Source organism: Nicrophorus vespilloides, unplaced genomic scaffold (genome assembly GCF_001412225.1).
Source record: "Nicrophorus vespilloides isolate i.1.1-1 unplaced genomic scaffold, Nicve_v1.0, whole genome shotgun sequence".
Taxonomy (NCBI): domain Eukaryota; kingdom Metazoa; phylum Arthropoda; class Insecta; order Coleoptera; family Silphidae; genus Nicrophorus; species Nicrophorus vespilloides.
The window spans coordinates 1-59,820 of NW_017095544.1; the positions used below are offsets into that span (position 1 = coordinate 1).

At 28.6% G+C, this 59,820-nt stretch overlaps 5 protein-coding genes across 5 annotated transcripts; 1 reads left to right on the forward strand and 4 right to left on the reverse strand.

Moving 5' to 3' along the window:
- Window positions 1–1,645: 1,645 nt before the first annotated feature.
- On the reverse strand, window positions 1,646–2,161 carry LOC108556363 (pupal cuticle protein C1B-like). Its single transcript, XM_017912446.1, has one exon. It carries the CDS (start codon window positions 2,159–2,161, stop codon window positions 1,646–1,648), a length of 516 nt encoding a protein of 171 aa, XP_017767935.1.
- A 1,504-nt stretch (window positions 2,162–3,665) lies between these two features.
- On the reverse strand, window positions 3,666–4,181 carry LOC108556372 (pupal cuticle protein C1B-like). Its single transcript, XM_017912455.1, has one exon. It carries the CDS (start codon window positions 4,179–4,181, stop codon window positions 3,666–3,668), a length of 516 nt encoding a protein of 171 aa, XP_017767944.1.
- A 1,429-nt stretch (window positions 4,182–5,610) lies between these two features.
- LOC108556380 (pupal cuticle protein C1B-like) lies at window positions 5,611–6,129 on the forward strand. The gene has a single exon (XM_017912467.1). It carries the CDS (start codon window positions 5,611–5,613, stop codon window positions 6,127–6,129), a length of 519 nt encoding a protein of 172 aa, XP_017767956.1.
- A 1,595-nt stretch (window positions 6,130–7,724) lies between these two features.
- Window positions 7,725–8,338, reverse strand: LOC108556395 (pupal cuticle protein C1B-like). Its single transcript, XM_017912492.1, has one exon. The coding sequence runs from the start codon at window positions 8,301–8,303 to the stop codon at window positions 7,743–7,745; it is 561 nt and encodes a 186-aa protein (XP_017767981.1). The 5' UTR covers window positions 8,304–8,338; the 3' UTR covers window positions 7,725–7,742.
- Window positions 8,339–16,013: 7,675 nt separating this feature from the next.
- Window positions 16,014–48,371, reverse strand: LOC108556386 (netrin-B-like). Its single transcript, XM_017912476.1, has 6 exons — window positions 48,332–48,371; window positions 48,024–48,173; window positions 40,434–40,517; window positions 26,100–26,168; window positions 18,959–19,151; window positions 16,014–16,223 (listed from the first exon to the last, which is right to left on the reverse strand). Exons 1-6 carry the CDS (start codon window positions 48,369–48,371, stop codon window positions 16,067–16,069), a joined length of 693 nt encoding a protein of 230 aa, XP_017767965.1. The 3' UTR covers window positions 16,014–16,066.
- Window positions 48,372–59,820: the final 11,449 nt, after the last annotated feature.

A 59,820-nucleotide genomic window follows, 5' to 3' on the forward strand; every position in this document is an offset into this window, starting at 1 on the left:
CATTTTGTTTTAGGTCTGTGTTGTGTTTACGTCGACTTCTAAAGCTGACTGGTGATGTTTTAAAATTGGCCCCCGAATTTATACTGCTCACATTGTGAACACAGCAACGACCTTCTGAGGTCACATTTCTTTGACGCAACTAGTTTTACTTAACTTTTACTTTATTGCAACAAATATATTTACATCTGTATTATTTATTGTTTTACACTATTTATACATTATAATCACTATAATTATGATCATTTATTATTATTAAAGAGCAGTAAATACTTCTGTTAAAGCTCTATACAATAATATACATATAATAGGATTCAACTGCTGAAAAGGGCTATTGACCATAGATCTTTTCGGTTATATTAATAATTAATATATCACAAAATTGATTATATTTGAATTTGCTCAATTTTGTGAAAATATAATCTATATATTTAGAATGATATTACCGTCTTTTATAATAGAAACACTTCTACTTCAGTTGAATAATATCTGTAACTTATTTATAATTTTCATCTTCCTTTTAGTTTTAATCGTTATACTTCTAAAAGCTACATATATAACATATTAGTTTTTATGTAATGGGTTCATCTTCTTCCTTAGTATTTATGTCTTCCTCGTTCGTATTCCAATATAAACGTAATTTCAACACCGTAATATATTGTAAAAATATGCAAATGAAATTTTGGAAATAGTTTTGATATTTATATCAGATTTACAACTGAGATAATCTAAAAAATGTGAGAAACGTTCTAATTGATATATTAATTATAATTGAATATTGAATATATTATACGTGACCCATGAACGTTAGTACTGAAATATATTTTATCGAGGTTAAAATCTATGTTATATGCAAATTAACACATCAATACAAACAATTTTATTTATTTTGAAATTTACCAATTTATTATAAAGAGTTATCGATCGCAGTCTTTCTATTTCGATAAATAATTATAATTAAAACATTTACGATAATAATTAAAATAATCTGGTCTCAACGCTTTCTGTTCATTTCTCTTCAATTCTTTATAAAATTTCTTAGAATATAAGCTAATTTCCTTAAATTTAATATATGACCAGGTATTATTATTATTGGAATAACAAACAATTTTTTTATTTTTCATTCTGAATATTCAATATTTTCTCTATAAAATATAAAATAAAGCAAACAATATTTTTTTAGATATGTTATTAAATATGCATGAATATAACATATTGTTTTGATATAAAGAGAACAATTAAGTTACTCTTTTAATTAATAAACCTGAAAGAAAATTTGACATTTATATATTGGTCATATTTGAAACAACGTTCAATTTTCCAAAATATATTTCTTTCTCAGGAATTAGATTCTATTCTATTATATTATTACTTTGTAAAACTATTTTTCATTATATATCTACAAGAAACACAAAACCAAATTATAATATCACTTATGTCTCTTATATCATAATATTTAATCTAGAAATATATTTAAAAATCATTCAAATTAAAGCAGCATTTCATTAAAAATATTTTTGTATAAAAAGTACTTTTGACATTTAGAGTAAAGGTAAGAATAAAAAATGATATTATTTTTTTTCGAATATTTATTTTTTTTACAGATAAATTAATCAGTTCAATTTATTGATTTAGAAGTAGACGTTGCTCAATAATGGGAGTAGGCCAGCTTTCCGGCGTATCCGTACCCAGAGTAATCATATGGAGATGCAGCGTATTTGTAAGCCACTGGAGCGGCGTAAGCAGCGGTGGCAATTGGTGCGGTGTAAGCAGCAGCTACAACTGGGGTAGAGTATGCAGCTACGACTGGTTTGCTATGAACATCGGTCCTGGATTGATAGCTTACGGCAGTTGGGATGGTGGCAGCAGCGGTATAAGCTACTGGAGCAGTAGCAACGGTCTTAACAACTGGAGCTGAGTAAGCAGCATAAGTGTTGTACGCCAAAGGAGTGGTGTAAGCTACTGGAGCAGCGGCAATGGTCTTGACAACTGGAGCAGTGTAAGCAGAAACGACTGGAGCAGCAGAGTATGCTACAACTGGTTTGCTGAAGACATCGGTCCTAGATTGGAGACTTACGGCGGTTGGGACACTGTAAGCGGCACCATGGAAGACTCCAGCGCTGGCAACAGCCAAAAGAGCAGACAACACCACCAATTTGAACATTTTGTTTTAGGTCTGTGTTGTGTTTACGTCGACTTCTAAAGCTGACTGATGATGGTTTGAAATTGGTCCCCAAATTTATACTGTTCAAATTGTAAACGCACCAACGACCTTCTGAAGTCACATTTCTTTTGCGCGGTTCCTTTTTATAAACTTTTACTTTATTAGCGCAATAAATATATTTGTCTACATTCATTACATTACCAATTGTTGATTTTAATAATTAAATTTCTTTATAATTAATATTATTTCAAATAATTGATTAAGTTTTGAAGTTATTTATACAAAAACATAATCCTTTATTTAATTTATAAATATACAGCCGCATTCACCACAAAAATTTTTGTCTTATATGTTATTGATTTGAATTATATATTCTTCGTAATTTTCTTTCACTTTTTACTTTTAGATGTTTTTTTATTATTTGAAATTATATAATATCAGGATTTGTTATTGTTTATAATAAATATAAATATGTATATAATGGTACAGAAAGACCATTGTTGGTTTAAATATGTTTCAAATTTTTATTCACTATGTTATAATAAATAATAATAAACAATTTGTTTTATGTAACAATATAAAAATGGCTATTGATTGCACATTAATAAATTTTATTATATAAATATTATTGTAATAAAAGTTAATACTGAAAAAATAACATATTTAACCAGACCTTCCAATCTCGATACAGTTTACCGGTTTTGCAAGTTGAGAGTCGGGCTTCGATCTGGAATCGGATATCTGGCTCTTACCATTTGTGAACACATTTTATCAATTTAAAGGATAATACCGTTAAAATTTTGCTATTTTTTTTTTCCAGGTTTTTTTTGTTCCCCGGGCAGAAAGACCTATGGTCAATAGCCCTTTAAAGGAATTGACTTTTTGATTTATGATATTTATAATATTGTATTGAGTTTTTTATTTTATAATTTTCTGTTTCAATAAATATTGTTATGATTATTAAGATATTTATAATTGGCGTTTTCGGATAATAATGCTTATTATTTATAATGTTACTAAATATAAAACGTGTAATTCATAGATTTCAAGTTAGTATTGATAAACAATTCTAAATTTCCATTACGAAACTATTAACAATTATATATTTATTTGTTGCATTATAAAAGTATATAGTATTAATAATTTTCGATGATCCACATGGCAATACACCTTTAAACAGTATTAATACCAATACTGTGTAAAGATTATATTAGGATTGAAACACCTATGAACCGTCTATGTATTATATAATAGTTGATCTTCTTTGTTTGATAATTGTTTTGTATAAATACGTTTATTTTTTATGTAATTGTTACTCTAAAGATTATTATCTTAATATATATTATGCTATTTATAAATGTACATAATACTATGTAAGGAATTTCGTAGTTTTAATAAGAGGATTTATAATAAAATTTAAAATTCACATATATTTATTATATTTTTTATTTCTGTTTAAATAATTTAGTCAGTTCATTAATATGATTTGCGAAGTCGACATTGCTCAATAGTGGGAGTAGGCCAGCTTTCCGGCGTATCCGTATCCGGAGTAAGCATATGGAGATGCAGCGTAATTGTAAGCTACTGGAGCGGCGTAAGCAGCGGTGGCAATTGGTGCGGTGTAAGCAGCAGCTACAACTGGGGTAGAGTATGCAGCTACGACTGGTTTGCTATGAACATCGGTCCTGGATTGATAGCTTACGGCAGTTGGGATGGTGGCAGCAGCGGTGTAAGCTACTGGAGCAGCAGCAACGGTCTTAACAACTGGAGCGGAGTAAGCAGCATAAGTGTTGTAAGCCAAAGGAGCGGTGTAAGCTACTGGAGCAGCGGCAACGGTCTTGACAACTGGAGCAGTGTAAGCAGCAACGACTGGAGCAGCAGAGTAAGCTACAACTGGTTTGCTGAAGACATCGGTCCTGGATTGATGGCTTACAGCAGTTGGGACACTGTATGCGGCACCATGGAAGACTCCAGCGCTGGATACAGCCAAAAGAGCAGACAACACCACCAATTTGAACATTTTGTTTAGGTCTGTGTTGTTTTTGCGTCGACAACGAAATCTGACTGATACAAATTCGAACAATATCCAGTCATTTTATACCGAATAATTCGTGAATGGAGCGTAACCTTGAGGGGTCATTCGTTGCTCGATTAGCAAACAGTAAAAACGCAACACTTCACTAAATAAATCTATACAACTCAATACAATTACTTATTTCCGACTAAATATCTGCGTTATTAAGCAGATAATATTTAATTATTTCCAAGTATCCAACAGTTCCTATTTAGTCATACAACCTTCAAATGAGCAAAATTATAAATTGTTGAATAATTACTGTAACATATTATTTAATTTAGTATATATTCACTGAAGTTCCGATAAAAATATAACAATTTTTTTAAAGGCCACTAAAAATATGATGTAATTAACATATTAAAAAAATGTATAGTATATAGATTTCATTAATGTTGGTATGATATATATATTACATACAAAAAGAGAAATAATTTAAAAACTAATTAATAATATATTTAAATTAGTGGAATAACAGTATATTACATATATAAAAACTATTATTGGGCAAAACAAATTGTAGTGAGTATTTCTGTAAATATTAAAATAATAATATTTATTGACCAGACTTCAATTATAAACAACAAAAAGTACATCCTATAAATCAATACATAATAATAATAACAATAATGAAAAGCAAATAATAATAATTCGGAACAAGAGAAAAAAAAAACTATAATGAAAAATAATCAAGGCTGGTCAAAGTGCTATTGAAGACCTCGGTTTCCGCCCTACAGATATAAATTAGATATAAAATAATTATGATGTACCATTTTAAACTTAAGAAGAAAATAATCTATTAATTGATTAATAATAATAAATATTAACAAAACGCTTTACAGAACATAGTATATTTTATTAATTAAGATGCATTAAAAGATTTGAACTATATTAAGATAAACAATTAATATTTTTCAATGTAATTGAGTATAAAAGATTATTTCTTATATTTTTTTTAATGCCGCTTATTTCTAGATATCGATATGTATTAACTATAATACAGATTTTCATATCTAGATTATACAAATATATACGTTTAGATTTAAATATATGTTGAAATTTATATATTTCACAAAAGAATCACTGTATGAAACTCTTATTTCGTAAAAATTGCTAACAAAAACTAAGATCCTTGAATTGTCTTAACATGACATGATACACATTTTTTTTAGTAATAACACTGTACGCTACAGTTGAACCGGATTGAGTAAGAATTACGCATACTATTGTAGTACATATTCTATCGACTCTAAGAGTGACCTTACAAGGACATCGAAACGTTCACAAATAATTCGTATAAATTTGTGACTTCATTCAAAATATGTATCAGTTAACTTTTAGAAGTCAACGTAGAAACAACACAGACCTAAACAAGATGTTCAAATTGGTGGTGTTGTCTGCTCTTTTGGCTGTTGCCAGCGCTGGAGTCTTCCACGGTGCCGCTTACTCTGTGCCAACTGCAGTAAGCCACCAATCCAGGACCGATGTCTTTAGCAAACCAGTTGTAGCTTACTCTGCTGCTCCAGTCGTTGCTGCTGCTTACACCGCTCCAGTTGTGAAGACCGTCGCTACTGCTCCAGTAGCGTACACCTCTCCTTTGGCTTACAACACTTATGCTGCTTACTCCGCTCCAGTTGTTAAGACCGTTGCTGCTGCTCCAGTAGCTTACACCGCTGCTGCCACCATTCCAACTTCCGTAAGCTATCAATCCAGGACCGATGTTCATAGCAAACCAGTCGTAGCTGCTTACTCCACCCCAGTGGTAGCTGCCGCTTACACCGCACCAATTGCAACCGCTGCTTACGCCGCTCCAGTAGCTTACAAATACGCTGCATCTCCAGTCGCTTACACCGGATACGGATATGCTGACAAATTGGCCTACACTCACTATTGAGCAACGTTGACTCCTAAAATGACTTGACTTATTTATATACTAAAAATAAAACAAATATGAAGAAAGATCCATCTATTTTTTATTAAACATTTCCTATACCTTTAAAATTATTACAAATATCATCATGTAAATATAATACAATAAATTTTTTGACCTATAATGTTATCTATTTAAAACACATATAGTTATGTACACAATATGTTGTTTTATTAAAACGACAATTATTTTTTCATATTAAGAAGTTTTTCTAGCGAATTTTATATAATTTGTTGCAAAAAATAAATTCCATTACATTTCTTTACTAGACTAGATCACTATTTATAACATGTAATTTTTATATTATTATGGGTAATTATTTTAACATAATATGCTTCAAATATTACTATAATTTTAGAACAAGGATGTTCTTTATATATTTTTAACAATCTTTTGAATATTTAAAGAATTGCTGTTATATATTATAAAATAATATAATTACAATTATTTTTTATTGCAACAATAACAAAAGTACAGAAAATTAATACGTATTTATAATACTAATCATAGCACAAATAATAAACTGTTACAAAGGACTACTAATAGAATTAATATCATTGAAGAATGAAATATCTTACATTTCTGAAATATTATTTATGAAAAACAGATTTGCTAGAAAAACTTTCAGTAAATAGAAAATAGCATTCGATACAGTAACTTCAAAATTATTTTCTTTACGATTAATAAATATAATAATATGATTAATAAATATTAACAATGGATTATTTATGGAATTTATATTATACTTGGATGTTGAACATGTAAATTATTATTTTAGATAAATTTAAGTGACATTATTTTCTTTTTCAATAAATATTTTCAAAAACGACAACGACCTAAATTTGACAGCCGACAAGTTTAATTACTCTAAATCATATGACTTATTGGTATTACATACAAATTACGTATAATTTATGAAAAATAGTTTAATAAACTTTCTTTAAAGAATATGCTTATGTTAACGACTTCCTAAAGGTGCGGTTCAAATCGTTGTTGAACTTGACATTGATTGATCAATTTTGTTTATTCTAGAAATAGTTTCTAAAACAAAATTATATTATATTTAAAGCGTTGTAATTATTTCAAGAAAATAAATTATTTACAATGAAACAATTGTTGTTATTTTAAAGTTTTGTAATGAGATTGACCAATAACTTATGTTGCAAGTGCTAGATTCAGATAAAACTAAACGGCATTAATATTCTGTACGATTCAATTATTCAATTCATTACAATTCCAGGCTCTTCGCAAAGTTTTGCATATAGCATTGAGACATCTCATGCCGTGTTTGAAATAGCTAAACTATTCAATAGAGACATTTTATTTTGATTCGATTTACTATGAAAATATTTGATACAAAATGAGGTTTATGATGGATTTGACATATTTGTTATTATATATTGTTTAATATTATTAAATAAATCAAGTAATTTGGAAATTAAACAATAGATACGGTTCCTAATAAAAATACTGAAAATAAAGGGATTTGTTGTGTATAATAAAATTCGTAAATGTATTTTTTATGTATTTTTTTATTATTTTTAAATTAATCAGTTCATTTAGCAGGTCGACGTTGCTCAATAGTGGGCGTAAGCCAATTTTCCGGCGTATCCGTAACCGGTGTAAGCATATGGAGAAGCAGCGTATTTGTAAGCTACTGGAGCGGCGTAGGCTGCGGTGGCAATTGGAGCGGTGTAAGCAGCAGAAACTACTGGAGCAGCAGAGTAAGCTACGACTGGTTTGCTGTAGACATCGGTCCTGGATTGATGGCTTACGGCGGTTGGGATGGCGACAGCGGCGGTGTAAGCTACTGGAGCAGCAGCTACAGTCTTAATAATTGGAGCAGAGTAAGCTACTGGAGCAGCAGCAATGGTCTTAACAACTGGAGCGGAGTAAGCAGCGTAAGTGTTGTACGCCAAAGGAGAGGTGTAAGCTACTGGAGCGGCGGCAACGGTCTTCACAACTGGAGCGGTGTAAGCAGCAACGACTGGAGCAGCAGAGTAAGCTACAACTGGTTTGCTGAAGACATCGGTCCTGGATTGGTGGCTTACGGCAGTTGGGATGCTGTAAGCGGCACCATGGAAGACTCCAGCGCTGGCAACGGCCAAAAGAGCAGACAACACCACCAATTTGAACATTTTGTTTTAGGTCTGTGTTGTGTTTACGTCGACTACCAAAGCTGACTGATGCAAATCCAAAGTGAAGACCGGCATTTATACGATTATTTCGTGAAGGCGCTGCACATACGGCCGCGACCTTCTGGTACCATTCTTGCATGCTTTTGTACGCCTAATTCACTTTCTTATTGTATCCGGCATGACTCGCAATTCGCTTAATTCTTTTTTATTTTCCTCGGCATCGCGCAGACTGCTAGTTTCATAATAATTATGTGCGGACGAAACTTTGTTATAATTTTAACGCAGCTCCTTTATTTGGTTTCTTCTTTTTTATTTTTCGTAACGGTATGACCCTCACTTACGACACTACCTACGAAGCTACTACTTAAAACTAGTCATTTATAACCAGTTAAGAATACCTTTTCACTGTCGTCTTTAAAAATGATAAATTAAATGTAATTATAAAATATTTATTGTATACTTGAAGTCAATGACCCAAGTCTTTATAGTTATACCTAAATATAACAGTAATTATTAATTTCATCAACAAAATGAAAAAATTTATCTAACTATAAGATTAAAAAAATGCACACATAATTTATGAGACAATTTTTAGAACAAAATATAATTATATAAAAGATACACTTTGATTCAAAATTAATTTATCTACGTCAAAATGTGCGCCTTATGATCCAAAATATTGCAATTGATATGTGCATAATAAACATATTAAATAATTCAACATACCAATGGAACTTCCGGTGGCTATTCTACAGATGTCTAAGAATAACAAACTACAATCATTTGCATTTAACTCATAAGAATTTTGCATAATCTAAATACAATATGATTCTGTTAAATAATAATAGCTATAGTTTATTGCATACATAATCAAATATATTGATTATTGATCACATACATTCTACCATATATATGAAACATATTTTTAAATTGTAATTAACTTTAAGTAAATGAGAACCAATAACTTCAATGTCATTTAATTACATTTTTGATAATTTTACATCTTTTCAATTCATCAAAACCTTACATTTTTTCATTTTTTGTTAGATATGTATATTTATATCTATTTTAAAAGAAATTAAGGTAGCTGGCTTTATGAAAATTTAATGGTATATGGAAATTTTAGAACACTTTGTATATATCAGATTTAAATATACATAAATAAAAAACATATTTATATAAATAGTCTTAAACATATCTATTGACAATTGGTAGTTCCACCGTCATATATTGAGTAAATTATATTAATTTAAACATACGTTGAGCATAGACCGATTTTGTAAAACTTTAGTTTTCACTTGGAAATTTTACTTAAGTTATTACATTTCTATGGATATTTTCAATATTATTATTTACATATCAAAATAAATTATTTAAAGAGTTAATTTCTTAATTAAAAATAATTAATGGAGTAATAGAATTAAATGATTAACATTTATCAAAAAAGTTTGTCTGCATAGAAAGAGATTGATTTAGATTTGATAAACGTGTTAATAGTTTCAGATTATTAATTAGAACAAATTAAAATTATTCTCTAAATAAGCAATAATTTCTCACATTTTCATATATATTTCTGTTAGTTGAATACAATTTATATATATTTTTAAATTATATTTCAAATTGTTACTAAACTCATTTATACTTTTTGATTCTTAAATTGAACTGGAGGTCAATAAACTTAAATCGTTATTTATAATTAAAACAAAATTGTTTATCTCATTTTAATTCATCATTTCTTATACTTTTTTATTTTAATATATTGATTTGAATAAATTATAAATTATTAGATTATTATCTCATACTTCTGGAATAATATTCACATGTTGTTACTTTATCGTCCAAATATTTCAAAATATATCGGATAAGACTCAAAATACAGAAGTTAATTTGTGCAAATTGTATGTATAAAGCTAGAAATGTCTATTGCATAAATTTTCAATATTTTACATAAAACACATTAAATCAAATTAATAATACAAATTTAGGAAAATTCAGTTTTCTCAATAATTTTATAGCAAATTTTAACTTTATTAAAAAAAAACAAATAAAAAAAATTAAACTTATTTATCTATTAATAGAATAAAAAAAAAGGCAGAAAGACCTATGTGGTATGATTTGTTGTAATGTTATTATTATTAAAATAAAAAAGAGTGTTACAACGAGTTTTGAATTTTGATATCAATACATATTTTTATTAAATTTATATTAAACTCAGTATAATGAATAGTATAAAAATTGTAAATCTTGATAATTTGTAATAATTTATTGCATATATAAAAACATATACAAAATAACTATTGAAAGTTATGTATAAATGATTTCTTTTAATGTGATTTATAGTTACACTTAACATTTTTGCAATAGAAAGATCACAAAGAATATATGAGATCACTGATTGAAAAGGCGAAAACATATTAAATAAGATATACGATGTTGTTTCTTAAGGAGTATTCTGTTCGCAGATTCCGAGCAAAAGTATAAATAAATTAAATGACAGCTTTACATAGTTGAACTCCAACAATATTTAAAAAAAGACATAAATTTATAATGCATATTAATATAATTTTCTTTAAATGTCGGAAATGTTTTGGGTGGTATCAACCTTGAATCGTATACGAACAACTGTATGTATATGTTCCGTTTACGTTGGTAGATCAGTTTCAAAGAAAGCAACCGACAGCAGAAATCGATTCATTTGAATTAATAGTTTCGGTTTTGCGTCGATTCGAATTAATAGGTTCAGAAAAAAAACTGTATAGTAAATTGATATGCGCAACATGGAAAGACCTCTTATTTTTTGTGTGTGTCCAACATGCATGTTCTTTCGAGAACCTACACAATGCAATTCATCATAATAAATCTGCTCGCTGGAGGTGTAATTGCATAACGAAATTATTAGGGCAATTGCTTTGTTTTGCTGCAAATTGTTTGTGTTTAATTCGCGTGTAATTAAACTGGAGAGAGAGTACTCAAAACTGGCTACAAAGTTATAATTACATACATGTTCCATTGTTACAAAATAAATAAAATTTGCAGTCTAGTAATACGATATATTTATATTATATTTAAATGTTTCTGTAGAAAAAAATTGAACGGTATTATTTTCAATAGAAAAGTAAAAAGAAATATATTCATATGTAAGTCACATATAAGAACATAAGAATACAAATGAAAATCATAATTATGAAAATAAAAACAATTATTTCAAAATTTTAGTAATAAAATTCAAATATAATAAAAATAAAATTTTAATAGGAGCCGTACTTCACTCAGCGAAATTTTTACACAATTGTTATATCAATTTATTTATTTTTTAATTTTCTTGATATAATATGCGCAAGATTTCCTTGATGCGACATTGATTATCTTACTAGTTGCCCTCAGTCTTGATATTTATTTTAAAGAAGTATATTGGAAAAATATTTGTTGTTTGCACTTAATATACATCTTCAAAGTATCATTATAATTAATAAAAGAATTTTTTCAACATGAATTAAAAAAGCAGTTACTCCATTTAGATGTAATTAATTTTATGAAGTTTTTTACCTACTTTTTAATATTGTGATTATTGTATAAACGAATATTATGTCATGCCCAACCCTGTATTTTGTTTATTTTTAAATATTATATAATATTATTGTTAATTTATATATTGGCATATACATTTTGTTTATTATTATATTAAAAGGCAAATTTTTACGTAATTTTTTTACAGTACCTTTAGCATTTGCTAAATATATTACTTTCTTTGGTTCTATTTATTATTTTACTATTAATCTGACAAAGTCATCATTCAATACAATAGTAACATCAATAACAATAGCATAGTTAAAAAAATAAACTTTTAAAAAGGGCTATTGACCATAGGTCTTAACTATAATTTTTGTCCTACAATTGTTTTATATTAATAGGACGAATTTATTCCATCTTTTTTAATGTTTTCCCAACACACTTACCATTTGTCTTACTGGCACAATTTCGCCAGTCTCTGTAATTATAATTTATACATAGTTCTATCAACATAGAATTAAACATGTTCCAGCGACTCCGACAGTACAAATTTCCTGATCGTAAATGATCGTGTCATATGCAACTTAATATACACTTTTCAATTTAAATATGAATTTTAAACTGTATCTCGAGTACAGCCTCGTACCGATCCATCTCCACAGAATGAGCTGGTCCGACTCGGATAGATGTGGGTGTGGTGAGATTAGAACTATGGACCATACACTCTTCCGTTGTCAGATACACCATAGAGCTATCACAATCTTCATGAACAAATTAGCTGAAATGAAAATACCATTCCCAAATACTACAACAGTATTAATGGCAACGCAAAACCGACATGTGTATGCAACTGTACTAGCTTATATTAGATCTTGTAAAGTTAGTTTTTAATTGAAATCTAATTACCTATGTTAAATGTAAGCTGTATATCCTTATTTCTAAGAGAACTTAAGCGGAGACAGGTGAAACTGTGCAGTGCACAAAGCAAGTGAGGAGAGTGGAGACACGAACAAGAGGAAAAAGAAACCTCAAGATTTCAATAATTATAATATATTAATTCTTCTTCATATATGAGCTATATGTTATTATCGTATTATAATAATCTTAATCTATTTCAACAAACAACTTAGTCCAACATTTCTTATATTTTATTTGTATTTATTTCTGTAATTTTATTGCTGTTATAAATGTTATTATTATTAGTTTCATTCATTCTGTCGATAACCCAGAAAATAACAATAACCGTGTTAAAAACTTCAATATATAATAATATCTGATGACTGGTACAATTACTTCATAAATTCTATTCGGAAAACGAAATAATATTTAAATTTTTCAAACATTAATACTTAATCTTATAATTTTCTGGAGTTTGGTCGCTGGATCAATCTCCAATACATATTTTTCATTTTTCTCATTATTAAGCCCAGAACTAGAGCATGTTATCTGTTTTTCTTTTTATTGTAGATAGATTGCTTTGTAAATAATAAAAAAAACACTTAAAGTTTTTAATAATATACCGATAATGACATTTATTGCAAAACTTTAAATTTAATCTGCAATGATGCTCTCATCTCCTTCATATTATACATTTGTCAATTCCGAAATATAAATTATGTTCCGGTTATCGATGATCGGTGATTATTGTTTTATATTTTTGTTCGAAAAAAAGATTTAAAACTGCATATTGAAGTAGACAACTTTACCATCAAATTTTCATTAAATTCCTTCTTTTATACCAAAACAAATTAGAACAATTGAAACAGCACACTTAATGTGTAGTTCAGAGTTAAAAATTACATTACTAAAAGAAGTTATTAAAATAACAAAGAGCTTTCAGTTACCTTATATAGGCAACCCAATATTCTTTTAATTATACCTACATTTCTATCGAATATTGGGTTGCCTATCATATATATCTTCTTCTTATGAAATATGAATATATATGAAATACTTTAACCCTTTGTGTCAGTGTTTTCACAATGGTACCAAATAAAAAATACTTATTTTCAAGCTTTAATAGATTAATAGAACAATTTGATCATATTTCACATTATATCACTTTATCCATTTTAAATTGTGCCTGTGTTTTAAATTGTGGTTTATAGCACATAAGCAATAAATTATGGTTCTTTTTATTATTAATAATAATATCACGAGTGCTAGATTTCAAAGACTGCAAATCCAGCACATTTCAATTTTGAAGCCCAAATGTATACTTGAGTTCTAATTCAGAAATTTTCAGTTAAAAATTGACGATGGAAGGTGGGATGGAGTATTAGTTTCTCAAATGCCACGTTACGGTTGTGGGCCCATTTTATAATTTGTGGCTCTCTTGATTTAATGGGTCCCATGTGCACGTCTGTGCTGAAATCCGCTAATGAATATCTTTAATATTCGTACAATAAACAGTTTAACTCTCTGAGGGGTGGTGGTATAATGCAATGAACCACCTTTTAAATATGCCTAGCAAGACATTTTTCTAGAAAATGTATTATACATTTTAATTGAGTTGTTATGTCAAAAGTTGAATATTGACGTTGATTTAGTTGACGAAGTTGCATGAATTTCTGACCCCTCAAAGAGTTAAAGTCATTATAGGCAGTGGGTCCCTACAAAAAATATATAGTAGGAAATGTCATGAGAGGTCTATAACTTGGGCCTAATGGCTAATCTGAGTATAAGCGTTGAGCAGTTTAAAACTATTAATAAAAGAGAATGAAATAAAACAATACTAGTACGTTATTTTTGGATGATAATTTATTTTTATATTTTAGTTTATACATAATACATTTATTACAATTTTTATTAGGTACACAAAAAATTTACAAATAACTTATATATTTGACATTTAAGATATATAATAAGTTTGACTAAATTCCATATGAACGGGCATATGGATATATCCATAAGTTACATAGTATATTTTCCCTTATATATGTCATTACATTCCGTTCGTTATCAGATTATACAAAAAATATATAACTTGCAAAAAAGAACATCAATTTAAAAAAAGGAAATGATGCAAACAATTCATGCTTTTTCCTCGGAACAGTTTCTTTATTATTAGTATATATTTTTTTTTATATATGATATTAATAATATTGCTACGACACGTTTATTATATTGGTATTCATTGATATGTTTGAACAACAAATACTAAGTACTCTTCAAAAAACTACGAATTTTCCATTATTCTGAATTATTGAAACACTTACGATTATTATTATTAATATTGATTTCTCAAAAGTTTTACATTTTTTTTCTCTAGGAACTAGAAATATCTTTCGTATATATTCATTATAGTAAACATATAAGCCTAGATTATACAAATATTATATAACTCGTTTGTATTTCTTGTTTTTTTTTTTCATTGTCGACACTTGCTCTTTCGAATTGGAATATTTATAATGGTAATTAAATATATAATACTGTACATTCTCATTAAGCTATACTCAAAAAAACAAACTAGATTTCAAATAATCCGAGAGAGAAAAAGCGTCCTTTTGGCGAATACAAAATATTTTTTAAGAAAAATAATTTAAAAAAAAAGTTCAAATGAATTTCTCTAACGACCATCAGAATTGAAATTATATAATTAAAAAAGATCTAAAAATTAATAAATAAATAACTTAAAATTATAAATCTACATTTGTATTTATAAACGTATTGATAATTACTTGGGGAGATTTCCAGTATTTTTTCGCTGAATACGGAAAGAAATATAGAAAATCTTAAAAAGACTGTACAAAATATATATGAGATAGTAAATGTAATCAATAATATTATACAATTATAAATGCTTTTGGTACAAATACGCATTTTACAATTGTATATGCTTTATTAATACGTATATTAAAAAAAGGATAATTGACAAATGAAACAAATTTAATCAACTTAAAAATTGTGTGTGTTTGTTCCTTTATTATTATTTTTTTGTTTGAATTGAAAAATACTGCAATTAGTATAATATATATTTGTATATAGATAAATAAATCACAGTAACTCCATCAGTATTTTAAAATTCTTTTTTCTTGTTTAGTATTAATCATATTTTTTTTGGGTTGAATTTAAAATTTGTGTATATATTTTTTTGGCGGAAAGCGAGAGCGCGTTTATTTATATTTTATATTCTGTATGTTATACATTATTTCAATTATATTATTAATATTGTTAGGGTTGTTTTAAATATTTATTTTGGATTCCGTTAAAATGTCGAAATATGGACTACTAATTATGCGGGTTTAATTAGTTCACTTGCACTTGCGAGCTCGGCGACGGAATCGACGCATACGTTGATCCCATTCGTCCTTCCATTCGATTACGATTGATCTCTGGGTTACACCCAAGTTGCCCGTCACTATTCCGCCCGGAGAGTCGTCCTTTTCACGTCCCAAAATCAAGTATGATCTACAAAAGAGAGATAGATGTTAGAACATTAACGGCATTGCTTATACAGTGGATGAGGTAGATGCGATCTAGGGATTAGTGAGTAGTTAGCTGACGGATATTTATCAGCTTGAGATGAACAACTTCATATAAGTTTTCATCAACTGAAAACATCTTAATGATGCGGAGAAGAAAACATGTTTGAATTAAACGGGGATAAATTACACGACGGAGCGTACATATCAACTGGTTTAATTAGACGTCCATCTCACGTTAACGCACAAATCTGCTAATCTCGTATACAAATAAACTTTTAATTATTTTTCGCTAAATAGTTTAATTATATCAACTCATACATCCATTTAATAAAACACTTTTAATTAACAATTATCATAATGATGATAAAGTTCAATAATACATTTTGTTTATAATTATTTCATTTAAAATATATATAAAAGATTGATTCTGCATATATTTTAAAACTTTCCCTGGCAGTAACCAGACTGGTTCAATCAAAAATCAAGCCATGACTCGGATGCTACACAAAATTTTGTTGCCCTTTCTATACTTTACATGCAATGATCATAGCGGCACAAATCCAGAAAAATCTTGTAATAACCATTTACAGACAAACGGCGGATATATCCGCCATATCCGTTACACAAAAAACTTTGTCATCGTAGCTTGGTTCTAAGACGTAGCGGTTAAAGCCTTGGCTACAGTTACAATTACGTCACTTGTGCTATCGAAATACGCCAAAAACAGTTGAAAATGCGAGATCGAAAAAACTGTGAAGGGTTAATATAGCCCACATTCATGTCAATATTAAGAGTGACAAGATTCTTAAATATTTTCAGACATACCATCTATTGTTTATGGTAAATTTATAATAACAAGATATGACACAGAAACTTAGATTAATTGAACTCCATTTACTATGGTAACATGTGTAGCTAGTAGTTGGTACGTCGGAGAAATTAATGTTCCATGACACATATTGTGTGGATGCAGCATTGTCTATATTAATATCCTTATTTTTTCACACCAAATTATACCACTAGAAGATTTTTCGCATTAGCAGTTTCATATAACAAATATGAGAGAGAATATTAATCAGACCAACAAAATCATGTCTTCATTTATGTTTCTGTACCTTCGCTCAAATAGAAAATGATCATAGCTATATGAAAATATGAGTCAAAACATCCTTTTTCTTATTTCCATAATTGAAGAATTGACAAGATAGAGGAAATGTATCTTACTTCTACTATAGAACCAACTTGTCACCTCACGTAGATTGGTCACTGTAACAAGTCTATTTGTATTATATCTATAGATAAAGAACTTATTTATTATGTTTATTTACACTAAAAGTCTTTCAAAAACAATCTGCTTCAAATGAATAATTATTTTCATAATGTATTCAAAATAAATGTTAATTATTAAATTGATATAATTTGCATAAATGTAATTTTTTTCATAGAAGTGGAATATTTACAGAGATTATTATGAAATTATTATTATGAATATAATTAAGTAATCTTAAACAAAATTTTGCATTCTTTATTTTCTTTAACTTTCATTGCAAATTAATTATAATTATCTAATTGAAATGTAATTTCAAATATGTACAAAGTATAATGTAGATTTTTTGAGTAAAGACAATACGAAATTATCCATGAGAGACATCCGATATGTTTCTCTCGAGATGAATGTAAAATAAATTATAATTATGTAATTAAAGTAAATTCTCTAAATAAAAATTCATAAGTACATGGGTATAATGTGGTATTTAAATAAAGTTATTTTATTTTAATCTTATAAATTAGTTAACTAACTTCTTTTTTTTAATCAAAAACTGTATGTGAAAATATATATGACACTATAGAATTAACAATTTAGTTGTCAACATAATTTAATATGTTATATTTGTATATGTGTTTTTTTTATATTTAATAAGCTTTAAAGAAATGTAGTTAATATGTAATTATTGTAACGTAAAAAATAACAACAAAAAAAATACGTTTTACTCGGAATATGTAATTTATGTACATTTATATAATCGCTAAATACGTGGCACGAGAGAGACTTGTACGTTTTTCAGTCTCATTTTATTTCGTGCATCAAATGAATTTCTGATGACTTTTCATGGCTCGTTTACGAAAATTACGGCTTACGTAATTTATTCATTCCATGGAGACGGACTTCTCGAGTCGCGAACGCGCCTGAAATATATGGTCCGATTTGCATGTGCTGAAATAACTGTAACAAATCGCTCGTCGCTTGAGCCGATTCATTAAATCCAGGACAGATTCTTCCTCTTCCTTCCCGCAATTTCGCCTCGCTCTTTGCTCTTTGAATGAAATGAAGAAAAAAAAAGCGACCTCGCATGCCTCATGCTCGAATAAAACGGATCCATTTTAGAAGCATAAAGTTGCAAATCGCATGCCGTTATGACGTCTGCATCGGATAAATAACATCATAATAAAACCCGTTACTTGGTTGCATATGGAGATGTAGAGGGGATTGGAAAGGGGTTGGGTCCTTAATTGGTCCACTTTTATGGGAAAACGCAGGAATATTTATATCAAACGATATGTCACATGTCAGTTTATATGCGCAAATGCGGAGATTTATTGCCAGATTAAAGCATTTGCGCTGCGGGAAAGTCTCGAGATTTAACTTCCTCCTCGTCGTTCTGTGCTTGATTGAACTCTTAGCTTTTAGTAAAAATTATTGTTTTCTTTGTTACTTACTTGTTTGCTTTGATTTTGGGACACTTGCAGGCTAGATCAGCCGCGGGAATGACGAGCAGCATTGTTCCTTTTCTTATTTTCGAATTGCCTCCTTTCTTGTATATCGACACGATCTTGACCATAAACCTTACCCATCCTTTGGTGTGCTCGTCCTCCGGGTCTTCGACTCTGCTTAGCACTTCCGCCATTATCGCTGCGAAAAGAAAACAAATACAATCAGGAAATCAATCAACAATTGTAGACAAAAAGAAATGACAATTCGCATAAACCATTCATGCATGCAAGATCAATTCCGAGCGGCTCATAAAAAAAAAACAAAATGTACAAATTGAAAACCTTTGATACCTTACGAATCAATACTATTTTATTTACCGATTGAAACACCGTTAAATTTCATAATGTTTATTATAATCGGACCATAAGACGGACCTATTTCGAAAATTTAATTTTGAGTGCGTCTTATAGTCCGAATGCACAATCACACTGCTGCCAGTTCAAATCGAACCGGAACCGAACCAAAACCGCAAACCGGAATTTTTAACAGAAGAGTAACCGGAACGTAAACTTTCTCAATTGAAAAGCCGACACCGGATTGAAATTTTAATAACAATTGATTTCGGTTCATTAAATTATTTCATTAATCGCTTACATTTTAATCATAACCTTACATTTTAATCATAAAACAGTTGGTATAAGGAGAAAAATAAAAATGTGCGTCTGAATTCGAATGAAATTCGGAACTTTTTCATATTTTTATTTTGCGATAAAAACTTTTTTTGATTTTAAATTTAAATTTTAACCGGAACCGAACCGTAACTTATTAGACGAACCGAAAACTAAGCTGAAAGGATAAACATTTACTTGGAACGTAACCGTAAACCGGAAGGAAATTAATTTCGGTTCGATTCACTGATTATAATAGTTGAAATTTAAGATTTCTAAATATTTATAACAGAAATTTTGATTATTCTGAGTTCACACTTATAAAAAAAGATAAAATTAAATCAGGATTGGCAACGCGCGGTCTCGGAGCCAATGGGTTGGGGGGTTCTTTTGATGAGCTCTCATTCCAACACAGACAGTTGGATAGCGAAAATTAATTTCACTAGCAAAAATGTGCCGACCCCTGATTTAATCTAAAGGAATATTTATAATAAACAAATTGGAAATCTTTGATAATTTAAAAATCAATAATTTGATACAGAAACGGATTTGAACGCTGTTGAATTTTGCAAATTGGAATTATAATGAATACACTTATTTACGGATAATTCTATTTTCAGTATCTGCTCGAGACCTGAAATTTAGTAATGTTCTAGTCCAATAATATCCACCTCCGCAGACACATTATTAGGGCATGTTTAGCGGTGCATGCGTTTTCAAATTTTCCGCGTTTGCCAAGTAATTATTCCACTTTATTCTTTTTACTTTCAACCGAATACATATAAATAATATTGGTAACACGCTAACACCAATCACAGTAATTAATTTTAGCGCAGTCAAATTCATTCAACCGATTTTAGAATGGCGTATCAATTTCATACATATTGCATTCAAATACCTAGATATTAATTACATAAATAATAATATGTTCAAAGTAATAAATACAAAAATTATAATAAGGGTTAAACTAATATTTCTTTTATAGTTCAAAAAGTTATAAAATTAAGAAATGGTTAATCCAAATAATATCCTTATTATTTAGTGACTTACAAAATAGTTCCTATTTATTTCTCAATCAATTCATTAAAAACTATTTACTAGGCTATAGTATTTTTTTTTACCTCTAAAAACGAAGTTTCGCTTAATAAAGAAATTTCTTGAAACGCATTCTATTCGTTAACGAGGTATTTCGATTACAGATTCCTTTATTCTTTGAATTTATTTACGGAATTAAAAAAAAACTAAATCTAGAGGTAAAATCAGGTCTGGAAGTATTATTTTATGAATAATATAAAAAAAATAGTTTATCAAATTTCGTTTCAAATTGTAAAAAGAATGCATGTTTTTAATTAAGATTAGTGAGAAACTGTTTGATTATACACTACTATATAATTAAATGAATTTGAAACCCATTACATTTAGAATCTATAACAGACTACGAGTTTGATAATTTCTTTGAGAATTCTGTATGGAAATCATCTCGAGTCAATCTCATAAACTTTTTAGTTTTTCTTTTACATTAAATTCTGTTTTTTTTATATTAATTAAAGAGCTATCAAGTGATATAAATTCAGTTTTAATTGAAAGCATCTCTATAAATGAAGAAGCGGAATGTCTCTTCGCATCGGATGCAGAAGAGCGTCGAGAATTTGAAAAATGATTGTGTGTGTGGAAACTGGTTTAGCCTTCGGGACGTTTCCAGGGACACAATTCGGTTTAGGTTAATGTATTTTGTCGTGTTCGGAGCCCATTCGTATTACAAATGACTGCAATTTGGCTCACTAAATGCAACAATAGTTTGCACATACGACTATTATGGATTATTAATGGATTCGGCTTCAGTGATTTGCGTCGAGACTATTACTCATCCCAATTCAGTTACATCCAGAGATGAAATATTTACCACCAAGTTGTATAATATTATTAAGCATAAATCCGGAGGCACAGTTCATATATTCAATATATAAAATTAATTTAAAAATAAATTATTTCAATGAATTATTTCCTGTTTTAGAATTAATTAATGTCCCCGTCATTGTTAATTGCATGAATGCAAATTACGTTTAATTATTTATAATTAATGGAATCTAATGTAGAAATATATTGGGTGATCATATGCAATGGACATTTCATTTAAATTAAGCAATTTTATTTATTTATTTATTTATTTAAATAATGTTCATTATAGTATAAAAAATAACTGATTCTTTTAACTAATTGAATATAATAATAATTATCTGATAGCTATTATATCTAAATGTATTTTTTATCAATTTGATGGACTTTTATTATTTTAGATGCAGTGAAAATCATATTTTTACGGTCTATGAAATGTTTAATATTTCTAAAATAACAAAGCAAAAGAAGTAATTTTTCACAATATGCTTTGGAGGTAAACTTTGAAGAAATTATTGAACAAAGAATATATGATCTTATTGATATATGGGCTACCTAGTAGAAGACTCAGTAGAGTCTAAACCGGAATGGATCAACATGATGACAGTCATTTTTTAAACTGTCTATAGACCATAGATTGATTGAAATCGGTCTGAAGGTTCTAAAATCTATTCCAATAAAGATCGAGTAGCAATTATTAGATAAGGCACAAACAAGATGATTCATTGTTATGAAGAAAAATAAACATATTTACAATTGTATTTAAAGAAACCTATTTTTTACTTAAACTCTTAACATGCGAATAAAATATAAGTATTTTACAACGAAAATCTTTACTATAAGTTCTTATAGTTCTTTCCGCGTTATTCGAGGCTTTATATTTTGATCTTCCCAATTAAATTCTTACATAATTGCTGACAAATTTGATTCACCTGGATAAAGGTTTTACTCATTTACGAACATTTAAAAAATACTTTAAAGCATACTTATCATTAGATGTCTCATATTTTTATTAAAACTTTAATAATTATTTCTACTGCTTAATAAAGTGAAAATAATTAAATTGTTATTGTTTCAACTGATTAGTACAATAAACTAAATATAATAAGTTGTAATATTTTATGAATTATACAATTATACAAAGAAAACAAAAAAATATACCAACAAAAAAATTACATTTGCGACTAAGACAATCTGTGGATCTTACTGTATTAATTCAGTCAAGAGCCAGGATCTTTATCGTAAAAATAAACTATTGTATCTAAATGTTTGTGTTATATAAAGAATATATTATAATGTAAATTACTATAAATACAAGTAAAGTAAAATTTGTTTCTTTTTTATTCGCGTATTACCTTTGCCTATTTGCTATGTATTAAAATGACCTCCTATAACATTGTTTCGTTTAGCGCTCTGTTTTCAGGGATGCTTCTAAAACGCTAAACGAGTTTTGAAAATAGACTTTCTACCAAATTATTGTACAAAGTTTAAATCTATAAACAGCTCATTTTTAATATAGTAAGTCAAAAAAGTTATTTATATTTCAATATTCTTTTATTATGCTTAGTTTAGATTATAGTACTTTTATAGGTTGCCGATGTATTTGCTTTTCTAGCATTTTTACTTGTTATAGTTAAATAATTTTTCATGTTGAACTTTACATCAAAAGCTACTTGAGTTGTTCTTCTAATTGGGTGAATTTTGTTAGCAAGTTGTTTAAGGTTTGAGTAAAATTATTTTTTGGAAGCAATTAATTTATCATGAGTTTTCAAAGCATAACAATGATCACCCATCCATGATACATTGCTTAACTTTCGTAAGCTGATAAATATCGGTTCAAATTTGTTATCATCGCAAATATAGTCATAGGATTGAACTCAATCAAAGGACTGAACTTGATTCATAAATGAAAATTAATTAATGAAATCCCTTAGTATTAGGACCGGATGAGGGAAATAAATCAGGTGCATTAAACTAAGCCCCGAGATTCCCGTTGAAGTTGAATGCAGGTCGCCGTTTCGGCTCATTAGCATAATCGCGCAAGTAGTGAAGTTCGAAATTCAATCAGAATTATGAATATTTAATAGACACATATTTTCCAATGGGATTCGCCCTGGCTTCGCTTCGGCTTTGTGCTTCGTTGCATTATATTTAATAATAATAACACGGCCATTAGAATGGATTTCTGTTTTGTAATGAGAAGCGCCATAAATCATGTTCTAAGCACATACAAGTATATTCATGCATGAACACTCGCGTACACACACATACTTCGAGAAAACGCGGTATAGCGAAATTACTGTTACGGCTTCCCAACAAAACGCAACGAAATCCCATTTAAATTTCGTTATTGTATGCCTATAGAGCAGCTACCTTTTCTGCTCCAACTAAATTGTATCTAGTTATATTCGCTATTATATGTATACAATTCAAGATGTAATGCCCAAATTGCACTTCGTATAATCCTACACATGATGGTGCAAGACGGCGCTCACTAATTATTTATTAGACGGACGATAAATTTCTGTTGTCTGTTCATATGCATAATTCAAGCATTAAAATGCAATTTACTAATGTAAATGTTTTGATCTTTTCAGACGAAAAATCCATAAGGAAATTGTAAATCATAACCAACCATTCATGTTTTCGACACTCTATAAAAGGAAACAGTTCGTAATTAGTTAAATCATAAAATAAAACATAAATTGTATGAAAATTTATATTAAGTAAGGTAAACACTCGAGTCTAATACGCTCACTTTTTTTTAAATAAAAAATAAATCGAAAGTTCTCACATAAAACATCATCTAACTATTATTTATATTATGAAATACAGTAAAATTTCGATTATAATACGCACGGTTTTTAATCATTTTAGCTGAAAAACTTCATTTTCATTTGTTTTAACAAATATTTTATACAATTTAAAATAAATTCTGGAAAAACGAGCGTACTATATATGAATTTTTATATAATTAGAAACTTTTGCGCTAAATCAAGGATGCGTATATCTCAAAATCATGGAGAAATTATTTTCTTTCATAAAACCTAAATTTTTCTCTACTGTGATTAATTGATTTCACCGGACTGTTTTAAACCGTACTAATTGCATAAATTACCCGGATAAAAGGAAAACTTGAATGTAGCAAAAAATCAATTATTTATGTAATATAATTTTGTATACTATTTTTATTTTGCTACACTTTTTTTTATACAAATTTGAAAAATGTTGTAATAAACATGAAATTGCATTAAGCTAAATATAATAGTATTATAAAAAGTAATCAAATACAGATAGCTATGCAGTTTTACTGATTTAGTCGTATACTCATTATGTAACAGTTACAAAGTCCAGTACTTGTGCAATTATAATTTATACACAACTTGACACATGACAATTAAATGGATAACACGTATATTTTCAATAAAATGGAGCTTTTGTGAGTAAATTGATGGTTTTAATTCATTTCACTAAATTAATACAGTAAATATCTCGCATAGTGCGGATGTTTGTTTGGCAACATCGAAAAACACGAAATTATGTTTTATACATAAATGATCGTTTTTTCCTTTGTTCAGTCAAGTCTATTTAATTTAATGTGGTTTTAAAGTCCTCGATTAGTGGGACTTAATTGAGATTGACAAAACCGATTACCCTCACTCTCCGAGGTAATACTGTATTTATATGTATTGTACTATTATTGATTATTACATTATTTGTATAAATACCTAAACAAATTAGTGTTAAAGCAATTTTCTTTTATGGAAAATTTCCTGCTGAATTCATTTTTTTTTATTAAAAGATATAATGAAAACTGAACAATTAATAATACATCTACTAAAACATTACATAATTTATAATATTAATGTAATTATAATGCTGTAATAATAAAAAATACACAAATTGAATTTTGTTTATTGCAGAATTCATTAATGTTTATAACGCAATGCATGCATATTTGCTAAACAAGAAAATTAAAACCGAATAACACGTATTTACCGAGATTTGAATTGAAATGGTGCGTTGTTTCCTGGTGCATATTTATCCAATTTTTATTTATATAAATTTATTTACTGTTCGTTAAATGTAAATCCATTTAGATTCGATTCGCGTTTTGCATGCAGTCAATGGAATTATTATAATGTAGAAAAATGTAAATTTGAAAAATACCATTTTCCATTCGCGATTTCCATAATAACAATTTCACGCACCATCTGCTAATACATTCACGAAGCAAACACGAAATTTCGAAATAAAAATATAATTCGTTACTTCGTGAAACGTGCGTATTTTTTTCTACAATTATTTCTTTCCACATCGATTGTGTGGTTCAATTAAACAATCAATCAATCTTCACTGAAGGCGAGAAAGAAACGTCTTTGGAAAGTTCCCTTTTCGTTCGGATCAGGAAGTTTCGCATCAAGAGAAGACTTGCACAATGTTACCATTTAAAAGAGAAGATGCATTCACTACGTTCTCATGATGACATGCAAAGTTTACCACCGCTCGGAAACGAACCCAATCTAAACGATTCCTACGATTTCGCTAGATTATTACTAGCTAAAGCGTAATTATTACTTACCGTAATCCCTTTTGCAATACTTGTTTAGGTTGAGTCTTCTTGTGGCCGCTTTGCATTTTCCGCATTGATCTGAAACAAAAAGACGAGATTGAAATCTTTAATGCAATGTACAGACGTGAATGCAATATGTCTGAAGGCGCAGGAAACAAAGTCAATTGGAATGGAAGCACATGAAACAATGAACTATTAAAATTAAAATGAAATCAAAGTCAATGCGCCCATTTCAAAAGGCGAGCGGAGGAAGCGAGAACTGGAGGTAAATGCATAAGAGAAGGAAGAGATTCATGCAGAGGGGGATTTAATTTATTATTACTGTCTTGTTTAGAACCGTAAAATTGACTTTATAGCCCGGTCTTTAACACTCTCACAAATTGGGGCTGTAAATATTTCTTTTTTTTGTCTTTCTCATTTTTTTTTGGTACATTTCTTTTATGATTCGAATCAAATATACATTTCGTTTAATTTAATTCAGATTGGAGCGTCTCGTGAATCTATTTATAAACCATGAAGTTTTGTTATGGCGAAATTAACTCGATAAAACCAGTATAAACTTGGCACTAAATAGAAGTGACTGCACTATTTAATTAATCTCGATTCAATGCATTCTATTAATATTGATTTCATAATTGTCTTAATCAAAATGCATTATAACTATGAATTCATAATTTTCAATAATTGTATTAATTAAAATAATTTAAGAATGTTTTGAGAAGTTTATAAGAAAACATTAATATTTTACAGCTTTTTGATAAGAAATCTCGAATATGGACAAATATTGGACAACCCTCATACAACATGCTTCTTTAAATGCACAGTTTCTTCAATATATATATTTTCATAATTCTTATTAGCATTACTTTTCGCCGTAAAGCAAAATCATGTACATGTAAGAACTTCGTTTAAAATTTAAAAAAAAAATGAACTTAATATTCTTTTATATATGGATCTGGAGTATGGAATAACATGATTTTGAACATTATCAATAATTATAGTATTCTAATCTAGCAATTCTCACACTAAACAATTAAACAATGTTATATTTGATGAAAACCCACTGTTTTTCTATAGTTGGGGTGGCCAGACTTTTTGCAGCGTGAGCCGCACATAAACTTTTTGGTATAATAATTTTTTAAAAATCTCAATCACAATATAAAATATATATAATATTTGTGTTTTATTGTTGCTCAACAAGCCACAACAAGACTCTGGAAGAGCCGCATGCGGCTCGCAAGCCACAGTTTTGCCACCCCTGCTCTATAGCTTAACTATAAATCTAAGTTCCAGTGATTAGCAATTATATGTTCTAAATAAGAATATACTTGATTTATATATATTATAACTCAATCCGTATATTACGAGTTCCGCCAATATCTCGAACTATTTTAAACCAGACTAATCGAGTAATTTCTTGTAAAAATAATTTTCTCCACAAATTATTTAGAATTTTGAATTTAATAAATGCAAGGTATTGTAAAATTATGCAAGAAATAAAAAATACATCTGTCAAATACGTTCAATGGATTTGTTAAAATATATTTCAAAAACAGTAAACTTGAAAATAGAAAATAATGTAAAAGAAATGTGGTGTGGTAATGGTTGAATTCTTTTACGGAAATTCCAGTAAGATTTACAGGAATATTGGTTGGACATGTTCACTGATCATAAAAGAACGTTATTATCTCATATACGCACAGCATAGGAGTTAATTAATTGGAATTCCAGCGTATCGAGTTTAATCATCGAAAGATTGGATAGAAGAACTATTTAAGACATCCTGGTCGTGGATGAATAATTTTAAAACTAGTTGAATTAAGGAAAATTATTTGTTAATAATTTCATTAATTTTCAGTAGCAAAATATACGAAGTAATATAAATAATTTAAATCAAAATAAATATGTAATTATTTTATCATAATATTTGAATAACATGATGTTTATCAAAGTCTAATTAAGGTGAAATCGAATTTCTTTGAAAAATTAAATTCAACATTTTCCTCCACTAAAGCCATAAAAACTATCAAAAGCTCAAGATATAAATATGTCAGTAAAAACAAATTTATAACGCTGCTTAAATAATAAATTGTACATATTTAATAATTTGAAAAGAAAAATAAATGAATATTTTTGATGCCTCTATAGATTATTAATTAATTACTTTACAACGTTTAACAGTGTAATTTAATTTACAATATTTTCACTATTATAGAATACGCTTTTCATTTGTTTCTATATACAGCAATAACTCGCATAGTTCAGGTATGGGATATTGGCGGAACCGAACTTTTGGTTAATATTTTTTTAATTTATATACGATTATGTAATTACAAATAAGTAAATGAATGAATATATTTCATAACGTTACATATTATTAACTAATTATCAAAAACTATTAGTGTAACGTTAGGATGTTATATAATGCACTTTTAATCTGTTTTTATAGAGATTCAAAAGATCACGATGGAACACGCACGCATCATTCATCTGTGCGAGATGAAGTAGTTAGAAAATATTATTTGTGGGTTCACCTGAAGAGGTGGAATAACTGTAAGAACTTCTAGTGTGATACATATGAAAATGTCGCGGAAGCACGACGTATTGTTGATGTCCAGGTCAAGGAAGTAAAGATGACACGAGGATGAAGAATCCATTTCGAAAGTTGCTTTTTGCACACCGAGAAGAAATGAACACACGTTCATGCATCGAATGATAAGTGAGATAATTCATATAGTCAGATGGAAATTCTGAACAAAACTATAATACTATATCTATCAAGTAAGTATATAAAAAAATACCAAATCTTTATTTGTTGTTTCCATTTGTTACCATGAACTATTTTTTGGTATTCTCCATTTCTGCCTACTTCACATCATTTCATTAAAATTAATAAACAAATTTGTTGTATATATAATTTGTAGTAAAATAAAATCTTTGTCAACAAAAACTACAACTTTTATTGCATTTTCAAAAAAATAATAAATTTGAATGGTAAAAAAGACAGGGAATAATACTTAAACCAAATTTATTGAATAATTTTAATAAATACAAAAATTATATAAAAAATTTGAAAATTATTTTTTTTCTTTTCAAATAATTTAGTCAAATTGGAATGGATAACACTAAGAGTAAAATAATGGTTATAACAAATTTAAATATTTTAATCCATCCATGTGTTAAGTACTAATGTGTGAATGAAACATTTAGTTACTTGTAATATTTATATGCATAAATAATGTGTAACATATTTTTGTATGAGATGTTCATGAACTTAGAGAGCATTAGTGATTTCATCGAGAGTAAAATATTAATAGGAAAAACAGAGACAAAACAATGTGTTACCCATAAACATTACTCAGTAAAGAAACGACCCGAAAATATAACTTAGATAATAACAGACGTTTCCCCCTTTTAAGACAAATTAACAAGTAATTAAATTTTATAATTTTAATGACCACGGTTTTTTTAGCCTTCGGCAGATGCTGAGGTTTGTAATGAAGTATGTATGTTCGTACGCATATATAGAAGAAGGGTGAGCTCCTTTTTGCCCTTGCGTCTCCTTCAGAAACGAACTTCGATGTGAATATGAGTGAGTGAGTGAGTGAGTGAGAAAGAAAGAGAGGGAAGAGACCTCTAATAGTATTTTTCCTCAGAGTGGAAGCCACTCCAACGAAAAATTATCCTTCAGTCAGCTCTTTTTGTCATTAAAAGCAAGCAAAATCCGTTTGCCGACTTCAATCGGTAAAGTAAGTGAAAGACATAGAGCGAGATGGGAAGAGTGTTTAAAGTAATTTACAATTTCGCATCATTATAATATATTCAATCCGAATATTCGTTTCGCTCGGTCGTAATGAGTGTGTTTACTCTTGCCTCCATCGTCGTCATCATCATCATCTGCTTCTCCAACCTTCTCAACCTATCCTCACTGTGGGGCCCACACAAATCTTAATTAAAATGTAGAAACTTAACTTCAATTAATGTTCGTTCTCCGTCCAACGCACAGATATATTCTGAAGCTTTCGTCCAACAATGCTGTCCGATTTCGAAAATCCTCCCAATCGGGTGGAGGCGCGTGATTCGAATGCCAGCTTATATAAAATACGATTTTAATTAATGCACGGTAATTAAAACGTTCTTGCGGCTAATTGTTAATATCCATCGGTATTACTTTTTAATTATACACCGTCTTACGGTGAACTTCGATGATTTTTTTCATTCAGCATATAGACGAGATATTAAGAACACTTGGAATTCGGGGGGAGAACTTTAATTTCGGTAATTATCAACGCGCCAGGTCGTTACATTTTCATATTGATTGGGTACCAAAAAAAGCATTTCATACATTGTACAACCATAAAAATGTCTACACTCAACAAGATGAAATTCACATTTCATAATCTATTCTCATTAAATTTAGAATTATTTACAATATAGAAATATTAAGTTCTTTTTAAACTTAAGAAAATTAAAAATATTTTTTTTTACATTCTAATAAGTATTTTATACAATTTCATTCACTTATAGAATATTTATATTAGTTAATATCTATAAAATAACGTTTTTTTATGCGGTAAACAGTTTCAAGTAAGTTAAAAAATAAACAGTACAAACAGTGATTATAAAGAATTTTACCTTTTTACCGACCATTTTTATATAAAAAAATAATTTTAAGTACCATTTTTTTTAGAATTTATTTTGCTCAAATATAATTTAGTTTGTTTTACTACAGTGAATCTGTAGTGGTCGAATTCAACAGTAAGTTTATAATTGTTAACTGAATTGAAAATTTTAACACGACATAATAGAGTTATATTATTGAATAATATTATATAAATAAAATGTATTTATAAATTTTTCAACAAATATTTTTACCACATACATACAAATATGATGGCCAAATGTAACTTCAAATATATATTTCTAGTATTGATTGATTCATATGTACAAATAAAGCTTTACACATTTTTGAAAATAAAATTGTTATTTATCCATTTATATTTCATTATTAGTGAAGTTATTTTTTTTAACCTTAGCAATAACACAAAATAAAATATGATAAAAAAAATTACAAACAAAACTCCATTTCTATTTGAAATTTTTAAATAGCAATAATCAAATACAATCACTGGAAACAATTCCTAAAGTATTTTCTTAATGTATGTAAAAATTTATTGCTGCAGGCATTATCATTATTTAATATAACAATCATTCGTAGGAAATGATTGTTCTGTGAAATTGCACACAACTCAAGATAACCGATAGTTACTTATTTACTTCAGTCACGCGCTTTAAGAGTAGCATTTTATGGCCAGTACATGGTGTTCAATTATTATTATAGCATTCTATTTGCATAACAATATTGTATGCATTTCAAATTATATCTCACGGAAGTGCTGTTTGTTAATGCAACACATGTTTACAAATATAGGCATAATAAGGATTATTTATTTTAGATTACTTTAAACTAAGTAATTTTTATAGTAAAGTAATAATCAAATTAGAAAATAAATTAGAGAATATGCTTTAAACCAAAGTAAAATTAATATAATCGCACTATAATTTTCAAATTTTAGTGGTCTTTAAAACTAATTAATTAGCATTTCTAAACCTTTTATTTATAAATTAGATTAAAAATGTATAATAATTTAAAATACACGATCATTTTGTTTAGTTTTTGAAAAAACATGTGGTTCCACGTGGAACTACTGTGAAATAAAAAGCTTGGAAATAATTATTCTTTATGTGGTCCCATAGGGCACACAAAGGATTAAGTACACTTGTGTAATTTATGAAATTATATCTCTCTTTGAATTTTTTTATATACTTGAGTTCATGAGTTTAAAATTACTTAGTAATATATCTCTCTACATATAATTGTATAAGAAAGAATAATACTTATACATTAATATTTTAAATATATAGTTCTGATTCTCAAGTCTTTATTTTATTAGAAAGATGTAAGATGATATTCTTCATTTTTTCTATGAATTACAATGATACTGATTACTGATGATAATAATTCGTTTTTTTTTTGTAAAACTAAAAAAATAATTGATATATTAAAGAAAACGTTTTGCATTTAAATATGTTTTTCATGGTAATTCTTATAAATTATGGTAATGTGGTAATGTTTCTTAATTATTAACAGTAATCATTGTAGGTCAATGTAAGGTAGAAAATAAATACAAATATTAATTAAGAAATTGTGATAAATTTGTTTTGTTAGGAAAACTGGGAAAGAGTAAAGAAAATCAGGAGTAAAACCAATTAGCATGGAGGTGATTTATATGTTAAATTTAAGTAATGTCTGCTTCCGAAATAGAAGATTACATTAAATAATCATTTCGAGAGAAGCAACATAAACATGTAGAGAAGAGTACGTCCACAAAAGAAATTGCTTTGGCTCCGCTCGTTTCTCTTGTTTAATCTCATTATAAATAATTGCAGAGTAGTTACGACACAGAATAAAAAAAAAGAAGAAGATAAGGATGGGAACGAGAAAACGAAAGAGGAAAGAAAACATTCTTTTTTTGGGTTCCTTTTCTTTGTTATTTTCGCTCTTTCCACCTTTCCGACACTATTTCTCCATTTTAAATGAAACGGCCAAATTGGATTGTCTTTGCTCGAGTTCCGTTTTCTTTTTAGCAATTGCACTTTCGTCATGTTCGCGTGGCGTTTATACGACGTTACGTAACGCACTTCCATCCATCCGTTCGTTCGTCGGAGAGGTTGGATGGAAATGGTGGAATGAATTGGGGGCTCCAGGGCTCTGATTCCCGATCCCTAGATGTGCTTGCAATGCCGACGATACTGCTCGTGCTTTAAAATCAAAACCGATTTACCATTCCATCCATTACCCATTAAAGCGCCGCAACAACAGTAATCTCGTCCATAAAACTACGAAATTGCATTCCGCTCAACCACTTTCCATTTCGCCGGTCTTTCAATAACAAAACAGCGTTTTCGCATACAAATCACAAACTTCATTCAACAAAAGTCAACGTCATATCATATCAAACAGTTGTAACTATTACAAATTTTAATGAAACAGTTAAAAGTTATTAAATAAAGTAATACTGAAATTACTTTTATAACACGATTTCATTGAAACACGAATTTACATTGTTTATAATTAATACAAACAATGTTAGTTTTATAACTGAAATTACTTATATAAAAAAAAGGGATTGAACAAGAGTTGATATTAACCTAGTCAAAATAATATTAGTTGTAATATTATGACATCTTTCAGTTGCGTTTATTTGTTAATCAAATAATTTATGTCCTAGAACAGTAATTAATAATCGTCACTAGTGTTACTCAGTCTCGATATTCTTTTGATTACAAGACAACTGTTTAAAGAAATTGTCGGGACTCGAGAAATTTAAAAAAATAATGTATAAAATGAATAAAAGTAAAATACATTATTTTATAACTAATTCAGTTCATTTTTTTTATATATTTTCAATTGCACGAAATTCAAAAAAATAAGAAAATACATAATTATATATATAGTAAAAAAATAATTTAAAAAATATGCTGTTAAATACGTGAGTTAATTTAAGCACTTGTCTGAAAGTATATTTCTTAATTTTGTAGCAAAATTTCATGCTAAGGAAAATGTCTTCTCACATTCAGTTATTGGTTTTATGGAGAGGAGTGAATTATATAGAATTTATATATTCTATATAATTGGTGGTTTTCTTTCTAGTTGTTTCAAAAATATTGAATTCTTTGGTTAGTATTAACCCCGTTTTGTAGGAGATTGAATATTTTAAATGTACATTAAGGCAGCATTAAGCTCATATGTCATATTTAAAGTAGTCGGCTTATCGTCTATCAGTATTGCATGAAAATGTTTTAGAGTTATCATTACCAATTTCAAAATTGATAAATTGCATATTTTATATAATTCCCGGATATTGAGATATATGTTTCCAAAATTCCCGGGAATTCCCGGTTCAGTAACCCAAATTATCACCCATTCAAATACTATCATTTGTTTAACTACGTATGCTGAAAGATGTGATACACTAATGAGACACTATTCAATTTGAAAGTATAAAACTGAGTAGGTAATAGCTAATATTGTAATATAAGTAGTTTCAAGTAATGTTTTAATATTAAGTGGTAAATAAAGCAAATGCAGAAACTGAAAATCTCTTCAGTGTTGCAAAACGGGTGTTTAAAGAGGGATGAAGGGGGAAGGACGTACGGGGTATTACATTAATAGGTTGCAGGATGCAAGCAATCTGTAGCCTGTTAATAATTAAAGTGTGCATGTGGATGTATATGTGTGAGTGCGTGTGCGGCGGGGGTGGATGTAAATGCGGCCGTGCATCCATCCAGATGAGGATTATGTAATAAGGGGTGGCGGTTGCGGGGGCGGCAGCCGAACCGGCAACCCTTTTGTGTTGGCAACATTGCGAGAGCGGGAGGCGGCTCAAGAGAGAGAGCGAGAGCAACGACAAAAATACAAACAAACAAACCGAAACAGACAAAATACAAGAAAAAAAAATGAAACCGTTGAGAAGAAGCGAAACTGAAATAAATGCTGGAAAAAAACGAGAAAGAACATAACACAGACGAAGTACCTTCGCGTTTCGAGTCGTTAAGCCGCATTTCAATACGCACATACCGTGCCTACTCAAAAACATATGTCGTTTCACAACCATTCGTTTGTTTATTTGTTATTGCACACGGCAACACAAAATGGCCACAAGCGTTTCGCTTTTGTATATAATATTTCTCTTTTTATTCTCGTTTTTTTACCTCCCATTTCGCATGGATTCTAATGTTTGCAGATGAGTGAAACGGGCTAAATGCATGCAAACGCAATATAATCCCGTCGACCATTTATAAACCTTATTTGTGCATATTCTGCCTGCTGCGTTTTCCGAACGCTCGAGGAGGAAAGTAAATTTTCTTTTGAGCGTATAAAACAAATATAAAATAAAATAAATCGCTTCGAATTCGTTTCGGGTGGATTTTCCCGGCGACTGCACCCTGTTCGCATTCCGAACAATATTCACATAAGGAGGGGAGATTTTTCTATTAAACACTACATTAAACCTCGACGAAAAAGTTTTAAATAGGATCGGAGAAGAAGTACAGTTAATTGAATAGTTGGCGAAACTCTGCCCCCTCGCATAAATTCAACGAAGATTAAAAACATGCCGCCGCTTTTAAGACTTGCCCATATTGTTTGGGGCAATTACAATTAAGAGATTTAATTAATTTACGTTTATTGGATGCCAAAATTGCAATATTTAGTAATTGGGGGTAATCATTTCTGTCAACATCCTCAACTGTTGAAAACAGTACGAATCGAGAGCTTTAAAATAAAGGAAAAAAATGTAAAATGTATAAACATAATTAAATTAACTTAACTATAACATTAAAAGCAGTGAAAAATAATAAAGTCTGTGTGTAAAAGAATGTTGTAGAATGTTGTATATAGTAATACATATTTGGAATATAAAAATATTAAAAATAAATCTAAATATAATTAATACAGATAAACGAAATTCATTAAAACAATAGAGGGTGAGAGTAAATGAATGCTACAGACAGATTTCATGGATTTGCGAGTAAGCCAAACGTGTATATTGAAGAATAGATTCAATTCCATGTATAGCGAAATCCAGTCAAGGTGGAGATTCCCCCACTGGAAATGGTGGAGTTGGCAGGCAAATAATGATGGTTAATGCAGATATACACAAAGAGGGTGTATTATACGGATGAACTGTGTTAAATGTGCGAGAGTAATTGTTATTTATTGTTTGGGACAAATTGCAATTTAAATGCTTTATTATACAAGACAATTTACGCTTTACGAATTTTTAATTTAAAGGATTTTATTTCCATAAACAAACTTTATTTTACAAAGAAATAATCGCAATCACTTAATTTGAACAATATACTTATACCTCTATTAACGAATAGGTAAGTTACTTTATTAAGCGAAAATTCGTTTTCAAAGGTAAAAATAATATAGCCATAATGGATATAAGTTTCTTACTAAAGGAAATGATAAGCTTTTTTTCGAACAAAGAAAAGTTTTATTAAATAAACAGCTAACTTGCGTACAAAGTGAAATTACATTTTAAAATTTTAGTCTAAAATGGGCAGTTTATGATTTTTTCTCTCTTTCATTTAACAATTGCCTATACTGAGAATTATTTTCACTAAAAAAAGTTTAAACCTTTCCAATGTCATTTAAGTACTATTTAAATTTATAGTTGTCAACATTTTTTAGGCACGAACTTCTATAATTTCGTCTTCATTTTATTTGCTAACAAGGATATCCACTGAAAAAATTCTACATTCAATTCTAACATCTTCTTAATTTACGAAACCTATTGATTGAGACATCTAGATAACTTCATTTCTAATTTACTTCATCTATTACAACATCTGGTCATATTTTGTGCCAAACTACATATAACCATATTTTAGTGACTTTTTTCTAAAACTCAATGTTTTTATTTTTACAATTGCAGACTTCGTTATATTCAGGTGTCGTTATTAGAGTTATAACTGTATTTTCTTCAAAATATATTATTTCGAATTTATTTTTACAAACTTAAAACATTTAGTAACATTATTGAATTACAAAATTTAGGGTCAATAAGCCAATGCAATTATTACATTAATAATGTGTTTATTTTTGCTTACTTTTCATGTTGTGCATCTATTATAATAATTTCTAAAACTACCATATGTATATATATTATTTTTTTTATAGTGAAGTCGTAAGCATGAAGTACGTTGCATAAACTTATTTAGTTTTACTCATTATATAAATAATTTCAATTTTATACTTAGATAATCTAAAGTGTAATGATCCTATTCACATACAAACATGTTGAGTGTAAACTTGGTCATAAGATTTAATAAACAGCAAAAGTGTAGTAGTCCTTGAAATAGAAGATGCAAAATACTAGAAACGCCTTGATAAACGTCTGAATAGTAGCAATTAAATAGAATGATAATAATTAAATGGGAAAGGATGGATATCCAATTAAAAGCAAAGCCGACTGGGTTGCCTGAAAATTAATAACTCGTATTTACCTAGAATTTGAATATTTAATAAACGTCATTTATTAATAATTTATTTTATTTGCGCGCCGAGAAAGCTTTATGCACGATAAATAATATCTAAGTTAATGAATGTTTGCCGCAGTTGGAATTTTAAGTGCGGCCCAGAATGCAATTTGCGTCCTGCCCGCAACTGCGATTAATATCCTCCATCTCCGTCTGTCTCCTTTCCACTCAAACAGGATGCATCTACTTGTTCCTCGTACTCTTCTCATGAATGAACGTAGTTAAGTAATCGAATGCATGTGGATTACAATACGACGAATAATAAAAAAGAGAAGATGAAGATGGAGAACGCATGAATCGAAGTACAAACAAAATGATGCATGGGACTCGAGTAATAAATAATTGACAAGCGTGTCGAGCGAGGATGGCCTTTTTAATTATTGGATTCCACGGCATACGAAATACATATTAATCAAAATGTATCTTCGATATTTCATAACTCGGTGTGTGGCTTATTGTTGATACTAAGTGATTTATGTCTGACACCAAACGCATTCTTAATAACACAAATATTATTTGTTAAATCAGCCAACCAACTCGTGGACAAGACNTTTTATGCTTTCTCATTACAACCAATTACAAAAAATCAATCACGTCGCACATTGATACTTCAATAAATTAATCATTGTTAGAGTGGTTGACAAACTGTGTTAAATGCATTGAACATTTCTAATAATTGTGATAAATTGGAATTTCATTGAATATTATGCACATACTTGTATATTTCATAAATAGAATAAACTCGAATAAATTGAAAAAAAGCATACCTAGTACAGTGCAACTTCGATTAGTATGCGGATTCACCACAATACAATTTGAAACTTTCATAGCAAACACAATTTTAATTGAAAAATAATAATTAATTCTAAAAAAATAGTACATCAAAATATTGTTTTATACATAAATTTACTTTTTTGTGCTGTTTTAAATTAACCCGTAGCTGCTACAATCCAGTCAATTTGATCTTTTCACTTTTTAAATCTAAATCAACTTTTAGTTGCGCTTTCTTCCTTTACTTAATTTTCGCATAACATAAAAGTTAATTTGCTGATAAACAACATAATAAAGGTTTCGGTTTAAAAACTTATCATTTGTGGACAAATACACTCCATACTTGTATTTTTGATATTAGTCTGATATTTATGTTGAAATTTTTGCTTTGATATTCGTCTGAAAAGTCAATATTCGTCCCACAACCGACGTGGCGGACGAGTTGACCGATGTGAGTGTTAATTCTTCTGGGAAAAAATCGTCTTTTTAATATTTGATCTCATCTCAGGAACAAATAAAAATATATTAATTTATTTAAATAAAAATTAATTCTTAATAATTAGTACACAAAATAACATAAATGATCATTTTTTCATTGAATACAATCAAGTCTCTTTTTGTATTTATTTTAATGCTATTTCAAAGTCTTCGATTAGTCCTGTTTCAAACACACATTTTTTGTACTTACAGATATGTTTATAATTCTGAAGCATTTGAAAATAAGTATAGTTTTTCATTTCTATATGATTTTTACTTTAATATTTTTATTCCAATATTTAAGATTAAATAATTGAACTGCATTCATTATTGTATAACTAGTTTTTAAGTAACTTATTTCCTAATTAATAAGAATATGGAAACAATTTTTAATTATAATTCGCATTTAATCAGAATAGTAATTTGAAAGTATCATAACTAAGAAATTATAAATTGCATGTAATAATAAAACATTGTTCAATATGTACTTAATTTAGAAAATATGATGCATATTTATAAAGGTTGTAAATATTTAATTGAACATATTTTCATTATTTCATTAAATCGGATTTTATTCGTAGAAAATATACTGCTAATCGCACGACACTATTATTATTTAAATTTGCAGCGTTAATGGCTTCGTGGTAAACCCTTCCGATGTTTTATTAAAATAACTGCCTTAATAAAGTGTATCGTAGTTTTCTGTATTTATGCAGGAAATAAACATTATCAACACTTTTGCGCCTTGTTTGACGCCAGTTTGACTCACGAGACTGTGCGATAATAAATAATATCCAATATGAAGACACGCAATCCTTGTGCAGCAAATGAAAACAACAAATCTTCGGAAATATAATGAAGATATTCCAACATAGTAATATCTCAATTTCATAATAACAGTTTGCTGTAATGAAGCCAATTTTAGTGAAATCATCTTCACTAATAGTTTTTCGTAATTATAACACTTTACTGAAGTATTTTGCATACTTAATGCGATGTTCTGTTGCTGTATGTTATACAGAAAATATATATGGAGGAGGAAATGTGTATAAATCTTCGGAAAGTAATGGTAAAATAAAGATCTTAATTTCAGTCCGAAAACCGTTGACAGGTGATTTATCAAGGGAGGTGTGGGAAAGCAATTTGCGCCAGACGCAAATTTATCCTCTGGTTAAGTCGGACAAATAAAAGCGCCTGCAAAAAAAATGATGACGAGGATTATTATTATTATGACTATTGGCAATTGCAGTTCGAGGCAGTGGTTTTATGGCGTTTCGAAAAATCAATTTGCAATAAAATTTTCTCTTCCAGAGTTGAAGAGAGACACGATTCTCAGCGATCCGAGGTGTAAGTGTATAACGGATTAGTTTCAAAATGGATGCCAAAATGGTTGAAGGGGAAAGAAATAACAATTCAATTTGCAATAAAATTTATTATAAAAGGAATAAGTAGAGTAAACGTCTTTATACAGAAGAAAGATGAAGTGAAACAAAGAGAAATAAAACTTAAATGATAAAGAGACACGTGCTGCATCAGGGGAGATCTTTCCAAGTCTTCCAACGCATTATTTATGTACAATTAACCTAATCGGATCAAAGGAAGTTTTCTTTATTTTAAACTTCTTTGGTTTCAAATGCAGCTCCCCCAATATTTAGTCTATACGAATATACACTGTTTTTTCTTACATAAAGAGGAAAACTTATAATTGAATCAATTTCGGATTGTTTACGTTCGCAACTTGGGGGAAGATCCAATATTTAAATGATCATCTTCTTCTCCCCATGTCGCACCGAACTTTATGATAATGCACGTTTCTTCTCAATTGAAAATCCCGCCGATTTCTATTACACATTCAACTTAATTGAAAAACTTTTGATCTAAGTGGATTCAAATTAGCGGAAGTCACAGAAAGCGGAAGCATATTGGAAAAATAAGGGCGAAAAAACGTTTGTTGAAACAAAAAAAAACGTGGAAGCACTTACTTACCGCCTGCCGCGTTATTTTCATCGTCGCTGCGGTCGTAATTGTCGTCGTGCTCCTCTGTTGCCATCATTTGTACAATCGGAATCTCTGGAAAACCAAGAAATGATGTGTTACAACACTTACTAAACATAAAAATAACACTAAAAATACTGCCTAGATACACTTTCCATTCCTATTGCAAAACTGAGGATTTTATTACATGAGATGATCATTATGTAATTACGTTTCTACCATATTATATTATAGATATTATTAAAAAAACAACTATCAAATTACAAGGTGTATATTCATATAAATTTCGAATACGAAATAAAACGTAGAAAAAACACATAAATATATGCAATTATAAGCAAATTGGCAGTCCAATTACATAATAGAATGACAAAGTGTACGTTCGTATGAATTTCGAGTACGTTTGTACAAACAAAGTGACGAATATAATAAAAAAAACATAAATACATGAAGTTTGGAGTATTTTTGTGCATACAAAGTGACAAATGTATAGAAAAATGCAAATAGATGCATCTATAAGGGAATTCACATTAACAAAATTTAATGACAAAGTGCACGTTTGTATGAATTTGGAGTAGTTTTGTACAAACAAAGAGACAAACGTATCAAGAAATTGTAAATAGATGCATTTATATGGGAATTCACATTACAAAATCAAATGACAGAGTGTACGTTAGTATGAATTTCAAGTACGTATGTACAAACAAAATGACGAATATAGTAAAAAATCATAAATACATGTATGTCCCATTGATATAATTCAATGAAAATGTTTGGAATATCTTTATGCAAACAAAGTAACAAATGTATCAAAAAAATTGTAAATAGATGCAGTTATAAGTGAATTAATATTAATAAAATTCAAAGACAAAATGTAGTTTCGTATGAATTTAGAGTACGTTTGTGCGAACAAAGAGAATGTACCAAAAAAATCGTTAATACTCATTTATAGGGAATTTACAGAGTGTAATGAAATAAAATGTAAATATTATTAAGTAAAGTATATTAATAAATGAAAATGAAAATAGAATAATCATTGTTATATCATTACTAAATACCTATGTAAGAAAGTAAAAATTAATTATGAAAATTAAGCATGAAAGTAACAATTATTAATTACAATAATTATGTTTAAAACGAATACACGACTACTAATTGTAAACAAAGTAGAGGTAGTTTCACTATTTAATTACAGTGAGTAAACTAGCTGTGATGATTGCCAACATCCGGAACATGCAAAGGAAGAATTAATCATAACCCAAGTAGAAAAAAAACTTATTTAATCTTACATAATCAATTATATAAAAGGTGTAAATGACTTATAAATAAACATTTGATTATTTCCAAACTATTTCCCGTATTTATGCAATAATTCAATGCATAATATATTTCGTAAAACGTAAATTAATAAATTGAAAACACATTTTCCAATCTTTATTTTAAAAATGAATATCCAGTCACACTGAAGTACTAGTTCCAGAAACGTAAATGCTTTGTATAAGAATTTATAAATAATTTAATTATATTTTTTTTTAATATCTAAACTGTATTTTCTATACTAAAACTACCTCAACTTTTTATGAAATAATTCGTTTCAAAACTTCGTACATTGAAAACACATTTTCCATAAAAGTAATCTCTGTATTAAAATATTAAAATGCAGATACTGAAGTTGTAGAAATGTAAATGTTTTATTTAAGAATTTATAAAATAGTAATTTTTAAATTTATTAAATATATAAATTGTATTTTATATACTAATTCTACTTCCAGTTATTATGAAATAACTGCGTAAATTGAAAACACAAAATCATAAACGTAAACTATGTATTGAACAGTATGTCTGCATACTAAAGAACAAGTTATAAAACAAGATCTTTATCTATAAGTTATGTAATTATAAAATTAGTAAATAAATAAACATTGTGTATTAAATATGTAAATATATGAATATTGGGAATGTTACATGAAAGTGTTATTGATGTAATTTATAAAATTAGTAATAATTAATAATTTAAAGATTACTTTTAACATTTATAAATTAAGAAATTATTAAGATGAGAAAAACTGGATTTAAAAACTTATTTATCGCTTTTCTCAGTTTCATAAATATTCTCATCGTTTAAATAAATGTTTTTTTTTTCTCTTAAAGTACATGTGACTAAAAGTCAAAACAATTTAAAAACTTTTATAAATGTTGTATAAGTGTCTTTGATGTTAATATATTACTTAATTTAAAAGGAACACGGCGTTTAAAAGGATTGACTTTTTTAAATGCATCCTCAATGTATTATTATTTCAGAGGTGATCACTAAAGAAACGTCGGAGAGTTGGAATAAGGAAAAGAGATGCGCCGCGGAGGAGTTATTCTGCAAGATAACAATGCCTCCACACCTCTTTCAACAAGAGTGGCCTTTTCAAGAAACTGATGTTGAATTAGGAAGATCTTCCGCATCGGTCTGTTTCGAGGCTCCCCCATCAGATAACCATCTGTTTAAACCGCTTTGAAATTCCTTAGATTAAAAAATAAATAAAATAACCAACAATGCCATCGGGTATAATGAATTAAGCAGATCTACAGAATTGAACCATTGTCCGTAAATTGATTTTATTATAGTTTCTAGTAAAAAAATATATACTTATTTATTTTAAATCGTGATTTCAAAGAGTAAATAATATTATTGAAATTATATATAATTATATATAACTTATGCAATTTAATGTAATATAATAAAAACATACTTTCTTAAATCAAGATTTGTAGAAAATCATATACAAATATCCAGAACTACTTGAAACCGGACTAATCGGTGAACTAAATACAGCAATTTTTCGCATAGTACGGTCAATTCAAGAAATATTCCGCATTGTTTGAAATTGCACTAATCTAGGACGAGGACGATTTAAAACGACTTAAAAATAAACAGCGCAAGAGGAGACTTGACTGTATAGAGGAAACAACGTATAATTGTATAAATAATAATTTTGTATCCTATTTTTTTAGAATTTATTTTTATGTTGTTCAATGAATTTGTTTGAAATTTTCAAACCGCACTATGCGAGGAATTTCTGTAATAATTTATTATATTAAATGTTATTATTGAAACGAAACATATTATTTCTAATAGAGACATTTTACATTGAAAATAAAATATTTTTTGGGAAGAATTGACTTTTTGAATCAAATTCGATTCTATCCCTAAATTGCTTCAATAATAAAATCGAGGAATGAAATAATAAGAGAAAAAAACGGTACGGAGGAAACGGCGTTCTGTCTGTGTTCGTCTCTATTTAAATTCATATATTTATGGGCCATTCTTTTCACATTTTTAAAGGCCTTCCCTGCTATGTATGCATATAATAAATTAAACACTTTATTTCGACTTTACATGTTTTCGAGCCCGAAATGCCTCTCCCGAGTATTTTGACCTCTCTTCCTCTTACAAACTATCTTGTATTGAGTTTAGTTACAATAAATACACACAATTTATAACAAAGATTTAACTACTGATATAGTTTTTTGTTTAATATTTTCTGTTATTTCATTCATATGGAAAATCGAACAATAGTAAACAATAATAATTAATAGAAAATTTGTGAATAGAAAAATTAATGAATAAAAACAAAATATTGTATTTTATTTAATACTAATGGCTTAAATCTAAATAGTTTAATTAATTTAATACTAATAAAAGTGAATTAGTAGTTCTGCTTTTTAATGCAATGATAATTAGTTATTATGAAACTAATTCTAAACTAATTAATCGAATGTAATATTTATGTAATAATGTTATCTAATGAAATTAACGCAATTAATAAAAAATTCAAATAATGTAATCAATTTACTACGTTTTGCTTTGTTTTTTAATATAAAATTTAAAAATATTCTACTAAAACTGACAATGTACTAATATACAGGTGAAATATATTTGTTGATGAAAAGTTTAATAAAATTCGTTTATAACACCAATTACGCTAATTATGCTAATTGAAAATAAACTTGATTATAACATTCCTTAAATTACGTTTAAATTTTGCGTGAGTGAATATTAATTTCTTACTTAATTATGGTAAGTGATGCTAAATAAGAGATGTAAAATAACAAGAAAAATTATTTGATGAGAAAACGTATTTATGGTAAGGAAATTCATCAGAAATTTCAGAAAACCCATTCGAGTTTATTTAAATCCTAATTTGTTTCTACACAGAAATGATGTACAACAAGTAAATCGTTATTTACGTTCGAGACTGGAGATGATGCCTTTGTGCGGTATTTTTTTTGCTTTACGCAACATATTGTTTTTCGTCGTCTCCTTTCGCTTCTTCTTCTGATTATTTTTTATTTTATTCTGGAATTTCACGTCTGGCCTCTTTCGTTCCGTTTTAATAACGCAACAAGCTCGTAAATTAACAAAACCTGGAGGGCACATAATTTCATTATCTCCACCCACACCATGTCGTGCACACGAGTGCAGCCAGTGTACACTTTGAAGTGCCAAACGGGAAGTTAAAACTTTAGTTAAATAAACACTTTAAAGACCGACTATTTTTCCTCGTTCCTTCCTTTCTTCTCTCTCTATCCACTTCTCTCTTCTTATCGTTATCCTCGTTGCATTTTACGTATCATCGTCATTATCAAATGTTCAACTTTATTAAGACATTAAAGCCTCGTTCTTTTCCATCGCGTTTTAGATTTTACAAAGCAGATTTCAATATTTATTACAGAGATTAAAGCACTTTTTAATATAGTTTACGAGACATGAAATAAAAGTTTGTTTGAAACAATCACGTAATCATATTATTTGATATTTATACCATATTTTAGGAATATTTCTTTATTTTTTTAATTGGATATGTATACATCAAATCGAAAATTTCCGTATTTTATATAATATTATTGCTAATAAATATTTATCAATGGTTATAATTTACATTTGAATTAAATCGAAAGTAAATCGAAATACGAAGACTTACTTATTTCTGTTTGATGAAATTATGATAGATTATTTGAAAAAATTGAAAAGTCAGAAATAAAATTATTAATTAACTTAGTTGAATAAAATTGAATGAAATTGTAAATAGGATACGTTATTCAAAGTTTTGAGTAAATAAATTGTCAATGAATTAAAATTGACTATTTTCTAAAAAAAAAAAATTTCTATTTTTTTTTAAATGATATTAGTGCAAGGCATTTTCTAAAAATCTGAATGAAATTTATTAATAAAACTGAATGAAAGTAGAAAGAGTACACGTAATAAAAAATATTTAGTATATAAATTGACAATTAATAAGAATATTTTTTGTTTGCTATTGTTATTGAAATGCATTTGCTTAAATGAAAGTAAAAAAAAGTACTCGGAATTAAAAGTCTTTAGTAAATAAATCAGAAATGTATAAGAAAATTAAATGTTTGATATTTCTTTAAATCATTTTAAAATTATTTTATTGCAATTAAAGTAATATCAAAAAACCAAAATTATATGTTCATTAAAGGTTCATATAATTGAATGAAAATAAAAATAAATTGAAAAATATTACACATAGTGTAATTGAAAAGGATTTACGAAAAAAACAGTAATGAAATTTATGAATGAATCTTTTTCAAATTGAATGAAAGTATAGAAAGAGTACAAGTAATTAAAAGTCATTAGAAAATAACGCTAATTATTCCTTCAAGTTACATTAAAATGTTAATAAAATAAAGAGTAAGAGTTGAGGAATGCAGATTGCATTACGCAGATATCTACAAACAGATTCATTATCGATTTAAACATCTGAACATTTTAATTAGAGAAATTTTAATGGATTGGTCGATGTGAATTTGCTCGGTTCGATATTTATGATGTCGTATTTGCATGTATCTGTTCGAAATAAATTTTCGGTTTTGTTTCGAATTCGTATTTAATTGGAGCTTCAATTAAGTTTTATGATCGGCAGATAATTATTTCCTTCGGACAAAAATACTTTGCCGAGCGTATCAACGTTTATGGGAACCAGCATGTGACCAATTATGGTTAATTACTAATTGGTTTCACTTTCAATTTCACATGTATACTATATCTGTTTAAATAAAAACTTGCTTTTTAAATACCTGTGTAAATAAAGTAAATCTTTTCTCAATAATTTAAATACAATTAAAAGACTTTGTTTTTCAATAAATATAATATTTTAACACTAAACTAAAACTAAACACTAAACTTGATGTAACAGATGAGTTTAATGATATTTTTATAATTTTAAATAATCAAGCAAATATACGATTTTAAAATATTACACTTAAAAAATGTTATTAATTAATGGTAATTATACGTTAAGAACTTGAACCTGTTTTGATTTGAATTGAACAACAAGAGAAGTTTTAATTCTCACAACATGATTTTAAAGTTGATGCTAAAAATGCGATAGCTTCTGAAATTATTATACTAATTAATAAGGAAATTTAACAATTTGAAACAAAATCAATCATAAACCGCTAAGAAAGGCTCTAAATTAATTAAAATATTTTACTTCAACTATACATTTGTAATAATCACATAAAACATAAGTAAGTCACAATAACGTGGAATTGTTTGGCAACTTTTTATCTCGTATAAAAAAAATGATTATTCAACAAAAAAAAATGAAAAATCGAAGATAAAACAAAATTTCTAGCACCTTGTAGCCAGGTTTTGCATATATGTTTTTATTTATTAAATATAAGTAATACACTACACTACCTGTTTAATTCTCGTTTTTCTAAGTTCAATTTTATAATGTATATCCGATAATAAACGCAATACATAATCTTTATTTCAAATATTGAAAAAGGAACAAAAAAAATCTTACTAAAATTTAATTTAGCTATTGGGAATAATAAATAAAAATACATACAGTACTTGGTTTCATTTATAACATGCTAATAAAAATATTCTGTATTTATTTGCATTTTTTATTTGAAATAATTATAATGAAAAAAAAAACGTCAAAAAAATATATTTAATATATAAATTTATTGTTGGAAAAATATTTATCATTTTATAATTTACGAAGACGATATTAAAATTAATAATTCATACAAATTACCATTATATTAATTTCTAATTATATGTTATAAGATATGACAGAATGATCTTGTTATTCATTATGTGTTGATAATAAAAATATTCTAAATATATTTGCATTCTTTTTTTGATAAAAGTACGGTCAGAAAATATACTTAATAAATAAATGGATTGTTGGAAAATGACTTACCATTTTATAATTTACTATTTTATGAAGGAAGGATTAAAATTTATAAATTCATACAAACTATCTGAATATTACTTTCTATTTTCTAAGTGGTAAAATATGACTAAATGATAATAATAAATTAAATTTAAAAAAAATAGAGATACATGAAGCTTTGTATTATGTGTCTATTTATTTAAACCTACATTATTCAAGATTGTGTGTATTCGAAAATAAAAATTACATCTCAGTAGTAATAATTCTTAATCCTCTAGTGATTATTAATGATTAGGAATTCCGTTTGGGATTTCGTTACTCGCTTCGCCACGTTTGGCTCCGAGCACCGTACAATTTGTCAATGTAAAACGTCACTTACTGATGCAGGGTGCTATGTGGGATCTGCTCTGCTGGTATCCTCGGGCGCAGCGGTTGCACGTAATCCCCGTTACGCCATCCTTGCAAGGACATTGTCCCGTCTGATGATTGCAGGTCCTGCCGGACGCTCCGATCGGATGGCAATCGCAGGCTGCAAAAAACAAAGCAAAACATAAGCAAATTGGGACCGCTCGCAATTACATAATAGGCGCGTCGTAATTTTCATTCGTGGTTCACCCATAAACGTCGTAAAAAATAAGTGGGATCTCCATCAAAGACCCAGCGGGGGGGTTATACTAAAGCCTTTACACGCGACTACCGACTTTATGTAAGTCACGGACTCGGCCATACTCCGTTTTGTCTTTGACATAAATAAATTACGAATTACCTGGGCTGAATTATCTCGACAATGTCTTAATGCCGCGTTCAATCCAAGTACAGATTTCTTGACTGCATTTGACGTCGTTTATCTTATTTTTGTTGACGTTTCTCTCACGTTAAATTAGGCGCCTTGATCAATAAATTGCAACGACACTAACATTTCGACAAGATTCCTTATTAATTCTTTTATGCACGGAGGAGAATAAGTACGTTGTAGTAAATATTATGGAATGCGATGTTCGAAGCGACACATAAATAATTACATGTCGTCTGTGTAGTTTGACTCAAAGCGTTGGAATTTATTCCATTCAGTATTTTCACTTTACCTTCAAACTACGAAAAAATAGCTTCTTTATACTTATACCACATTAATCAATATAATACAGAATTGGAATAATTATGCTTGTATACATAAAATCCGTCCCATTTTGTGGGGATTATTTTTATATATTTTGTTCCACGATTAGTCAGGTTCAAACAGCCAGGCTTGGGTCAAAATGCAACCAATAAAAATGTATAACTAAATAATTGAAGATATTCTAAATTTGAGTGTTTCAAAGGCTTAAATATATGTATTGTAAAGAGATAATTATGTAATTAATTTCATTCTATCTAATTATTTTTAAATTGTCAAAAATGACATACGTAATGTCAAAATCAAGGTTTGATAAAAGCTTGTTTCCATCTTCAAATTTTTTAGGTGACAAAATGACGTATTTTTTGGAACTTCAAAGAGTTAAAGTCAAAAAAATTGCCTTAAATTTAGAAAATGTCAAATTTTTTAAACAAATAAAGGATGTATAAATAATGCGATGTTATAAAATTTAAATAATTTGTAGATTTCATAATATAAATATATCATGAATGTAATATGAGGTAAATTTTAGATTAACATAATAGAAGTAGGGTATTGAAATATATAGATAGTGTCCATTAGTAAACAATTCAGTTTGGTGCGTGAGATGGTAATGATAATATCTACACAAGTTGGTCAAGCTCTGTATTACTCTTGTCTCCATCGTTAATCTCTATTTAAATATGTCGTTTCTAAATAAGTATATTACAATAAACTAAATGTAAGTCGAACATTAGAGTAAATGCTTATGTAATAAATATAAATTATTTACTTCCAAATCATTTCCATGTGCATTTCAAAATAACTGAGATCTATTTCCCTTAAAATAAGTTTTTACTGATTAAAATTTATAAAATGCTTTATTTTATAATTATAAAAAAAAATAAAGGTATCGGTAAAGTATCCATTCAACAAATATCCACGTTATATATTTCTTAATTTTCATAAACTGTCAAACAGATGGAAGCCACCCATGTTCGAAACGAAAGTAAATTACATTTTCCGGTGCAATTATTTCAACTTTTTTTTTCGTTTTGTTACGCGCTTGTGTAAAGGCCAACTACGGTGAAGAAGATACAAAATAAAGGGGACTATAAAATGCATGGAATTCGGGTTGCCGGTAATAAACTAAAAAAGTATGGTACCACAGCAGGATACACGGAATTGCAAGAAATGTTCCCGCACTTTCAGTACTCGTAAAAAATAAGCCACATCAAAATCCGTTAGTTCAGTTTGTTTCATAAGTGCGGCCCGGGGGCCATCTGGAACACATATTCCTGTTTAAGTCAGTCTTAATATGTTTACATGAACCCAAAACATCAAGTTTTAAATTGTAAATTATTATTGTAATTTCATTTATATATTTTGTGTGTCACACAGATATATTTGTATCATTATAAAGTTAACTTTATTGAATTGAAAAATAGTTGTAATTTTTCATAAAATTTGGAAACCACTGCCATAGAGTCACATTTGTATCATTGCTTTTTGAAATTCTGTAGAAATGATGATATTTTGTCAAGTTTCATATAAAATGATGTAAATTATATAATCATAGAATCAAATTGATTTGAAATGTGTATAAGAATATCGATTTTCGCTGCTTGCAGTGTGGACATGTAGGCAAAATTGAATCTGTCTAAGAATGTTCGATGTAAAAACTTGTCTGGCAAAAGTGACATTTATCATTTTCGTCGCAGTGATATGATCGTGAGGAGGAGGCAGTGAACGAACGCGAGCTTTCGTCCCATTGATTTTAAAGGATGCAAGATGGTGAAAAGAGGATGAGGATGAAGAGGAGGCGGAGGAGGAGGATGAGGTCGAGGTGGATGAGGCATCACATACTTAAAGCAATTTCGAATTTTATGAATAATGCATCGCTTTATATACAACACGGCCAAGAGATGGCCACATAATGAAGAAGGAGGATGGAATAAAAAAAAAGAGGAAAACCGAAAGAGAGTTAACTGCAAAGCTAAAAAATGGCAATGTCTCCCCGCTCATAAATAATGTATATCGAAATTAGTTGGCTCGATTCATATTTGCATCATAGCATTATAATCGATACACACACATCACTGGAAGCTAGTGTTTTTAGGGACGAGACACCAAAATTGAATGGAGGCACTGAAATCGTATTACAAGTTTATTAACAAGTTTTCTATTTAAATTTTCTATATAAATAAGGGCTTGGTGTTTCCTGTTTAGATAGCTTTAGTTTATAATATATACAAGGTATGCAACACATTTTCAAAAGCTCTTTTCTTCTCAAGTCGAACTTAATTTATGCTACCAATCTCTAAATATGTTAAGTTTTGAAATATTCTGAATGTGTACTAGTCATAATTTTCTAAAATTATGATTAGAAATAGTACACATAGACCAATCTCAATCAATCCGATTTGAAAATTTTACTAAATTTTAATTGATCAAAATGGAAAAAAAAGATCCAAAAATAAACTTTACTTAAATTACAAACTGTTAATTGATCTGACTTTATAATTTAAACAACAAACAAAGTTTATGATTTAAGAGTGATATAAGAGTACATGGGTCTATATAAATTTAGAATGTATTAAAGGGACGTATTGTGTTGTAAAAATATGGTTAGTCTTTCTAATTACCAATAAAGATACGGGCGAAGAAAAATGAGGATAATCTGTTCGTGAATTACGAAGATAAATTTGTTCGGCTGTTAATTTGAATATAAAGTGAAATGGTTTCGGTCGGTGAAGGAAATAATGGGAACGATGAAAGCCGTCGGTGACGAGAGGACAAAAGGGCCTTTTGTCTGGCCGCCCGAAAACGTCGTGATTGCTGCAATGTCGTCTCTCTGATGTAGAGATTTGCAAAACATAAGCTTTACTATTGTTGCCACGAGATCAAGATTAACCGTTCCTCTCCTCCTCTACCTCTTGGATCTGTGTTTGCCTTATGTGCCTCCTCTTGGTCATTTTTTTTTATTTCACTCTCTGCTATTAAAACAACAAGGGGAGATGTTATTTCGCTGAAACTTTCATATATATATACCATATATTATTCTGCAAGGAAAAATATATATGCGTTCTTATGACATAAAAGGATAAAACCGTTTTCTACCAACAAAAGAAAGCGACGACGGCTTCAACAAGACGTTCGAAGTTTTTTTTTTATCCTTTCTTGTTTTCCTCCAGATCGTAGATTACGACGTAATTGCACACATCATATAGTCTTTGTTTGGGATTTCAGTTACACTCGATGACACCTCAACATATTGCAAAAAACATCACTATTATATCATAACTGCATTATATCTATTAATTACATATTAATTTACTAAACATATTTTACTGATTGAAAACTCATCAATTTAATAAAATAAAACTCTAATTATAATAGAAATTGAAATACAAATGTTTCTTTTTATGAAATATCCATTAAAATAAAGTATTATTAGGAAGTTATGTTTAAGGGCTTTGTAACAGTTTATAGGGATAGAAAATAAAACGTTTGGATGGACCCTCGCCGGTATGAAGTAACCATGCGTTAAACCCCATTATTTCCACACTTGACAAATCGCTCAAAGCATATGAACATTAAAAGACAACTAATGGTTTCTATTAAAATACAATAGCATAGTTTCTCTTCATTATTCTGCTTGAATGCGTGTAATTATCTGTCGTTGTGGTCTTCAACGTATTTTTGGGTCAAATTCTACATGTCAGATTACAGGCTGTACGCAAATATTAATTCCATGCCGATTCGTTACTGCATTATACACAAACATTGTAAACTCGCTAATATCCATCGTCTATCTTGCTGTATAGCTATTTCATTGATGGATTAATGTATTTAACTAGAATTTAATCAATTTAATTTGCGACCTATTGTATACTCTCGATTGTGATTAATATTAGCTTATGTAACTTGATCACTACACAAAATCTGTATATTGTTTAATATTGCTTTGTTTTCAGATGACACTAATTACTAACATTGCATCAATATGTTTCCAAATTTTGGTTGTTTTATATAAAATATTTAATATTTTTCATATAATAATTTACAAATTAGTTTGTTTTAATGTTCAAGATAAAATACATACAATACAATATATTTATATATTAGAAACTAATTGAATGGTCTTAAAATGAATAACTAATATGATAAATGCATATTTTAACAAATTTTATGAATAATAGAAAGTTTTTATAATGATTTGTAAATATTTAAACTTTCCAGAACTGTTTACCTTCTCAAACTATTAAAACATATGAAAAATAATTTGAATTACTTCATATACTTTGGAATTTTCACCTAATAATAATCTTTATATAATAAGATTTCTACATTAGAAATGGTAATCTCATTGTATCATTTTCTTTAAAGTTATGATATAATGACATGAGATATTAACACATGAGTGTATGTCATTGATATTAACGTTTCTCAGCCTATTGGTTGAGACCTAACAAACAATTATGTTGGGTCGCACGGTAAAAAAAATGAGAAACGCTGATACCAACTAATAATGGTAATCGTGAAGTTTGATGATAGATGTATTGCTCATATTATGTATAGTACGGGTGTAGCTTTATAAAGAAAATCCATTGACCAAAACTGATTTAACAACCTATTACGTAGTTGAAATTGACCGGTATATGCAACAGTGTATTTTTAATTCCAGTACCTTGTTTTCTCTCCTCGAAACTAATCGAATTACACGATATGATCAAGTTTGTAGCGAGGTTCGCTCGAAACGTGTAGGAACTTGATGAGGACCGCATCATGTATCTGCAAAAGCATTTAGTATTGCTCGCAAGGAAGCATCGGAGACGCAGGAAATGAGTGTGCCATAATGAAGATGTAAGGTGTTGCATATTAAAAAATAAAATTCTGCACGGTGCAGCCAGCAAGGAGCGAAAACGGAATGATAATTATTGTAAAAGCGGCGTGCATTTAAATGATGAAACTTGGTTCGAGCGAGATTACTAAAGCACTGGAGGCCTACAAGCATCAACACACGGAGTGCAAGTGCTGCGAGATAGTCGACAGAGATAACTGGGAATGGGTAGGTGTTAATATGGAGATATGAGTGCCAGCCAGGTGTACTCCTCCTCTTCTCGCTCATAACCAGCATCGTTCCAGCTATCTCTGTTTCTCCCCCGCGCAACCACTACCACCTTCAACACCACCCCCCTCGGGGTCCAACGACGCTTATCTCCATCTTTACGTCCCTCGCGCCTTCATTCCGTTCCTTATCTCCACCGCAATTAATTGGGGGGCAATTCCGAGCCCCAGATACTGCTCTGGTATTATTATAATTTCACGTATCTGTTACCAGAAGACCGCAGCCCCGCGTTCATTCATGAAAGAGCATCCAGCAAACAACGATATGCTGTTTCCAAAGGGGTCGGGAAAGAGAAACGCGGCGCCGTTAACATTACCATCCGCGTTTCATGCACAAATAAATTCACAATTATCTTATGAATTACGGGATTATGCATGAGGATTTACCAACTGGAAACCTCATGTTTTCTGGATATTCCTAGGGCAGACATATCACAAGATCTAATTAATGCGTATTAGATAACACTACAATATTCTGAAACATTAATTACAAATTTTGTTTGTTTATGCAAATTATAACAAAAGTAATTCAATTAAAATATGATAATCAGTATATTAAAAGAAAAACAAATCTTAATTCTAAGGTTTTAAGCTTCTTTATAAATCTTGAAAAATTTGTTGAAAATATATTGAATATGACTCCCATAATTTATAATACTCTCCGTATTGTATTTGCTAAATAGTTGTACAAAAACTAGAAAAAAAATGTAGAAAAAAGTACAATAAGTGATACTGCATCTACCAGGCATATCAACTCCAAATGGTTATAATGGCATTCAACTACCACGTTTACATATATGTGCATCTAACAGATACTTATTTCTCATATCGCGCTTAGTGTGGATGCAACATTCTATAATTGTATGTAATAATGTAAACACATATAGGTAATTTGAGCAACCAATAGTATTTAAAATACTATAATTATTGTGTTTATAATTACAATTCCTAAGATTTCCAAAGTATATTAACTTTTTCAAAAGTGAATCTCTTTACAAATTTTGATGAAAATATAAATGATATGTGTATATTTAAGAATTAAATCATAAGCAATTTAATTAATTTCATATATGAAAGTTTTTTGTTATAAAGTATTTTTTTCTAAATATACTAAACCAAATAAAACCTAGTTTCATTGATTTTGGAACTTATTTTCTAGATATATTTTTATATTTATGTTATGAAAAACTGTTATGTTAACATTGAAATATGAGTTTTAAATGTAATTTCTTAATATAAAATGTCCTGAAAAATAAATGAATAAAAAAAGTGAATTAAAAAACAAGTAAATTGATTTATAACCTCGAAGGTATTAAAGATTCAAGAAGTATATAACAGTATTGTTAATTAATTTTAAATTATATAGACACATGTAATATGAGTGGATTCAATAAAAAAAAGATGCAATTGAAATTAAAATGTTTACCGCATTTCACCGCTATCTGCCGATCCGGACAGACGATCGGACGTGGAAGAATCAAAAGAAGAAATCAAGAAAAACAAATTTGTAATGAATGGTTTCGAGAATATACCGACGAGATTCTATCTGCAGATCGCAGATAATAATGCATATACATATAGTTTAAACGTGACGTTTTGTTTAATTTTATTTTATCCACTCTGCGTTTCATATTTCTTCAAGACCATTCCTTTTTTTCGGATTCAACCAGTGAGTGTGTGCATGTGTAGAGGAGTCCTGTTCTCAATGCTCTCTTCCACTCTTGCTTTGCTTGTTATATTTGTTTTCGCTGTTTCTTGTTATTGTTGTTGTTCCCTTCCTTCGACAATTGTATCAATAACACAAATGGCGAAACGATTTTCGTTTTGTTCCGTGAGCATTAACAGAACACGACAAATTTATTCTAACTCAGGCACCGAGAAGCATTCTTCGAAATTTAAATTATTATTATTATTGTAGTCCAGTTACATAATCTATACAAGTTGTTTGTTTTACATATGTTAGATTTAAATGTTCTATAAGTTTTCATTACTAATTGTAGAGTTATATAATTGTACAATTAACAGTCTTATAAACTGTTTTAAATTTATTATTTTTTTAAAGCTTTGTAATTATGTATAAAATGCTGTTTGTTGTATTTAATGTAAATATTATTAATAAAAAAAAATATATTTATAATTAATATCTGCGTTCAAATGTGACAAGTTTTAAAATGACACCCATTAAATCAATACTCGTTGCTTAACTTTTATATACTGGGAAACGTCAATACGCTATAGATGACATATCTTCATGAAACTTTATAACTTTTATTGTCAATTTCCGGACCGCGAGCCGTTTCCAGTCCTCTATTTCTTTTGACTCTGCTCCAAGATTAAGAGAAAACATAAAAAATCTAGTAGAAAATTATACTTATTATTTTACAAATATTTAATTGAAAATAAAGTTTAATAAATAAATATTAATCAATACAATATCTCACGTGCCTTAATTCAGCTAAAATATATTATTTATATAATAAAATCAAGTGTTTTATCTTGAAAAAAAGAAGATTATTTCTTTGTTTAAATGCTTTTGCTTTCAAAACTAGCGGAAGGCTAATAAAAACGCCTACAAGGAAATAAACTTAATAAAGTGTAATTTGAAACAAATTATATAAAAAGAATAAATGCGAGAGCCTTCAAGGTTTTTTTAAAGTAATAATTTACGTCGTTGAATTTTCATGTATTCATTCTGATCGCAAAGGGAAGTTTTATAATAAAAGTGTTTTTTTATAAATATACTAAACCAAATAAAACATAATTTCATTAATTTTGGAACTTACTTTGCATTTATTTTTACAGTTGCGTTGAAAAATTCTTAAGTCAACATCGAGGTATGAGTTTTAAAATTTCACGTTTTTATTCTTTAATTTAACTTTTTACACTTAAATTACGCACTGCATTATTTCATTAAAGTAAGTTTTTATGAACGTATTCCTATAAATTGAAGCTTGAATTATGTTCAGAACAAAATAAAGTAAATGCTAAAATTGAAATTCTTTTAGAAAATAATAAGCACCTGGAAATTTTAACTGCAAATAAAGATGTAATGGAAGAATGTACATTTAATGCGAAAAGTAATTGATTCCTAGCTATAAAGGTTTCAATTGAAGCTCGAGGAACGGAATACATTTGTTACGAGTACAAATGAAACAAATGAAGAAGAAAAAAAGACTGGTATTTTATAAATATATACGTGTGTATCTATTTTGCCGGAGTCACGACTTAATATTATGATAAAAGTAAAACATGACTAGCGATCCATGAAAATATGAAATGATTCCGGCCCGAAGCTACAAGAACTTATTTTATTTCCACATGCGCATTTCAAATAAATATCTCCACTAGCATTCGTACAATCTCCGAAGAGAGAACAACACGAAACGAAGAAACTGAAAAATGAGCTTCGCAAAACGGCGCCATAATCTTTTTTTTTAAGTAAGCGTAAATAAATTAATCAAAGTCGTGAATTATTATCGGAGACTGATTAATTAGTCAAAGTTCGTGGAAGTTTTCTAATAAACTCCGTAACACGCGAATGCATGCTCATTAATCGCGTTGCCCGAAAAGTCGGCTCTTGATTAAATTCGAAATTGATTGTTTGTTTAATGTATTTATTGCGATGAGACTTCGTCGACGTCTGATTTATTGTTAATTATGCTACTGGAACCGATCTTTGTTTTGACCCAGGGGCTCTCCTTCCATCGGATGGATGGACTATGTGTGGTGCGTGTATGCAATTTCGGAATGCGGTCCAATAATTCATTTGCAATTTTCATATTTAACAGTTTATATCAGTTTTTTTTTGTTGTCTTCTCCTCTTCCGTGGATAAATAAATAATTTACAACGCCTCGGGGATCTCGATTTAATAGCGATCTTCATCAACAACCTTTGATCAATGTTCTCTTGCCTATGAATATAAAACTTGACTGAAAGATGGTTAGGATAGATATAAAATCAACATCATTATTATAGATTTTACCTTGAACGTTACAAATATGTTTTAATAATATTAGTCATTGACCAATAAATAGATTTATCCATATAAAAATATATTGATCAGAATACATATAGATTAGGATTTATACAAAAATCGAGTTTTCTTTTTTTATTATATATACAAAATTAAAAACTAAATCAATAGCTCAGAAAACAAAACTTATAATATTCTATAATATTACAGAAAAAAATGAATAACAATAAGTGACTATTTTTTTCAAAAAGTGTGTTTTTATAAAGGAAATAATATTTATTGGTCAATTCCTAAAACAGGCATATGTTTTCCATATCAAATTTCCATTTAGTACTGGTAAACGTATCAAAGCATCTTGTTTGTTGAAAAATAATTAAGTCTTAATTTTAACATTAGGACGTATTCGTGTTTTATGTCAGAGACGATTATGTTTCCAATTTTTTATGTTTTTAATGAAATAATTAAAATATTTAATTCATTTTTATATTCAAATTCTAGGCTCAAAACCCGGTTTCTTTATTGGATAAACCCGATTTTCGCACTATATAAATGTTATATAAAACCGGTTTTTCAAAATTGGGTATTAAAAACCGAAAACCCCAAATATAGTTGTAATAAGTAACAAGCTTTAATTAGAAAAAGCATTTAATTTTTCATAGTTTATATTAATCACTTTTGGGGAAAAAATATTACAAAATTTTAAGTTTTTACTTTTATTTTATTAATATGTTTATAATAAAATAAAAGTAAAAGTGTAAATATTTGAACAAAAACCACGTATTAAAATAATATTTATATGTTTCTGATTATAACTAGTAAAATAAAAAAATAGAAAATGAAAATATATTTTGTGTATTGATTCTATACAAATATCAATTCTTCAGAAATTTTAATGATTATCTTTATTTAAAAAAATATTATTTTTATCATATAGATTTTATTAATTTACAGAACAAAGCGTAATACACTTCAGTCAGGTGTTCATAAAAAATAGGTTATCAACCCTAAATCAACTGTTCACGTCAATAAATTAATTGACAGATTGACGGTACTCTTGTGTACGATATGAAGTGGTTCATCATTTAATAGGTGACATAAAGATCGAATCGCATGAAACCATTGACCTGTTTCTTATGAGTGTTGTTTTTCATGGTTTTTATTCATACTATAATTTTAAAAATAAAATTATGTTGTAAATTGTTTTATCGACAAATAAAAATCTAACACATTGAATCCCATAGATTTATATATTAATGTCTGGATTACACATAGATGAATAAAGCTGTTTCGAAATGATATAATTGTGTAATAAATTTGCATTCTTAAGAAATAATGTTATATTATTAACATATACATCTTGATTTTTTTTCTAAAAGAAATGAATCAATCTACATATATTTAAATAATAAAATTAACTATTTTAAATTTCAACTTCTACTAAATATATTGTCATAAAAAGAATTTTCTGGATTTTCTTAATACTAATTATTTCTTAAAATTCCAATAAATTTACAACAACCGTATTTATTTAGTTCATAATTACAGTGATTCTTAAAGTTGGGGTCACAAAAAAATATTTGGGGGGTTGCAGAAAATGTTTGAGAAACGCTGAATTATTAGACATAGAGAACCTTTCTTAGGTCTGAAGCTGTCAATCTGTCTCTAAGTCAAGAGCCGGATCAAAGTATTAAAAACAATAAACTGAGATTAAATATACTAAAAGAAGTTGTTACTTTTTATTTTATTTACTTAGAACTTAAATCAAGCAAACAGATACGACTCTTGGACTATCGTTTTCCCATATGTGAGTTAGCAAAATATACAAGTTTTCTATGTATATGTACATTTATTAACATATAATGTAAGTAAATATCAAAAAATATTACATAAAAATGAATATGTTGTACACATTTCATTCATTAGTAACAAACACTTGTTAAAGTTGAATAAGCTGTCAATATAGAATGCATCGTATAGTA

Bases quoted from the DNA above. Each gene is read 5' to 3' on its own strand.
- LOC108556363 (XM_017912446.1), bottom strand. From the start codon at position 2,161: ATGTTCAAATTGGTGGTGTTGTCTGCTCTTTTGGCTGTTGCCAGCGCT.
- LOC108556372 (XM_017912455.1), bottom strand. From the start codon at position 4,181: ATGTTCAAATTGGTGGTGTTGTCTGCTCTTTTGGCTGTATCCAGCGCT.
- LOC108556380 (XM_017912467.1), top strand. From the start codon at position 5,611: ATGTTCAAATTGGTGGTGTTGTCTGCTCTTTTGGCTGTTGCCAGCGCT.
- LOC108556395 (XM_017912492.1), bottom strand. From the start codon at position 8,303: ATGTTCAAATTGGTGGTGTTGTCTGCTCTTTTGGCCGTTGCCAGCGCT.
- LOC108556386 (XM_017912476.1), bottom strand. From the start codon at position 48,371: ATGGCCGAGTCCGTGACTTACATAAAGTCGGTAGTCGCGT. The intron at 40,518-48,023 runs GTAAGTGACGTT...TTGGTTTTCCAG, and splicing joins CCACATAGCACCCTGCATCA to AGATTCCGATTGTACAAATG. The intron at 26,169-40,433 runs GTAAGTAAGTGC...TTTTTGTTTCAG, and splicing joins TGAAAATAACGCGGCAGGCG to ATCAATGCGGAAAATGCAAA.